Genomic DNA, 71,270 nt, shown 5'->3' on the forward strand with positions numbered 1-71,270 from the left:
CTTAAGAGTTAATCATCAGCTTCTTTTTATGTAAATGAGAACAGGAAAGACTTGCTTGGCTAATTCTCTCTGAAAAATCTTGATCTGATGCTATTCTTCACTGACTGTGTTCTGGTCAACATTTGCCTACAAGGAAGCCCTTTCTCACCCCTGACTGATGCTCTCTGAAGCCAGCAGCAGCTGTGGATATCCAGGAAGCTCAGGCGGGTTAATAAGATGAATGGGGATTGGGTGCACCCAGGCCTGGTGCTGAGCTGGGCAGTTTGGGTCATTGCAGCCACCACCGAGGGTGAGATGCCCAATGGGAGAGGATGGGTCTCAGAAATTGGGGTGGGAATTGCTCCTTGGAGGATCTTCTACTGCTTGTACATATTGGTGGAAATGAACCTTTTTTTCAAAGGCCCTTGAGGACCCATGGAGGGATGTGTGGTTCCTCAGGGAAACTGGGGTTTCCTGGTGTTGCTGAGAGCCTGAGACAAGAGCCTCCTTCTCGGGCACAGGTGGAGCACAGAAGCCTTGGTTCTACCCTCGATTGCTCGCACCGTTTGAGGGGCTTGGGGAGCTTTCTGTCTTGGGCACTGGGAAGCACGTGGAAAGAAGCCCATGCCATTGTTGTTCTGGCTGCAAGGACAGGACTGTCACCATTGAAATGACATTAGAATAGGGGCCCAAGACACCTGGGTCCTGCCTGGTGAATACTTGGGTAGTTTCTTCCTTAAGACATCATATTCTATGCGAACACTGAGAAGCCTGGGTGAGCTCAGCCTCCCAAAATATCGTCTTCATACTCCTGGACGCAGATGAGATGATTTCAGGAGGCATCTGGATGGGAAATTTTGGTTTTAAAACTTCAAATTTGAATTTTAATTAATGCATATTTGTTTCAAAAGCATATACCTAATTCATCAATATCACAACTCCAAAGATGTTATTGCTTATAATTGCTCTAGGTAAAGTTTTAAATGTTTATTTAAATTTGAGGATAAGAAAAATAAAAAGGCAATAATCACACAGCCTATACACAGATATGCCAGTAATTGTGCTCAGCTGTTGGAATGTGGAAAACTGACTAGATGATTTTGTGGGGCCCTAGAATCTGTAGAGAACATGTTCCCGTCATGTAGAAAGGAAGAATCTATGCTAATGATATGCAGGAGAAGGAAGATCAGTTCCTGAGCTAACCAGGAAAATTTCCTGGCTCGGTACTGGGCTCCTAGAAGAAGCTAGGTCAGTGTTCACTGATGGAGGTGACTTCTCAGGCTATCTCGAAGGAGGCAGTGAACTCAGATCCACCAAAACTGAGATACCGACAGTGCCTGAGTGCTTTCTGCTGCACAGATTCTGGGTTGAGAAAGAGCATCCCTGCTGGGGGGCCCTCGGAGTTGGGCTGGCGTCCTGCCTCTTCCCCACCAGCTTCTGATTCCTCCCCTGTGATCCCTCAGGGCTTGCTGCTGATGCACCACTCAGGAACACCAGGCTGGGATGGGTCCGGGGAAAGCAAGTCACCGTGCTGGGAAACCCCAAGCCCGTGAACGTGTTCCTCGGGGTTCCTTTTGCTGCACCCCCTCTAGGACCCCTGCGATTTGCCATCCCACAGCCAGCACTGCCTTGGAAAGACTTCCGAGATGCCACCTCCTACCCTAAATTGTAAGACCAGTCTCAGTCCCAAGTGTGACCTGTGACTGTGGGAGTTGGGGACAGAGCATAGAGGGGGAATGAGGTCATGCTGGCTGGTGGGAAAGGAGAGCGGGGTTGGAGGTTGGGGTGGAGGAGGAGGAGGGCTACAGGGTGGGCGAACGCATTAATATTCTTGTGGTTCTTCAATCGGCTCATAAGCGGAATCCCGGGGCTCCCACCTGAAGTTCCTGAATCAGAATCTCCAGAGCTGGGCCCAGAAGTCCACATTATCTAAAAGTTCTCAAGAGATTTTGAGCACCAACCAGGTGTGGGAAGCACCGTGATGGGTTATTGAGTCTTTCAGGCGAGGTGTTTCCATGAGACCTCTCGCCCCAGGCATGCCTGCAGTCAGACTGGCTGAGGGCTTTCAAAGGCAGAAAGAACCAAACTAGAGAGATTTTAGCTCAAAATAAAGAATAGCATCCTAGTAGTCCAAACTCCCTAATGCGATGTTCGGCCCCTTGTAGAATGATACCTGAATATGTCCCTCTGACACAGGTGGCCTGGGAGGAAGTGGAAAGGTCCCAGTTGAGGTGAGCAAGCAGTTGCCTGGTTAGTTGTGGAGGGGCCTTGTGCACTGAGTATGAGGTGAGACCTGAAAAGCCCCAAGAACCTTCTGACACTAAGATGAAACTCATTTGTCCATTCAGTCATTCATTCATTTATTCATTCAACTTATACTCATTAAGCATCAACTCAATACACAGCTCTCTATTAGGCCCTGAGAGATGCCACAGTGAATCAGTCACAGCTGCCTGCAAGGATCATACAGTCTTGTGGAGGAGAAGAGGCATTAACAATAACTGAGAGTTAAAACATAGGGTGAAAGGGCAACCATTAGGGGATCCGAGATGGGTGCTGCAGGACCACAGAGGGTGGTTAGCCTAGCCTCGAGGGAAGGTCAGGAATGGCTTTACTAAAATAAGTGACATCTCAGTTTCTAATAAAACAAAAGGGCAAGGAAACATAGACATCCATCAGGATAGATTTACTGCAGTGGTTTTCTGAGTCCATATTTTAGACCATTCTATTAAAAAAAAAAACAACACCATAAAAACCTAACACTAATTGAGCATTTAGTATAGTTGAAATTTTCACATATATCATCTCATTTAATCTTACTACATGTCAGGCTGTGTGCTAAGGACTATGTGGTGCAGAGAGTCCTGAGCTTTTAGCTGCTCACAGTTAAGTTGACAAAGCTGATGACACTCATGCACAAGCCTAGGAGAAGTTCTAGAAAAGAATACAAGATATGAGGGTGTTTCCAAAGAAGAGCTGTGCACTCCCTGGAGAAATCCCAGAAGGCTTTTTGGAGGTGGTAGCACTTGGATTGAGTTTGAAAGAAAGGGAAGCCCATCAGCAAGCAGATATGGGGCAGAGCAGTCCAGGCCAAGAGGCCAGCTTGAACAGGAGTCTACCTGTAGGTCGGCCTCAGTTGGTTCCTGGTAGAGAGGACTGGAAATGTCCAGGTGCTCCCCGGGGAGCAGAAGAGAAATATTCAAGCCAGCATCCTGCCCTCTACAGTGTGGGGAATCACTGAGCCAGCTTGAGTCTTTACGTATGCCTTTATTATGGTGGTGGGTGTAGGCAAGGGCATCTGGTGAGGGTTAATACTACAATTATTCTCCACAGTGCTATTTCCTACTCAGGGACCAGATCAAAGAGAATTATAATTGGGTTTCTTTATTTGCTCAGCAACCACAGATTGAGGGAAACGTTGGGCACAACTAGACTTTGTACCAAAAGCTCCCCATGTGCCTCTGCTGCTCGGGACAGAGGAGACAGCCAGGCTTTCCTGTTGTTGTGAGAACTGGCCCTTCCCAAGCAAGTTCTCTGACTTCAGCTCTGGGGACTTTCTCCTTCCTGTCTCCAAGGTGCCCCCAGAACTTGCAGTGGCTGGTCTCTGATCCACAGCTGCTCAAGGTGCATTATCCAGAACTTACGACATCAGAAGACTGCCTGTACCTTAACATCTACGCACCAGCCCATGCTGATAGGGACGCCAGACTTCCCGTAAGGCTACCTGCGGTGCTCGTGGCTCCAGCTAACAGGTTCTTGGCCTGGGATGCAGGCAGGGCAGCTGGGCGCTAGAGTCAGACCTAGCTCCTGCTGGGTGAAATGGAAATGTCATCACTGGACACATTAAAAAAAAAAACAGAAACGACTTTAAAATGTCATTATACGATAGATTTTTTATCTTCTTTTCTGATTGATTCTTGATGGAAGTAATTTGACATTTTGTTTAGTTTTCTTTTGCTTTTTTCCTCTCTTGAGTATCTAACAATATGTAAACTTGTGGAAAAGACACTGCTTAAAAGGACTCTGTGATTTAATATCTTTTTTTTTTTTAATTTGAGAAGTCCTTTTTGTTTTTAAAGAGGATAATGGCATACTGCAGTTTTTCTGGTTGCAAGTTAGACAGTCAGATAATGTTAGATATTTCATTTAGGAATGTAAAGGATCGTTAAATAACTGAGTAGGGGAAAAGGTCCCTTCTACAATTTCTCTTTGACCTCAAACTCCCATCCTCCTTTCACTACAAAAGGAGACCGGCTCTTCTGTATTCTAACAGCAACAACTACTGAGCGCTACGTGCCAGTCATAGTACATGACCTAATTTAATCACCATGGCAACGCTGTGGGGTAAGGATGAGGGCACCCATTCTACAGATCAGGAACCAGCAGCACAGGGAGGGTGGAGTAACTTGCTCCTCAGTGGTAAATCCTGGTACCAAAGTCAATGAGCTGACAAGATCCCCCTTTTCCTTAGTTTCTTTTTTCTCTTTTCTTGTCCCCACTGTTGCTGTTTCTAATATGACCCCAATTTTTTTTTAAATCTGAAGGAATTTATTATTGAGTACTGATAGGGATAATACAACTTGAATAATGTTTAACATTCTCTGGTCCTAATTGTTCTAATCAACATAGAAAAGTTTCTACATGTCTCTTCTTCCCCCCCCCCCCCTCCTCTTTTCTCTTTACAGATCAGAAAACGTTTCATGTTAAAACTGCTTTTGCTCTTATACCTGGCTTATAATTATTTCCATCTTCCCACAGGCCCTATGCTGTTTAGCTAACACTGTCTGATCTTGAAATGTGCCAGCTTTATTCTATGAGCTTTAGATGTGCAACATTTTTAAACCGTGTGATACTTTCATAGTTCACATCTTACAGATGAGAAAAGCAAGCTTCCGGGAGGTTCCGTGATCGGTGGGAGGTCTCACAGCTCAGTGGCAGGGCCAGAGCTGGACTCAAACCCAGAGCTCACACGCCTCACCCTGGGCCTTCCTCTTCTGAGGGGAAGTGAGACATTTATATGTCCCCAAGGAAGAGTGTGCTGACACGCACGGGAGGGGTGACCCGAGCACTCCTCTCCCCTCTTAGGTCATGGTGTGGTTCCCCGGGGGCGCCTTGGAGACTGGCTCAGCCTCCATCTTCGACGGGTCGGCCCTGGCTGCCTACGAGGACGTGCTGGTTGTGGCTGTCCAGTACCGGCTGGGCATATTTGGCTTCTTCAGGTGAGTCTCCTGGAGTATCTGATGCTCCTGACCTCCAGGGGGAATTTAGCACCCAGGAGCCTTCGACGACACCGAACAAATCTGGCAACAAATGCATCTCCAAATATTAATGGTTTAGCACAATCAAAAGCTCTTTCCCATTCATACAAAGTCCAGTCGGGCGTTGCTGACTGGTAGACACGCATCCTTCCACTTGGTCCTGCAGGGACCCAGGCTCCTTCCTCCCTGTGGCTCCATCTGTGGATGGAGAAAGAGCAAGCAGGATCCTGAGAAGAGGGGCTTCTGGACTGGCCCGGAGGTGGCACTCATCACTTCTGTTCACTTGTCACTGGAGGAACTCAATCGCATGGCCACATCCGCTGGCACGGGGAGAGGGGAGGAATGAGGCTCAGCTGCTTGCCTGGGAAGATGAGGAAACAGGTTTTACAAGCAGCTTGGTCTCTGTCATAGGGCCCACCACCAGGATCCTCAAATGCTCACCTGAGAATAATCGCACCATTCCACTGGCTTTCCTCCCATCAAGAGCATCTAATGTGTACTGGGCACTGACTGTGAGCCAGGCATGGTGCTCTGCCCTTGCCATGCATTATTTCGACTCACCCTCAAATATAATCCTACCAGAAATGCACTGCTATTATCCCCATTTTACAGTTGAAAAAAATTGAGATACAGAAAGGTTAAATAACTTTTCCAAGGTCATTGAACAGAAATGGGTCTCTTGACCCCTTCCATTATCCTGCCCAGGATATAGCAGAACCTAGGTCCTGGCCAGGGCATAATGTGAGCAAAGAGGAAGAGTGAGAGGTAGGGCCAAAGTTGTGTCTGGAGGTCACTGTCAGACACAGTGGGGAAGACACATGATTCGAACACCAGTCCTACCCTCAAGAGGCTCACAGACTGGGGTAAGCATAGAGGGTGGTGGAGGGGGATAATGCAGAAACACAACTATCCATTGTCCAGGCAGGCCACAAATACTACACTGAGTGGGACAGAGGAGGGGGCTGCCAGGAGTTGGAGGCCTCCCGAGGAAAGTGGCCTTCAGGTTGCACCTTCAAGACTTGGTTGGCTTTGGGGAGCAGAGGCTGGGAGGGGGCATGCTTGGCAGGTGGTCCTGCCTATGCAAAGCCTAGGAAGTTGGAGGGGAACGTAGCCAGGCAGGGGGCTGGGGCAATGTTTGCAACCTGTGCTCGGAGCCTGAAACGCTGGGAGGTGATTTGGGAGCTGCTGCGGGCCCCTGATCAGAGCAGCTACGCTCCTATCTGCTTTCTACATTGGGATTCTGCATAAGATCCCTTTGGCAGAAAGATTCCCCAAAACGCTTTATAATCTTCAATTTGGGCACTGATGAATGAGTAAGAGATGGATGTGGAAGACGATGAGACGCGGGACCGGGAGAGACCTTGAGTGCCAGGCCGCGCCTGGAGTTTGGGCTTTCTCCACTAACGGTGGAGGGACTCAGGAGTCCCCTGCTGAGAGCAAGAGGCTAGGCTGGGGGGCAGGTGCAGATGGGGAGTCCAGTCGGAGGCTTCTGCCGCTGTCTCAGTGCTCGCTGGTGCAGGGTGCTAGTCAGATAATACAGCCGTCCCAAACGTGTGTGGTGCCTGTTGCTTGCCAAGCACTGTCAATCTTCACAACAACCCTGTGAAGCAGGCACTATTGTTATCCCCATTTCAGATGTGAGAGATTTGAGGTGAAGCAGGTTAAAGGACTTGCCCGAGGTCACTCAGATCATAAGTGACCAGGCTATGAAACCTGTGCCAAGGCCAGGTTGTAACCATGAAAGTATATTGCCTCTCGGGATGAATAGAAATGGGGTAATAGGGGCAGCTGTGGGAACCATGCAGGGGTAGAACTGGCAGAGCTTGGCTCGTGGCTAGATGTGGGGGTCATGAAAGAGAGAAGACAGGGCCAGAGCCAGCCCAGGGGTCACTGATAGAGAAAGGAGGCCCCAGAGAGGAGCAGTTTGGGGGATGGGGAATGGAGGGGAGTGGGATACAATCCTGGGACTATTTGCGTATAGATATTTTGGTTCTGGGCATTTCTTTGATTGTATGGTATTTTCACTTGTGCCAAACTAATGGGCCAACCATCCTGGGAAGCACGTGCTGCTCTGCCGGGCAGAGGCATAGGGTTGTAGTTTGGAGCGTGGCCTCTGGGGCCAGTACAGTTGAGTTCAAAGCCCAAATATGCAAATTTTTACATCTCGGGCAAGGGGCTTAACTTCACTGTGCCTCAGTTTCCTCGTCTGTGGGAAGGAGATGCTGTAGCCATCAGTGTCCTGACAACATGCTCAAAGACATGATTGAGGAGAGTTGGCACGAGCTGTGGCCACGAAGGAATGAAGTCATTGTCCGAACCACGCCCCAGCACAGGGGAGCACATGATGGGAGACTAGACATCTCAGGCTCTTTGTTTCCCACTCAGACCGCCTGTCAGTGCCTCCCTGAACACAGCTGGGACTCTTTGGGGGCACAGATCAGGGAAGGGAAGGATGGGGAGAGGCAAATGGAGAAAAACCAGCCCCAGATAGCTCAAGGATTACAGGAATATTAGCCATAGAAGCACTCAGAGCAGTGCCTGGCACACAGGCTGATGTCATTGTCACCACGGTCATTCACCAGAACCTCCGTACCCAGAAGGCTTTATGCCCTGCTGCAGGCCAGCCCTCAGGAGCAGGGTCTTCTCCTGGGATCCAGGAACTTGGGGTACCTATAAATACCCTGAAAATGCACGTACAATATCATATATGTGCATTTTTCTGGGGTGTATAACTTTTATCAGATTCTCAAAGAAACCCAAATCCCAGCAAAGGGTGAGGACTAAGTCCACTTTCCCCAGCTCCTTACTGGGCCTCAACTCTCAGCCCTTTCACAGTGAACAATGACGACACCCTACCAAGACCACAGTCCCTGCTGAGAATTGCCTGTGCCTTCGGAGACAGGCACTGGCTGACTGACTCCTCCCCTTGCCTCTTGCCTGCAGCACAGGGGACCATCACGCTCCAGGGAACTGGGCCTTCATGGACCAGCTGGCTGCCCTAAGCTGGGTCCAGGAGAACATTGAGTTCTTTGACGGGGACCCGGACTCTGTGACCATCTTCGGCGAATCGGCGGGAGCCATAAGTGTTTCCGGCCTCGTGAGTTCTTGGCTTCCTAACTTGAATGAATCTCAGTGGGGGAGATAAGAAAAATGAGGGCTTTGAATCACTCACATTTTTTTTTTTTCTTTTTTTTTATTTATTTATTTTTTATTGACTTTGTAATAATATTACATTAAAAATATATATGTGAGGTCCCATTCAACCCCACCCCCCCACCCCCCCTCTCCCCCCCCAACAACACTCGTTCCCATCATCATGACACATCCATTGGATTTGGTAAGTACATCTTTGAGCACCTCTGCACCTCATAGACAATGGTTCACATCATGGCCCATACTCTCCTCCATTCCATCCAGTGGGCCCTGTGAGGATCCACGATGTCCGTGAATCACTCACATTTGATTGGTGCATCCACACTGAACAAATACTTTTATCCCCATTGTCTCCGTGAGCCGCACATGTACATCACGTGTTAGGGGTTCCGTTTCATTTTCTGGACAAGACAGATTCCATTGGCAGAGTTCAAATGAATCACCTAAGGTCTCAGAGGGAGAGATACCTTGAGTAAAACTCCTCTGTATTTGTAGAGTAGAAGCCCTCATTTCTGCTTACTTTTTTTTTGGCCAGTAAAAGGAATTTATTGGGATATGGGGGGAAAGAGCAGAGCTTGCTGAGAAATGGAAGAGAAGGGTGGAAATATGCACCTAAATTTGCAGGCTCCTCTTGGCAGAGAGAGCAAACTTTGGCTTGTGTAACTTGAAATACTTTTTTTTTTGGTCTTTTTTTTTTTTTTAATGTTACATTAAAAATATATGAGGTTCCCATATATCTCCCACCCCCCTCACTCCACTCCTCCCATAACAACAACCTCCTCCATCATCATGGGACATTCATTGCACTTGGTGAATACATCTCTGAGCACCATTGCTTCACATGGTCAGTGGTCCACATTATAGTTTACACTCTCCCCCAGTCCACCCAGTGGGCTATGGGAGGACATACAATGTCCGGTAACAGTCCCTGCAGTACCACCCAGGACAGTTCCAAGTCCTGAAAATGCCCCTACATCACGTCTTTTCTTCCCACTCCCTACCCTCAGCAGCTACCATGGCCACTTTCTCCACATCAATGCTACATTTTCTTTGATTACCAATCACAATAGTTCATGAATAGAATATCAGTAAGTCCACTCTAATCCATACTCTATTCCTCCATCCTGTGGACCCTGGAATAGTTGTGTCCACTCCACATCTATATCAAGAGGGGGCTTAGATTCCACATGGATGATGGATGCAATTCTCCTGCTTTCAGTTGTGGGCACTCTTGGCTCTCTGGTGTGGTGGTTGCCCTTCTTCACTTCCCTGTTAGCTGAGTGGGGTAAGTCCAATAAGCCAGAGTGTAGGAGTTTCTAGTCTGTTGAGGCTCAGGACCTGGCTATCACATGGACATTCCAGAGATTCAGGTCCCCTGGGTATACACTAAACTCCAGCACCAACTGTTAATTATTCCTCCCTTTGCTAATGCTAAGAGAAGGAGCCCCAGATGTATTGGTTATCCCACCAATGGTGGGGGGCAATGGTGAGGCCTGCTTGGGATACCCAGAGCCTCCTCTTGGCCCTGAAAAGTGTCCCAACTGGGACCTCAAGGTCGAGGTCAAGGTCTCGCAGCCATGTTGTCTGTCGGCCATGTTGTCTGCTGGGCCAGCTGCCTTCCCCCTTTCACCACACTAACCTCCTTCAATGCCCCCCTCAGAAGTTCAAGCCCTTATTCTTAAGGGGATGCTGAAGGGCAATGGTCATTCTTCTGTAGCTACTTCCTGCTGGTTAGGGCAGTAGTCCCTGCCTGACAGGGTGTCAACCTCTTTGGCTATGCTATTGTGGTTGAGGGAAGATGGCCCAGATTGCTTGTTGGAACTGGATGAAATCTCCACAAAATAAGGTGTTGGTTACTTTTTTTAAAGATTTATTTTTATTTTATTTCTTTCCCCTTTCTTTCCCTCCCCCCCCCCCTCAGTTGTCTGCTCTCTGTGTCCATGTGCTGTGTGTTCTTCTGTGTCTGCTTATGTTCTTGTCAGTGGCACCGGGAATCTGTGTCTCTTTCTGTTGCGTCATCTTGCTGCATCAGTTCTCTGTGTGTGCAGAGCCACTCCTGGGCAGGCTGGACTTTCTTTCACGTGGGGTGGCTTTCCTTACGGGGCGCATTCCTTGTGTGTGTCCCCTATATAGGGGACATCCCTGTGTGGCATGGCACTCCTTGCACACATCAGCACTGCGCATGGGTCAGCTCCACATGGGTCAGGAGGCCCTGGGTTTGAACCCTGGACCTCCCATGTGGTAGGCAGATGCTCTATCCGTTGAGCCAAGTCCATTTTCCTGTTGGTTACTTTTTAATTGAAAATCTCAGCTAAAGCATGAAATAACAAAGGATGCATGGGAGCCTTTTATTTTTAACTTAAAACTTAAAAAGTACATTTCTTTGTCAGTGGTTTGAGATAGTGCCTTATCTTTTCAAGACTGGTCTAATGACTTGAGTTCCAACATGGGCCCTCTTATATAAGCCACCCAAAAAGCACTGCCTTCAAATTGCAGTTAATTTTCTTTACAGAGAATGTGAACTTGAAGGTGCCCACAAAGCAGTCTGACTGTAGTACACTTCTTTCCCAGATATATCTCCAAAAATTTTACTCTTATCTTGTCCCCTAATTTGGCAGCAATATTTTAGTTGCTTGTCTTTATCAAGTTTTGTTCCCCAAATATTTTTTTAATTGTACACCCATATTCCACTGGCTCATGTGATTATTTCATTCGATTATGCAATTATAATAGTGGGTGAAACTGACAAAACAGATTTGAAAGCAAAGGCTCTTGGTAAGAAGCTGGTGGAAAAAGAAATGTGTGGGGATAGTAGAAAACAGCCTATTGATTCTGTGGGTCAGCATTTTCTGGGCATCAGTTAACATGTTTTGCAGAAGGAACTGTAAGTCGATTATGCAAAGATGAGTTAAAGGAGTTTCTGCTATGTAACCCTTGACTGTATACAAGGTATTTTTATCTTCAAAACAACCTTATAAAGAGGATTGTAGTAACCCAATTATGTATATATAATAACAGCCACCATTTCATAAGCACTTACTATTGACCAGGCACAGTGCAAAGCCATCTGTGTTCATTACTCCCCTCCCCGCAATCCTCACTACCACCCTGTTGTGCAGGCTCAATTATTATTCCTGTTTTACAGGGGAGTAAACTGATGTTTAGAAAGAATAAGCAAACATGCTTGAGGTTACTCAGCTGGGAAGTGAAGGAGCTGGAACTCAAATACCAGAATGTTTAACTTCAAAGTTCATGAGGAACCTAGAGTTCAGAGAGGATAACCATTGCCCAAGACAGCACGGATAGTCTTTGAACCCCAAATCAGGTCTCTAAGTTTAGGGCTCTTAAAGAAACTTCCTTGGAAGGTTTCTGTAAAGAAGGGACGCGTGGTATGTGTGATGGGTGGAGAGACTCTGGGTAACTTTTCCTGGGTCCCCTGTGGTCTCTCTCCAGATTCTGTCTCCCTTGGCCAATGGCTTATTCCACAAAGCCATCATGCAGAGTGGGGTGGCCATCATCCCTTACCTGAAGGCCACCAATAACGAGAAGGAAAAGGATGTAGGTATATTGTTAAAATCTCTCTAGCTTCCTCTGCTTGATCAGGAGTCAATAGACTCACCCTGTGCTTGCTTTCCTTACTGACCATGCCCAAAGGAACTGATGCTGGCCCAACATGAACCTTGTTCCTCCATGGAATCCCTGGTTCAACAGGAAATAGGTCTAGCTACACAAACGCAACATAGCTGATGTGTGTGACTGCAAATATGTGTTATAGCTTTTATATCTGACCCATTATTCTTTGCTTGTGATATATAACTCAGTTCTCTGTATCAAATACAACTCATTTCCTGTACCTGTTCTGCTCCATAGGGAATGGCTACCTACAGCACCAAGTTGAGAAAGATCCTGAGGCTGTTTCTAGCTTGGTAGAAACTAACACTGTGGCTGTTATCTGGCAGGGGATTATGCTGGGGGAGGTAGGACGTATGTCCAAAATATTTGTTATTTGTCTTCTTGTTTTAGCTTTCTACTAGACAGTAGGACCTGGAGATCAAGATTACCCTGCACTTACTGAGTGCCCATTGCCCAACTCTATGTCTGAATCTGTGGGTTTATAAGTGGAGAACACATAGCCTAAACTCGAGGAGACTATACTCTTCTTATTGCATGGGTTTTTGACCTGGAATCCACAGTTAGGTTCAGGAGGTAGCCCTTGAACCTTCTACAGTTGTATGAAGACCCTATAGGCTTGTGCATTTTCCTGGTGAGAGGGTCTGTAGCTTTTATCAGATTTTCAAAACATCCATGATGCCTAGAATATTAAGGACCACCATTTTCAGGGACAAGTTCTACCTATACGTGTGAAGGGTTCAATGACGGCGCAAGAAGATGTTAAGTAAAGGGCTAGGTTGAAAAGGTGGGATTTCTTGGGGTAACTCTAGATTGAAGGAGGAAGGACTTCATGGGGGCTGCAATGGTCTGGAGGAGGCAGGATTTGGAACTTGCAATTGGCAAAGAGATGACAAGAAGATTCCCAGGGCATTTCAGGCTGGGGTTGAGAGATGGGACTTTAGCAGAACTGACTAGCTGAGGATCTGATTTAGAGTCATGCCTCATCTGACAATTAAGAAGCTAGCAAACCCACTGCCTACTCTTGGGGGTCTCTCTATGCCTTAGTCCATTCAGCACCCTGAGATTTGGCTGCTTGGCTCTGAGGGTCATAGTGTCAATGGAACCAAGGTCACAGGACTGGTCTCTCTGTAACCCAGGGATATTGACTCCACATTCCATGGCCACAGACTGACAACACCTTTCTCCAGCTAAAGATAACAAGGAAAGGTCAGGCCAAAGAATAAGGAGAGTAGGGACAGTGCAGTGCCATTACCTGTCCTTACCTTGATGCACATTCCATTCTAAGAGCTTGGGCAGGGGCAGCAGGCTGGCCTCACATATGAAGAACCAACCTGTGGTTGGGCCGAAGACTCTTCCAACTTCCATTTTCCTGGATGTTTTCAGTTCTGTGCTATGACCGTGCCCTTCTCTGGAAATAGTTGCAGGTGCTTGCAGATATCTGTGGTTGCAACAGGTCAGACTCCAAGGCCCTGCTGCAGTGTTTGAGGGCAAAATCCTCCAATGAGTTACTGAGCCTCAACCAGGTAAAGAGGGAGGGGTGAATTTTGGGTAAACTTACCTTTTGAATGGAGTGGTGGAAAAAACCCTATCACTCTGTTATTTATTTTATTTGGGACCTGGAAAAAGGGGGTTAGGGCTTGGGGATTCATGGCCACAGTTATAAAAACAAACGTGGGGCATAGAACCCTTATAAGTAATTTAAGGAACTTGGTGGGGGAGTGGTGTTACTGAGCCTGGAGAATAATCAGCAAAATATAAGTGTTGTCTCTAAGTCATTGATGGTAACTCATTGGGAAAAAGAATTACACTTTTTCCATGTACCCTGAGAAGCTAAACTCAAGGTCAAGAGCTGGAATTTTCTAAAAGATCATTTGTCTTAAAAAGGACTGGGCTCCTTCAGAAAGCAGTGGCTACTCCCCTCTGCAGGTATTCAAGCAAAGTCTACATGACCACTGACACTTTCAATCAGCAGATAGCTAATTGGATTGAATGATCTTTTATGTCCTTTCCAATCCTGAGAGCCTTTAATAGTCTTTGAAAGAGCTAGGCCATTATCTGTCATTTCTTAAATGGTTCTTTGGCATGAATTAAGTATCTGCTGAGCCAGATGGGGACTGTGAAGATGGGTAATAGAAGTCCTTGACCTGATGGAGCATGAAAGTGTGTTTGTGTCCCCAGTCCTCAAACAAAAACCTAAAAATATAATGATTAGAACTAGGTATTTCTTTCTGAGACCCAAGAAATAGCCAGCCATGTCCAAGGCAAAGCAGTGTGAGGAACACATCTCAGGAAGGTGTTTGCACCAACCCCTACGATCTGGCCAGCCCCTCCTGTACCACTTTGGCTATTGCATTTGGCCAGTGATTATTAACTCGAGGGTACATCAGAATCTCTGAACGGATTGTTAATACAAGTTGGCCAGGTTGCCCTAGAGTTTCTTATTCAGTAGGCCTGGAGTGGGCCCTGAGAATTTGTGTTTCTGACAATTTCCCAGGTGAGGTTGATGCTTTGAGAACCACTGCAATAGGCCACTGTTTTTCTGAGGTAGATACTATTGCTATCCCCATTTGTCAGATGAGAACACTAAGCCACAGAAAAAAATGGAATCTGCTTATGTAAGTGGCAGGGAGGGCTAGGCACTGATCTATTGGGTTTGGCCAACACTGGTATATTTTTATTTTCCTGATTAATTTTGACCATTGCTACCCTGAGCTGGTTCAGCCTGGCTAGGATTTGGGAACAGCAGCTTTTGTGGACAGAAGCAGTTGCTGATTTTTCTTCTCTTCTTTATTTCAGAAAACAAAGTCTTTCAGTCGTGTGGTCGATGGCCAGTTCTTTCCTGATGAGCCTCTAAACTTATTGACAAAAAAAACATTTAATCTAATTCCTTCTATCATTGGAGTCAATAACCACGAATGTGGTTATCTAATGCCCATGGTAAGAATTCCAGCTATTCTCCCTGCCTCTTTCTCCTGGGCATTTCCATAGATGATGCCAAGAGTCATGAGGGTTGGCGGCTATCAGCCATCTCTGCTGTGATCATCGTTCCTCTCCCCGAGAGAGGGTACTTGAGGACTGGGGGGAGTCACAGGAGGGAACCCCCTGCTCTTCGTCCAGGTTTACAGTGAAAGAAGCAACTCCATAAAGAGGTGAGAGAGGATTTGGATGCATTTGATCTTTACTTAAAAACATTAGAAATATTGTTTCAAATAAAGACTGTTATGACTTCAAAGGTGAAATTCAGGTAGTTTGAGGAAGCTTCAGCCCCCCAAACTTTCATGTCCAGCTATGGTGCTGACTTTTGGGCTACCAAGAATGCTCTCTCTGGTTGTGTAACTTGTAAAACCACTTAATCATTTTATTCATTCAACACATACTTAGCAAGCATTTGCAATGTACTTGACACACTTCTACAAACCGAGGATTCCACAGCAAACAAGGCACAGTTCTAGCTTTTGTTCTCGAGTGGAGAGGCAGATAAAACGCAAGGTTGAAAAGATGATTCCAGACAATGATATGGGCTATGAGGGACATAAACCTGGGAGAGGTTTCTTCCATAGGAGAAAAGATGTTGGGAGTGGCTTCTCTGAGGCGCCATCATCTGAGCAGAGCTCGAAAGCTGAGAAGGAGCCATGATTTCTTGACACTGGGGTTTTGGAAGACCCTTCCCATTCGAGATAAACTTCAACTGTTTTTGGAAGAATAGGGTTTCAAATTATTCATATTGTGAAAGTTTACTTATATAGACAAACCACCTCCTCTGGAGCTGGGGGAAATGAGGCTAAGAAATGAAGAGGTTTACAAAGTTGTAAAGCTAGTTGGTGGTCGTCTAGAAACAGTCTCCTGAGTTCATTGGGCTACTGAAGGGCCAGTTCCACCATCATTAATTTGATCCATAGAGCAATGCTTTTGGGTAAGTGGGAGTGGGAATTATTGTCTTCATGTTGTAAATGATGCATCTGAGTTATAAACAATGATTTAAATAAAGTCTTTCGATGCTTTCTACATCTGTGCTAGAGAGAAGAAAGCAGGTGCTGCTAATGACAACACTAGAGCCACTGCGGCTAGCTTCTGAGCGCCTTCTGTGTGCCAGGCACAGAGCAGCACAAAAACTTGCAAGAAAGGGCATAATTTTCCCTATTTTACAGCTGAAGTCACTGAGGCTCAGAGGCTAAAAAGTGATTTTCCTAAGAAGGTGACAGTGGTGCATAATTGTCATGCATTCCCTCATTGTGTGAAATATGTCTAATATTAGTGCCCACCTCATAGGTCCGCATCAAATAGCCTGGCATATAGTAAGTACTCAATAAATGCTGCATTTTGGAATGATTCAAGTAGCAGAGCAGGAATTGGTATCCAAATCTGTGTAGGTCAAGAGCCTGCCAGCTAGAAACTATAGGAAATCCCTCCAAAATGAATCACAAATCCTTAATATACAGAGAGGCTTTGTAGTAGTTAACCTATACTTGTTGATAACTTTAATGACCCTGGAGGTTCCCCCGGATGCCAGGAGACAGGTATGTTTGGAAATCTACCCCAGTATTCATTGCCCCAAGATTTTCAGCAGAAATGTATCAAGGAGATGCTTTCATAAACTTGAAAAGTGAATAGTATTTCTACCCTCCACATTTTTAGGTTTGTAATAATAGCCAGGAAATTGTCATTTAACAAATACTTTCATGGAGCTCTTCCTATGTACCAGGCATAGCTGCAAGTGCTTTATAAATATCAAACCACCTAGTTCTCATCACATCTCCATCTTATAGATGAGGAAACTGAGGCACAAAGAAATTAAGTCACTTGCCTTGGTCACAGGCTCGTGAGTGGGAGAGCTGAGACTCAAACCCAGACTGGTACTGCAGAGCCCATCCCCACCTCCCGCCCCCAATCCTGGCTCTCCCCACTGCTGGCTTTTCAGAGGCCTACGGCAAAGGTCTTTTAAAGGAGAACAGTTTCAAGATTTTTCTGGTCTTCCATTGAGTTTGGTATCAAAGCCAAGGCCTTTTCATAGGGCAGCCACTCAGGTATGACAGGGAACAGCGGCCATTTTTCAAATATGAGAAAGAGAAACCAGAGTCTGAACAGCCGGCTGAGGATGCTCCTAAACATGGCATTGTGGGGGCAGAGAGAGCTACACTGACCCCTACTCTCCCCTTTGAGAGGTGGTTGTGCTCACAGAGGATGCTTCTCTCTCCAGAATGAGGCTCCTGAGGTCCTAGAGGGCTCCAACAGGTCTCTCGCGTTCCATTTGATACATCAGATCTTGGTAAGTGCGTGTGGGTGACAGTGGCTCTCCAGAGATTCACTCATTTAACAAACATCCTGGGTCACACTCAGGGATAGAAGCTGGAGGTATAGACATTCCTCTCCTCATTCATTCATTCATTCACTCACTCATTCATTCATTCACTCACTCATTTATTCATTCATTCACTCATTCAATAGACCTTTGCCAAATGTGAGTCCACAATCCCACAATCCAAGGAGCTCTGAAAACTCGAAGACTTTTTGTAACCCATGGGGCAGCCAGACCTAGACTGACACTGGTCATGAGGCATTCTTGTTCCCATGTACAGTTCACTTTATTTATCCCACACATACGCTTCTCAGCAGACATATTAAAGTGGTTGCTGGGGTGCTATTCCCGGCCCCACCAAGCATGTTACATAATATTATTTCATATATTGAATGATCTATGTAGAGTCTGATGGTTCTAAACTCTGAAGCATGCCTGGGTGGGTGGAGCTATGTTCACTACACGCCAGCCAGGCAGAGTGCTAGGATCTAGCACTATCAAGAAACTTCCATTTGTTTAAACATTCATTCATCCATTGACCAAACATGTCATTATCAGGTTTTATTCTAGACACCAGGACATAGAGACGGATTCCTTTCCTTGCTTCTTTTCTTCCTTTTTTCCATAAACATTAATTCAGTGCATACTCTGTGCCGAGTCCCTGTCATTCATTTATTCATTGAGCACATGCTTATTGAGAAGCCATGGGCTCCTGCTTTCTCCTAGACAATGCTAAGCAGGTACTCCTCCTGCACTGAGGTACTTGTAGATGGTTGGGGTGGATGGACGTGAGGAGACACTTCAGCTCACTCTTAGGGGGGCCAGAAAAGAGGAAAGTCTGGAGTCAGAGGAAAGCAGATTGCTCCCAGGGAGAAGGGCCCTGGAGGATGAGGGCAGTTTGTCTGGCTGAGGAAGGGGCAGTGGTGAGAGGAGCCAGAGGAACCAAGAAGAGCCACTGATAGCAGAGAGGCATGAAGAGATCAATGGAGGGGGTCACCACGGCAGGGGAGGATACCTGGCAGTCATCATAAGTTTGGAGGAAGCATATACTTTCATCCAAGGCTGAGAACAGACAGATGTGTGATATGACTGGATTTTCATTTTAGAAAGAGGCAGAGTAGGTCAGACTGAAGGCCAGGGACCCCTCAGGTTCTGAGGCTTTGGGGAATGGTGGTGGTAGAGTTTGAGGAGTCTCAGATATCTGAAAATGATAACTGAGATATATTTAAAACCTAAGTTGGACAGTGGGATCTCTCAGGCTGGATTGGAGATGACTGCATGGAGGAGGTGGTCATTGAGCTGGGTCTTAGGGAAGGGGAGTGTTGGGACAGAAGGGTATTACAAGTGGAGAAGGTGTCTCAAGCCAAGTTCCAGGGTGAGCAGTAGGTTGTTTGGGAGGAGCAAGGGGAGTGGAAAGGCATGAAGTCTCTCCTAGGCCCAGGAGCCTGCCGGGAGCTGCTCTTCAAATGGTGAGTATTTCCCTGGTGCAGAAGGCATAGCCCTGCTCCACAGTCCCAGGGCTCTGCAATGTGACTGTCCTACTGGGTTTTGCCAGAGGCTCCACACAGCTTCCTTACCCACCGTGGCTACCTCTAGCACCATGGGGTCTGCCAGTCATGTGGCCCAAGGGGCCAGCCAGAATTTATTGCAGAGATCTTGCTTCCTCTGGGCCTGACTGAACACCATCAGCTTTCTAGGGACTCTAAACGAGTCTAAGCAGTGCTCCCAGGTATGGTATATGCTGCTTCAAAATTCCAAAGAAGCCTACCAAGGGCTGTGCCTCCATCTTAATAGAAGGGGGTTGACCTATAACAAGTTGTCCTATCATTCCCCAGAATATCAGACCTCTAAAAATGTCCCCAAATGGCAGACCTTCAAATCTTCATGAAGTTTGCCTTCGGTCCTCTAACATTTGGAATTGGGACAAGTTGAGGAAGAAAAAGACTGAGAAGCAGGCTGATGCCAGGGCAAAGACAGCCTCAGATGCCCTGTTAAGGCATTTGGGAGTGGGCCTTGGTGGGAAACAACAGAACTGGAGACCTGTTCTGTGCCAGACAGCATGTTTTTCTCTTCATATCCTGTGTCATCCTTCTATCCAGAGCAAGGCTAACTTCATGGGTGTGACCTGTGCAGTCACAAAGGGCCTGGCTCTCAGAAAGGTCTCTGCTTGGTTTAATGCTCTGCTGTCACAGTCTTGAAATTCTTAATGATTTTTTAACGTGGGACCCCACATTTTCACTTTACACTGGGTCTCACAAATTATGTAGCCAGTTCTGCTCAGTAGCAACCATTTCTGAAACACAACAGGGAGGCGCTGTGTACTGTGTTTAGGAGAATGGGATTTATTTTATTTTATTTTTTTAAGATTTTTTTTATTTATTTCTCCACACACCCCCCCCCCACCATTGTCTGCTCCATGTGTCCATTCACTGTGTGTTCTTCTGTGTCTGCTTGCATTGTCAGTTGGCCCTGGGAAACTGCGTCTCTTTTTTGTTGTGTCATCTTGCTGCGTCAGCTCTCTGTGTATGCAGCACCACTCCTGGGCGGACTGCGCTTTTTTCATGCGGGGCAGCTCTCCTTGTGGGGCACACTCCTTCTGCATGGGGTTCCCCTACACAGGGGACACCCCTGTGTGGCACGGCATTCCTTGCACATGGCAGCACCGTGCATGGGCCAGCTCATCACATGGGTCAGGAGGCCCTGGGGATCGAACCTGGACCTCCTATGTGGTAGACAGAAGCTCTATCAGTTGAGGCACGTCCACTTCCCAGGAGCATGGAATTTAGATGCAAATAGACATGTGAAGGAATCATGGTTCTACCAGTTAACAAACCACTTAACCTCTTTACACCTCAGTTTCCTCATCTGTGAAGTGGGGCTCATCTTTACACCTGCATCATAAGGTTGCCATGTCTTTTAAACGACACAATGCAGGATCATGCCTGCACATGGCAAGTTCATCATGTGTTGGCTGTTGTTGGTCTGGATCTCCTGTGACCATGGTTTTTTACAGCACATCCCCACCCAGTATATGCACCTCGTGGCTGATGAATACTTTGACAAGGACTCCCGGGTTGAAATCCGAGATAGTTTACTGGACTTGTTTGGAGATGTGTTCTTTGTCGTCCCTGGACTGGTCACAGCCCAGTATCACAGAGGTGAGTCTCTGAGCACTCCCCTCGAGGAGGGCCATAGCCCAGCAAGGCCAGTGACCTCAGGGATCCACGTCATACACTGACATACTCTGCTCCTCTGCTCCCTTACTGAGGGGTTTTCCCAAGGATGTTTTGTCCAGCACCTGGCCCCACTCCTGCGATACTGACCCCTGCAACTCTATACTTTTCAGAGTTGGAGATTGTTGATCAGTTCCTCTTGTTTTTGTTCTTTCCCCTCCTTCAGGACCATGTAGAAAATTTCCACTTCCCTATAATTTTCAGGGGCCTATACCCAATTCTTTCCTCTCTGGGAGTGTCTTCCCAAACATTTTAGCTGCAAGGGAAGTGGAGGAATCAAGAAGGAAAGGTTGACTTGTGGGACACAAGCTTTTCTTTTTTTTCTTTCAATTTTGTCTTTCATTCTTATTTTCTTTCTTTCTCTTTCTTTCCAACAAATAAGTATAAAGGGCTGACTCTGTGCCTGATACTGTTCGAAGAACTGGAGATAGAGCAGTGAAAAAAAAAAAAGAAAAAGATGCTGTCCTCATGAAATTCACATTCCTGTAGAGGGAAACTGATAATTAACAAGCAAATATAGAGAATGTCATATGGTGATAAGTGCTATGGAATAAAATAAAGCAGAGAAGGGGACAGTAGCGACAGGGTGCTATGAGAGGCTACTGTTTTACAAGGTACAAGGTGAGATGATTTTTGAATTTGGCAACATGAAGGTCATTTGTGACGTTGACAAGAACTATTTGAATAGAATGAGGAGTAAAAGCCTGATTAAAATGAGTTCAGGAGAAAATGGGAAAAATGAGCTCTAGACTCAACGCATTCCCAATCTCAATCAAAATCCCAGCATAGTTTTTGTAGAAATTGACAAGAATGTTCTAATTTTATATGGAAATACAAAGGACCTAGAATTAAACAATCTTGATAAAGAATAAGGAAGTTAGAGGACTTATAATACCTTATTTCAAGACTTACCATTGAAATACAGTAATTAAAGCAGTCTGATACTGGTTGAAGGATAAATAAATAGAACAATAAAACAGAAAATAAATCCACACATACACAGTTAGTTGATTTTTGACAAAGATGTTGAGGTGATTCAGCGGGGAAAAGAAAGTTAGAGCTGGAATCATTGGATATTTCTGTGGGAAAAAAATGAGCCTCAATCTCTACCTCATACTATACCCGAGAATCAATTTAAGGTGGATTGTAGATACAAATGTAAAAGCTAACATTGTACTTAGGAAAATTAAAAATTTTCTTCAAAAGTCACTGTTCAGGATGGCAGTGAAAATGGTGGAGTAGGAAATTATGAAAGTGCATGCCTCCACAAAAGCAGTGAATAAACTGTCAAGGACTGACCGTCAGATTTAACTTTCTTAGAACTCTGGCACCTAATCAAAGATTTATAGTAACCAGATGAATGTTAATTAAGGAAAAAATGGCTGTGTCTCAGTAAGAGAAGTTTATGACATTATAATGTACCATCACCCCATCTCCCAGTACCCAGCTAGATGGCAGCCTTGAAGACAGTAACTAACACTCCCAGTATAGGTTCCTAGTACCAAAGAAAGCAAAATCAACCAAATGTTATCTCAATGAATTACGATTATTTGTTTTGACCTATTTGGTGGCTCTCTGAACGACTACACAAAGAGTTTTCTTTATTTCATGTACCTTAGAACACTCTTGGTGCTGAGGTAGAGACCCAAAGCATGTTTGTCAAGAATATTTAAAGGCAAATACATTAGCTCCTGTTGCCAAGGCAGGGAATAGCAGTTGGAGCAAGCAATAGACACATCAAATGTGTGAGGATAGGTTGAGGTATGAGATTCTTTCAGGAATAGGACTTTGGAAAACTTCCACATGTTTCTAGAAACTTGGAAGAACATAAATATGGCCAGAGCGGGGTGCATCCTCAGAAAAGACCTCAAAAGGGCTTTCAAGGCTCTGTAAAAGCAGGGAGTGAAGGCTACGAGAGAGTCGTAAATTGACTGAGTGAATGAGTAGGTTTGCTCTAACACACACAGTACCCATTTGTAAAACTGAGAGGTTTTTTTTTTTTCCCCCAGGCAATTAAGGAAATTTTTATTGAATCACCATCTGAGCACTAAGCTACCAGGGATAACAGTGGCCACACATGATAAAGAATATATCTTTTGCAAAATTAGTGCAGAAAAATGACACAAACCAATAACTCAATTATAGTATGCAGCAACAACAAGCCCTGGAGTGCAGAGAATCTAATTTCCGTGGTTTCCATATTATAATATGCAAAGTGTCCACTGTTCAACAAGATATTATAAGGACATGGTGCAAAGAAACAGGAAAATATGGATCATCACATGAAAAAAAAACACAAATTATTCAAATTATTAAAAATGGTCTTGAGAAATCCCAAACATTGGACTTATTAGACAAAGACTTTAAATCAACTATTTTTAAATATGCTCAAAGAGATTTAATTGAAACAATGGACAAAGCACTAAAAGAAACCATGAGAACAATGTCTCACCAAATAGAGAATGACAATAAAGAGATAGAAGTTATAAAATGGAACCATAGAAGGTCTGGAGTTGAAAAGTACAACAACTGAAATAAAAATCTTACAAGAGGAGTTCCACCACATATTTGAGCAGTCAGAAGAAGATGTCAGTGAAGTTACAGACAAATCTACAGAGATGACCCAACCTGAGAAGCAGAAAGAAAAGAGAATGAAGAAAAATGAACAAAGCCTAAGAGATGTCTGGGACATTATGAAGCATACCAACATAATGGGAGTCCCAAGAATAGAGGAAAAGAGAAAGATAAAGGGGAAGAAAGAATATTTGAATAAAAAATAGCCCAAAACTTCCCAAATTCAAGGAAAGACATGAATTTACATACCCATGAAGCTCACTGAACCCAAGTAAGATAAATATCTGGGTTTAATGATACACATTACAATCAAATAATCTGAAGAAAATCCTGAAAGCAGCAAGAGAGAAGCAACTTGTCATATGCATCTTCAATGGGATTTACAGCTTCAGTGAGATTTACAATGATATTTACAACTGAATTCTCATCAGAAATCATGGTGCCAGAAATCCATGGGATGACATATTCAAAGTGCTGAAAGAAAAAAAAAAAAACCCTGTCAATCAAGAATTCTTCTATATGAAGCAAACTGTCCTTCAAAACTGAAGGAGAAATTTAGAAACTCCAAGATAAATAAAAATTGAGACCGTTCATTGCTAGAATACCACCCTACAATTAACACTAATGGGAGTCCTTCAGTCAGAAATGTAAGGACACTAGACAGTATCTCAAATCCACACAAAGAAATAAAGAACTCTGGTAAAGATAACTATGTAGATAAATATAAAAGTCAGTATTAATGTGGGTTTGGTATGTAACTCTCCTTTGTTCCTATGTGATTAAGACAACTACATAAAACAAAAATTATAAATCAGTGTTGATGGACACACAATGTTTAAAGATACACTTCGTAAAGTAACAACATAAAGGGGGACAGAGCTATATAAGAATACATTTTTGCCAATGATTAAAATTAATTAGATATTCATTTGAACTAAAATATTATAATTTAAGATGTTAATTGTAATCCCCAGGGCAACTACTAAGAAAATAACTAAATCAACCAATGTTAATACAATGAAGGGAGAATACATGTGATCATCTCAGCTGATGCAGGAAAAAAGCACTTGTCAACCTACAACACCCTTAAATGATTGAAAAAAACCACAACGATATTCAACAAGCTAGGAATGGAACAGAACTTCTCAATCAGATAAAGGACATCTGTGAAAAACCCAGTTATCATCCTACTTAATGGGGAAAGACTGAGAGTTTTTCCTCTAGGATCAGGGACAAGGTAGGGATGTTTGTTCCTGCCATCTCTGTTATACATTGTTTCTACATAAACAAATTCAGCAAAGTTGTAGAATACAAGATCAATATATAAAAATCAATTCTTCTATATTGTATAGATTCATTGCTATATTGTAGCAATGAATGATCTGAAAATGAAATCAAGAAAACAATTACATTTACCATAGCATCAAAAAGAATAAAACATTTAGGAATAAGTTTAACCAAGGAAGTGCAAGACATGTACACTGAAAACTATAAAATATTGTTAAAAGAAATTGAAGGCCTAAATAAATGGGAGGACACCTCATGTTCATGGATTGTTATTAGGATGTCAATATTCACCAAATCAAATGTAATCCCGATCTAAATTCCAGCTATCTGTTTTATATAAATGGATATGCTGATCCTAAAATTCACATGAAATTGTAATAATGGTCAAAATAATCTCAAAAAAAGGAACAAAGTTGGAGGTCTCATACTTCCCTATTTTAAAACTTACTACAAAGCTAGAGTTACCAAAACAGTGTTGTACTGGCCTAAGAATAGAGCTATGGAAACAACTGAATTGAATTTGAGTCCAGAAATAAAACCACACATCTATGGTCAACTAATTCCATACCTTTTCCCCCACCACCTTTTTTTTTTTTTTGTCAACTAATTTTTGACAAAGACGGCAAGACCATTCAGTGGGAGAATTAAGAGTCTTTTCAACAAGTGGTAAGTGGTGCTGGGACAACTAGATAGCCACAGCAAATGAAGGGATTTGGGCCCCTATCTCACACCATATACAAAAATTAACTAAAAATGAAGGCAAGACCTAAATGTAGGATCTAAAAATACAAACCTCTTAGAAGAAAGCATTGGGGTAAATCTTCAAGTCTTTGAATTTGGCAAAGGATTCTTAGGTAAGACCCCAAAGCATAAGCAACAAATGAAAAAATAGATAAATTGAACTTCATCAAAGTTAACCTTTTTGCATTATAGACTACAATCAAGAAAGTGAAAAGTCAACCCACAGTTGAAAGAAAATATTTGCAAATCATATATCTGAGAATGATTTATTATCTGGACTATGTAAAGAACTCTTACAACTCAAGAACAAAAAGATAGATACTTCAATGGCAAATGGTTAAAGGACTTGAATAGACATTTCTCCTGAAGAATCACAAGTTGCCCATAAACACATGAAAAAATTCTAGATATCAGCAGTATTTAGGGAAATGCAAATCAAAACGACACAAGATAAAACGATGCCAACTAAGATGGCTATAAAAATTAGAAATTAACAAATGTTATTGGGGATGTTGGAATTCTCAAACATTGCTGATGGGCGTGGATAAACAAATGGTGGTATATTCATGCAATGGCATTGCCCTGATTTGAGAGTGTTTTGTGGATTTCAAAATATCCTAATCATAAAGGGAACCCACTCCTGTGCCTCTAAATCCATTGTGGATGGGACCTTCTGGTTAGATTCAGTTAAGGGACCTTTTTTGATTAGATCACTCTTGATTGGATTGCTTTAGGGCCTTTGATTGAATCACTTCAGTGAAGGGTGACCCAGGGTAGGCCTCAGCCCCCTTGCTGGAGTCTTATATAAAAGGAGAACTGCTTTCGCCTCCAGTTCAGCTGTGGGTGATCTGGCTCATATTTGTGGGTGATATGGCTCATATTTCCCCGGCAACTTCTCCTCAGCTTTAGGCTGCTTGTAATCCAGGCTCCAGCCTCTCTCTTAGCCTCCTGGGGTTTCTCTGTCTTTCTGTGGCTGAGGTCCTCTCTCGCAGGGCAACACATGCACATATGTACATATACACACAAACATGCATGCACACACATGCAAACACATACATGCAACAGAAACACACACTTCTGGTCTCACCGTCCCCTCCAGTTCCTGCCTCATTTCTCTGCATCCCTTTCAGTAAAATCCCTTGTTAAGGTTATTGTCCTCACAGTCGGCCTTGAGAGGTAGTGAGATCCCAGTTAGGAGGGGAAAGTTGCTGCAGCAGGAAATTCCAGCCTCAAATGGAGAAAGGGGAAGAGCGCTCGGTTCAGGTGGCCTCTTGCCTCTGATCTTCGAATGCCGGGCTGGCTGGGTGGGGATAGAGGGCCAGCCCCAGTTCTGCTGTGCGTGTGTGCCTGACACGTGCCGTTCCTGACTTTTGCCAGATGCTGGTGCACCCGTGTACTTCTACGAGTTTCAGCACCGGCCTCAGTGCTTTAATGACTCCCGGCCGGCTTTTGTCAAAGCCGACCACAGCGACGAAATCCGCTTTGTCTTCGGAGGTGCCTTCCTGAAGGGTGACGTTGTCATGTTTGGTAAGGATCTGGCCTTAGGGGGTTCTGCTCTCGTAGGAATCTGGGGCTTGTGACGATCTGGGGAGAAAAGAGACTGTCCACTCTGAACACGAAGCTCTCCACCCACCCCGCTGCTATGCTTTACCTCCGGAGGCCTGATGGGATTTAACCACCTTCTACAGTTTGCAAGTACAGCCTTTCTCTGGAAAACGCTCCCAGTCTTATTTATCAGAGACCAAGATGAAAAAGGGCTGCCAACATCTGTCTGACAGTGCCTCTCTTTTTACTAAAGTCTATAGGGGTGGGCACTCAAGCAATCTACGTTTTCCTAACGAGAACCACTTTCTTCCTTCTCACTGACCACTAGTCTCACCCTCTCCATTCTCAGAGCTCCAGAGCTTTTAAAGGCAGGGACCTCACGTTTTCAAAATTCCAGCCCAAAGTGGTTTGGATCTAAATTATCTAATATATATGCTTGTGAACTATCATTAGTAACGTTAATTCATAGACTTCTGAATTTATGACATGTTCAGTACTTAAAATAATAAACCAATCAGTTGAGATTATCAATCAAAAAATTACAAAAACTATAGGACATAGCAATAAAATATTTTATTAAAAACATCATGCAATGCAGGATCTTCACTAATTCATACCGACCTTGCAATGAGGACATGGCTTCCTTTATAGAGTATGCTTGTGCACTGGGGTTTATTCATTATTTCATTTATTCGTTCTCATCTTCAAAATACCAGTAATACTAGAACCACCTCCTAGGTTTGTCATAGGATTGAATGAATATATTCCTTTATAGCACACAGTGAGTGCTTAATAAATGTTACCATTATTATTATTCGGCAACCATTACTGAGATTGTGCTATGTGATGGCACATGGACTCTCCAACTGGAAAAAAATTTACGACATACTTATCAAATGGTTAAATTATTTCATATCTAAAGAACTCCTACAAATCAATGGGAAGAAAACAATCAATAGAATACTGGGTGACAGCCATAAAGAGTTTATGGAAAAGGAAACATAAGTGGCTTTTAAATGTATGAAACTCATACCAAGAGAATTGCAAACTAAGTTAAGAAATGACTTTTCATCAATCAGTTGGGAAGAACAATGTATTTGGAAACAATGCATTTGAGAAGGTGGTGGAAACAAACTTGCAAGTTACCAGCAAACTATCCAACTTAAAAATACATGTAATCTTAGCTATTCTACTTCTAGAACTTTTGCACAATTATAGTTTCATGTGTGCAAAAATGTACATGCAGGGCAGGGAGAGGGAAAAAGAGGCGTGATATGGAACATTTTCAAGACTTGGAGTTGTCCTGAATGATATTGCAGGGACAGATGCAGGACATTATATATCCTGTCATAACCCACTGAATGGACTGAGAGTGTAAACTACAGTGTAAACTATAATCCATGTGGTGTAGCAGTGCTCCAAAATGTATTCACCAAATGCAATGAATGTGCCACAATGATGAAAGTGCTTGTTGATGTGGGAGGAGTGGGGTGGGGGGTGGGGTATATGGGAACCTCTTATATATATATATTTTTTTAAAGATTTATTTATTTATTTAATTTCCCCCCCTCCCCTAGTTGTCTGTTCTTGGTGTCTATTTGCTGCGTCTTGTTTCTTTGTCCACTTCTGTTGTCGTCAGCGGCATAGGAAGTGTGGGCGGCGCCATTCCTGGGCAGGCTGCTCTTTCTTTTCACGCTGGGTGGCTTTCCTCATGGGCGCACTCCTTGCGCGTGGGGCTCCCCCACGCGGGGGACACCCTTGCGTGGCACCGCACTCCTTGCGTGCATCAGCACTGCGCATGGCCAGCTCCACACGGGTCAAGGAGGCCCGGGGTTTGAACCGCGGACCTCCCATATGGTAGACGGACGCCCTAACCACTGGGCCAAAGTCCGTTTCCTCTTATATTTTTTAATGTAACATTTTTTGTGATCTATGTATCTTTAAAAAAAGAGACAAATTTAAAAAAATATATACATGCACACCAAAGCATGTTTTTACCAGCAAAAGATTGGAAAAAATCTTAAATATCCATCAATAAAATACTAGCTAAAAGAATTATATGTATTTATAAATGATTATGTAAATATATATTTATGCTTCTTATTTTTGTAATCTATTATATATTTATTGAACAATAAATGGCAATAAAAGGCAACTGTGACAATGTGAAACTATCTCCTAGATACAATTTTAGTGAAAAGAGCAAGATTTAGGGTATGTGTCCATTATGCTATCAAGTCTGTAAAACGGTACTTGCTTAAACGCTTGTAGGTGTCCAGCCCGTCTTCAGGATACCACTCAAGAAGCTGAGGTTGCCTCTGAGGACCAGAGTATTTGGATATCTGGAGGGAGGAGATGGGAGGAAAATTTAATTTCATTGGATAGCCTCTCTGTGTTTGAGATTGTACCTTGAGCGGGTATCACCTTTTTAAATAAAGAAATACAATGATTAATTGCAAGAAAGAGAGAGGGAGAGATGCGTTCTTTGTCCCCAAGGAAACGACAACCTCATGGGAGTGGCTGAAAAAATAGAGAGAAGACATGTTCAGCCTCCACCGTTCAGAAGCCACAATTTCTCAGGCAAATCATGGTTTTTCTGAGCCTTGGTGTCTGCACATACAAAATGGGTACAAAATGGGCTTGTGAGGACCCAATGAAAGGAAAGGTACAAAAGTGACTTATCCAACGTAAGGCCCTTTGGGCCTCTGGGGGATCACTCTGAGCAGCCGAGTTTGTGGTTCTTTCCTTCAGAAGGAGCCACAGAGGAGGAGAAACTGCTGAGCAGGAAGATGATGAAATACTGGGTTAACTTTGCTCGGACTGGGTAAGTGTACCTTTGGGCCTCCCCTACACCAGGGTGGCTGAAGAGGAAAATCTCACCCCTGTTTTCGCTCTCACTTCAGGGATCCTAACGGAAAAGGCTTGCCTCTCTGGCCAGCCTACAACCAGAGCGAGCAGTACCTGCAGCTGGATTTGGACATGAGAGTTGGAGAGAGATTGAAGGAGCACAGAATGGAGTTTTGGACCAACACCCTGCCCCTGACTCTGTCCACTGGAGCTCTCCTTAGTTCTCTTCCTTCCTTAATTTTCCTTTCTCTGATTTTGCCTTTCTTTTTCTCTTTTGCTGCTTGAGAAGTTATCTTGTTATGATTTCACATCCCTTCTCTCCTGCAATTTCTCTTACAATCGTTAGCTTCATTCTGAGTTTGGCTCCTCATCTGAGGATCTTGGTAAGAATGAGCTGCTTTACCTGATGTTTTATGGATTTGGGATTGATCCTTAGTGGAATTCTTTTCAACATCAAAAAAAGGCCTTGGAGGACTACCAGATTTCTTCAGTAAATCTGGAGGAGGACTGGCCTACTGGATGGTATAATAATAATCTTATTACTCACAGGAAATAAAATCAGAATGTAAAATATATACAGGGAATGGAATTTAATTCTTTGCTGAAAACTATCCCCCTGCCCTGCATTCAGCATCTAAGATGAAGCAGACTTCCTCCCAGAGAAGCGGCCTGTGTGTTACCTAAACGTGAGTCCACCAGCCCTCATCCAGGGGTATCACTTGGCTTGAACTGGGTGTCCAGCCTGGCTCAATAAGATATGTGGGTAGGTGGGAAGGTGTATTAGTCAGCCAAAGGGGTACTGATGCAAAAATACCAGAAGTCTATTGGCTTTTATAAACGGTATTTATTTGGGGTAGGAGCTTACAAATACCAGGCCATAAAGCACAGGTTACTTCCCTCACCAAAGTCTATTTCCATATGTTGGAGCAAGATGGCAGCCAACATCTGCCAGGGTTCAGGCTTCCTGGGTTCCTCTCTTCCCAGGTCTTGCGTCTCTCCAGGCTCAGGATTCCTCTCTTCCTGGGGCTTGCTTCTCTTTCCTCTGTGTGCTTGCCTCCCGGGATCCAGCTTAAGACTTCAGCATTACTCCAACATCAAAACTTCAACATTAAAAATCTCTCCTACTCTGTCCTTTGCCACGTTTTTTATCTGTGAGTCCCCACCCACTAAGAGGCAGGGACTCAATGCCCTACTGGCCCAAGAGATTTACTTGATTGGATTATTGAATCCAATATAACCTAATATGCCCAGAGGAAAAGACCAGTTTACAAACATAATCCAATATCTATTTTTGGAATTCATCGATAATATCAAACTGCTACACTCCATATTCTGAATTCCAAAAAGACATTACAATATTAAAAGAAAACATTAAATCAGTAGCAATGCAAGTACTAAATCATATCACAATCAATTTAAAGAAATACAGTTTGTCTTGGGGCAAAGTCCCATCTGCTGTAGATCTCTGAAACTTACAGAACCATTTATCTGCTTCCATTACACAAATGGACAGACAAAGGCTAAACATTTTCATAACAATAAGGAGAAATTGGGAGGGAAACATGAGTCATGGGTCCTTTACATTTCCATAAACCTGCAGGACATGCTTCATTAGATGTCAAAGTCTGAGAGTCATTCTTAAGATGATGGTTTCTTCTCCTTGGTGAAACCCACCCTTCCCACATGCTTGCCCAATGGCCATTTTCTTGGGTATACTCTCATCAAGCATCTGGGTGTCGACCAAGTGCCAGGCCTCACCATCCAAGAGTGTTGGGCTGATTTCCACACTTTACCCAATCTTTGGGTTAGAGACTTAACCCCCCTAGCACAGTGAGGTGAGGGCAACATACTCCTTAACCTTTGGCATACAGGCTCAACCCTCTCAGAGCAACAAGTGAGCACCTGGTCTTCCCTAATCCATGGCAGACAGGCCACCCCTCTCAGACCCAAGGGGTGCTAAACTTAACCACCCAAATCCTTGAGGAATGTGCTCCACCCTCTCTGTATTCTGGGGCAGCAAAACTCTCCCAGAACATTGGGCAAGAACATCCACCCTCTTTAACTGCTGGGGCAAACTCATCCTCTCTGTACACATGGGTGGGTTTCCTCTCTTGGCCCAAGGTGAAGTCTTAATTTCAGTTCTCAGTTTCCATGGTGTTTCTCTTGAAGTCATTTCCCCTTCAATCTCTCCTTTCCATGTCCCTTTTATTACAGGATGACAATAGTTTTGTTCATATAGCTCTCTCAGAAGTCTGTTGGTTTAGTACGCAGGAAGCAGGGGTCCAAGTTGTCAGATAGTAAGATATTTACAAGTCTTTCCAACATAACTGCATCTTCAATCCTGATTTACAAATTCCAAATTTAGTTAAGTCCTCCAATGGGGCACTTTCATCTGGGAGCTTGATTTCCAGAGACTTAGAATTTCCAGAATACGTTTTTTTTCTTTGTGCCCCAAAGTTCAATCCTCAGCTTATCTCTTTTGTCTAGCAATTTGCTATAAGCTGCAAGGAGAAACCAAGCTGCATTTTCCAAGTTTACTTTGGAAAGTTCTTCAGCTAAATGCCCAGACTCATCATTTTCAAATTCTGCCTTCCATAAAACACCGGGAGTTAATCTTGCTAAGTTCTCTGCAACTTTAAAACATGGATCGCCTTTCCTCCAGTTTCCAATAATAGTTTCATTATTTATTTCTCAGGCATCATAAAAAGTCTCTTTCGCATCCACATTACTAACAACAGTCTCTTCAAAGCAATATAGGCCTTTTCCATCAAGCCCTTCACAATTTCTCCAAAAAATACCCTTACTCATTTATAAGACCATTCCAGCATTTTGGTATTTGCAAAAGCACTACCCCACTCCTGGTGCCAACTACTGTATTAGTCAGCCAAAGGGGTGCTGAAGCAAAGTACAAGAAGTCTGTTGGCTTTTATAAAGGGGTAGGAGTTTACAGATACCAGGCCATAAAGCAGAGGTTACTTCCCTCACCAAGGTCTATTTTCACATGTTGGAGCAAGATGGTCCCTGGTTTAGGTGGTTGTGGCGGGGATGGATCAGCAACACTTGGACCACTTTATGATTATAGGAAGAGGGGTCAAGCCAGATGCAAGCAAGCTGGAAATTCAACTTCCTCTGTAGATGCAGAAGGCTAATTTCTACATTGATACTTGGTGAAACTAATAACTAGAAAGCACCACTGAACTCATTTTTAAAAATATGTCATACTAAGTGACATTATCCACATCTTTTGCAACTGCTTGCAGTCCCAGTATCCTTGAATGTAGGTCAAATTTTGGCAAAAGTCTTGCTGAGGGGTGGGGACACATTTCCAGCCAGCCAGACACAGGGCCCTCTTCCCTTCTTGTTCCTGTCCACAGGCAATCAGATGTTTTACCTATTTAAAGTTGAAATATAAATGTAATTTGGCATGCTATTCTGTTCATTTAATTTTGGGTTTTTCAGTCAGGGTGTAAGTAGAAGTTTCACTTGTGGGGGTTTCCCAAGATTCAAATGCCCAAACCGCTTCCCAGTCCAACTGAAGCAGAATCTTCTTGGACAAGACCTGGAAATTTATATTTCCAGTTTTCTGGTATTCTGATGCACTCCCCTGATTAAGAGTCACTGGGTCTTAATAGTAATATGCTACACATATTTCTCAGATTGCTTCTATATCTGCCTGATATGAATGTGCCATATCCTCCTTAACCACTATACTGATCCTGGACATTTCAGGGTCTAACTGGAGGAGCAACTTTGGGAATGAGGATATGGACTGTGTCAAAAACTATACACTTTCTTAATAACTTCTGTTCTACAGATGCACTTTCCTGAAGGCTCATATCACTTTACTTTCTCATTAGCAACATGAGTATAGATCATATTTCATGATCACATCTGCTTTTCCATTATTGTAAAAACATAAAATATTTAATAACTTTCTTATTGTAAATAAAACATTTAATTTTTTCACAGAAAACTTATATATTTCAAACAATCTTCCACCTGATTCATCAAACCCAAACAAAACTGTTAACTGACAAACCAAATCAGTCTTTTCTGTGAATTTCTTCATGTCCAGCAGAGGGCAGCATTACAATAGGAAAAAAAGGTTCCCTCCACTGGGAGAAGTTTCTGGAGTGGTAACGATGTGATACCTACAAGAACCTGAAAGGGAAAGAAAACCACACAAAATCATTTACAAACCAGTGCATATACTCTTTTTCCGTTTTTTGAAAATGAAATTTTTTATTGCCTTTTTTTTTTAAGATACATAGTTCACACAAAGTGTTAAATTAAAAAATAGAAGAGGTTTCCCTATACCCCACTCCCCACCTCACCCCCACTCCTTCCCCATCAACAACCTCTTTCATCAGTGTGGCACATTCATTACATTTGATGAATGCATTTGGAGCCCTGCTACACTGCATGGGTTATAGTTTACATTGTAGTTTATACTCTCCCCCAATCCATTCAGTGAGTTATGGCAGGATATATAATATCCTGCATCTGTCCCTATAATATCATTCCGGAAAACTCCAAGTGCCAAAAATGCCCCATATCATACCTCTTCTTCCCTCTCCCTGCCCTCAGCAACTCCCGTGGCTACTGTCTGCACAAGGGTGATACAATTTCTTCCATTGGTAGAGTCACAATAGTTCTATATAGTAGAATGCCATTAAATCCACTCTAATCCATATCATATTCCTCCATCTTGTGGACCCTGGGATGGCGATGTCCACTCCACCTCTAAATTGAGAGGGGGCTTAGATCCCACATGGCTAATGGATGGGATTCTCCTGCTTTAAGTTGTAGACTCTCTCGGTTCCCTGGTGTGGTGATTGACCATTCTCACCTCCCTGTTAGCCTACCTGGATAAGTCCAATGATTCAGAGAGTAGGTGTTGCAACTCTGCTGAGGCTCAGGGCACAGCTGGCACATGGACAGTCCAGAAAGTCAAATCTCCTGGGCAAACACCAACTCCAGTGCCATCCACAGCTTCAGTAAAAGTGATCGAGGAGGCAGGTGTAGAGAGGACACATCTGAGTCCAATTCCATCACACTCAGGAGCCCAAATTCCAAAGTAGGGTCCACGGGCAAGGCACTGAACTCCAGAGCCATCTGCCATGACTGTAGGACCTATGTGTCTCTGTAGTCCTTGGGAGATCCACTAACGGGAGTTGTATCTACTTTGGCTATCGCTGAGATCCTGATGAGATGTGCATAAGCACAACCCCTCTGATGACCTCCTGACTGATTTTGAAGTCTCTTAGCCATATAAACTCATTTGTCTTTAACATTTCCCTTTTTTATTCAGGATCTTTTTCTAGTTGCATCACCACCTGGTGATGGTAGTAATCCCTCAGCAGCAGGGAGGCTCATCCCCAGGAATCACGTCCCACGTTGGGGGGAAGGTAATACATTCACATGCTGAGTTTGGCTTAGAGAGTGGCCACATTTGAGCAACATGGAGATTCTCAGGAGGTAACTCTTAGGCACTCTGCAGCTCTAGGCCTAGTTGAAATTTCAAGTACACAGGCTCATAAGCATAGTCATCAGTATCAAGGGCTCATCATTAGACCATCCTTCATTGGTCTTTGCCCTTGCATTTGGGGGATTTTGCTGTTCCATTGGGGAATGCAACAGAGCTCCCCTGGATGGAAACTCAGCACTCCCTCAGTTGTCGTGTGTAACCCCACCTATTCTGACAATACCCAATGAATATCCGAACATATTTATCTACCCTATATGCATGCCCTGGAGAACTCCTACCCATGCATCCCCCATCCATGACACCCCACAGCAGTGCTCCTTCCCTGCCATGGTTGAACCCCTCTGTGATCCAAAACTTCTTATAAAATGAAGACTAATATATTGCCAAATTCAATTAACAGGAAAATGAAACAGTAATGACAGGTTTAAAGTTTAGAAATAGAATACATAATAATTTAGAAAAACTAAAATGAAGTAAAAAGTAAATTGGGGTATTAAAAAATAAAAAATATAAAAAAAAATTTTTGCCGTTTTGCCTTTACTCTGCTTGCAACATTCAAAAAAAGGGAAAGGTACAGTTCATTATCTGAAAACTCTGACTAAAGAAAATTCTGACTAAGCTCATAGGTGGTTCCGAGGTTGGCAGTTTTTGTTTTGTTTTGTTTATCTTGTTTTTGTAGCTTCCATCATGTCCCTATGAGTTTGCCTCAGACAAGCATAACCAGTCCCTTTCCCCAGGACTTACTGTCCGCTCACCTCGTCCTTTGTACTTTGGTCCATTTTACTCAACCCTAAAAGTCACTTCTCCTCCCTCAGTCTCTTGGCCCACTTAGGTCAGGTTTCCCTCTGAGCAGGTGAGGGAGACGGTGCCACCCAGGTAACACTTCCACAAGACGAGCGGCACTTCCCACACCTGCAACATCTCATTTGGTCTTAGCTCTGCTCAAAGCTCGTGTGGGGTGTGTCCCATTTTGTGTCCTAGGAAAGGAGGGGCCAGGAAGAGAAAAACCCACCTCAACACATGATTATGCAAAAATACAAGAAAATTCAGTGGCAACAAACTCCCTGTGCTCCATGGATGGGTTGGAGTTCAAGTTGGGCCTTAAAGGATGGGTGGGAAGGGGAAGGACAGGTAAGTGTGGTGGAAGCATGGGCACTGGGGGCAAGGAGCCAGCCCAGCAGGGCAGCAGGGCCTACACTGGCAAAAGGAAAATAAAAGAGGAATAGTTTTTGTACCTCAACCTGTAGGAAACAGATACCTTGTGTTATAGGGAGATGATGGCATAAAAGGTGACTTAAACCTCCATCTATCTATCACCTCTTTCTCTCTTTTTATCTATCATCTATCTTCTATACTCTATCATCTATCTGTCTGAGCCCCTTTATGTAACTGCACTCAAAGTCATATTTACCTCCTGGATTTTTCATATATGAGAGCTAATGTATGATTTAAAATAGCTTGAGTTGGATTTCTGTTAGCACATAAAATAGAGTACTGATTAAGGTGATTACCAAAATGAATAACTTATTATTATTATTTAAATAAATTGTTATAATAATCATACAGAGACATATATACATATAAACAAAACACACACACACATATATATAATTTACATTTCAATGAATTTTCTCTAACTGCACACGTTTTTTTTTACCCAGATCAAGATGCAGAATATTGCCAGCATCCCAGAAAACATCTTGAGCTCAATTCCAGACCTTACACCTTCTCTCGACCCCATCCACCCACAGTAGCAACTACTACCCTGATTTCCTACAGTAGATAATAGCTTTAATGGGTTTTGTACTTTATCTAAAGAGAATCATATACTCTTCCATCTAGCTTCTTTCTTTCAACATTATGTTTGTGAGATTCAACTACGGTTTGTACGTGATTGTAAATTATCACTGCTGTATAGACATTTTTTACATGAATATAACATAATTTATCCATTATGTTTTTGTTGGGTATTTAGGTAGTTTCCAGCTTGAGGATATTACAAACCGTGTTACCATGAATATCCTAGAACATGTGTTTTAGGTGAGTACATGTGTGCATTTCTGTTGGATACATATCTAGGAATGGCTTTGCTGGATCATAGGGTTTTGTATATGTCTAATTTAGTAGACACTCCAAAAAGTTTTCCAAGGTGGTTGTATCAATTTGCCCTTATACCAGCAGTCTAAGACACTAAGAGATTTCCATATTATTGTCAATACTTGGTATTTTCTCAAGGACTGGTTCACTCTTTTATTCTTATTCATTATTATTTATTTCCTTGCTTAGCTTTACTATATGCAACAAATGATTTACAAAAGTGCATTCCTGAAAAGAAATTACACAATGGGAAGAGTGAACCATTGATGGTCAGCCAGTAAAATAAGGGCGGGGTGACCTTGGTCACTAGTTAGTGACAAGACATTGGCTTCTTCGAGTCGTAGCTACTTTAGCCATGGACTTGAGCATCAGGGAAGTGCATCCCCTTGACGTTCAGCTCTCTGGACAGAAATCACCTTGTGTCCACACCTGCCGAGGCCCTTGATGCTCTGTTGTAATGAGCTGTTCAGACTCCCTGGGCCCATCCAGTCCTAGGACTGACGGAGGCAGAGCGGCTGTGGGAAACCTCCACCTGGGGGTGGATCCCAGGGAGGAGAGTTGCCCTCCCCGTGGGTGTAAGTGGGGATACCCGCAACCTCACTGCCACAGGCATCTGGCACCTCTAAACCCAGAGCACCTCCTCCCGCTCCATTTTGAATCTGTGTGCGGGGGGGCACCTTGTTCCTATGTGCTAATTTCCACTTCCTCTATTTTGGCAGTCGTCACTGCTCTTTTTATCCTTCCACCTTCCAAAATGCTGTTGTCTCTGCTCCCATTCTGTTTGTCCATGTGGGATTTTACCTTTAAAAACTTTATTTTACCATCCTTTTAAAAGAATTTGGGGAGAGAGTGGGGGAAAAATGTGTGTCTAATCACCCTTCTTTAAAAGGAAGCTATTAACTGCTTTTTAATGAACATTTAAAAACAACATCAGATATTTTCGACAGCTGCATAGCATCCTTTAGCATGAATACTTAATTATGTAACTATTTACTAGTGTTGGTTATTTACGTTATTTCATATGTTTTACTGTAGTCAATATCACTGGTATGCATATCTCTTGGGCCCGTTCTGGGTTATTCCTAGTTTGAAATAGCTGAGGCAAAGGTGGAGAAGCTTTCTTTAAGCATTTGGATAGATTTTGTCAATTTATACCTGGAAAACTTGTTCTAGTTTATTTACCACTTCCACAGTTAAAGTTCCTATTCCTCCACATTCTTGTGAATACTTGGCACAACCACTAAAAGAGTGGTAAAAGGCCTTGACAATTTGGTAGGTGCACATTGGGTACACTGGTTTTTCTTTGCATGTCTTGGTAGTTAAAATGACAGTTGTGTGTGTGTGCAGCTTGGCGGGGACCTGGAAGACAGATATGTGGACTGACACCTACTTCTCCCCACCCCGACCTGTGTCACCCACCTCTGATGTGCTCCTGGCCTGCGTCCATAGAAGGACAAGCAGGTTCAGATTAGATATTGACCTTGGCAGTCTTGAAGGGCTCCCACTGCCCCACAGCTGCCAAGCAGTCCTCAAGGCATTCTAGAGCCTTCACACCACCAGTGATGTCAACTGAGCATGGAGGGCCAGTGTCAACAGACCCTGTGATTAGAGAAAAGCTTTGTGCATTTTAGCTCAGGGGAAGCTTATGCCATTTATGCTTGTCAAGGCCCAGGGGAGCCAAAAGGCCAAGCTGTCACAGGGAGAGGGATTAACCAGTTTTGGAAAGGAGTACTCTCCTTCTATGCTCCCAGGGAGTCATCAAGATGTTTCTTAACAGTTATTCTCTTGGTCCATCTAACTGGTTTGCCTGCTTCTGCCAGATTCTACTTTTGGAAATGCCTGTTTTGTCATGTCCCAGGTTTAAAGCCTTTCAATGGCTCCCCATTGTCTGGGGAAGAATTCTGCTTTCCTTAGCTTGACTTTTACACCTTCTGTCCTCTATTCACCCTTCCAGCTCAACTGGTCTCCTCAAGAAGCCCTCAAACCCCCTCTGCACCACTGCTAATATCTTCTCCCTCCACACTCCCACCCCAAATCCTGCTCAGTTTTTAATGCCCAATATAGTCAAGCGACGTCACAATTTGTAACTGGGCATTAACCCATACAACTACTGAAAGTTCTCATGGTAAGAAAACACACAAAACACTTTTGTAATTTTGAGGCCACTGTATTTACCCAGATGAATTAAATAAAAATTAATAATTGGATTTGCTGAAATCTTACCAGATTATAATTCAATCTTAGCTTTCCTGGGTCTAAATTTTTATGTGTCCATTTTTTCCTTTTTTATTCTTAAAAGGCTAAAGGAATCCTTTCTAAAATAGCCCTAGCAAGCATGGGCTGGTCTTAAAAATCAAGCTGTTGAGATTTGTATCAAGGAACTATAAAAACTCAGAAATACAAGCATGGTATGTTTACTCCTGCAGTTATACAAGATTATTTTAAATGGTGTGCAATCTTTAAAGCATTTATAACGGTTCTGTATTTATTTTGCTGTGTATTGGGGAAAAAAATCCCTAATATTATATCCACAACTTAATGCATATTTTTGGCAGCAGAAATTTCTAGCTGTTCATTAAAATCGGACCTATATTTTTGACACACAACCAGACCACATTTCCTAGGCTTCCTGGAAATTAGACCTTGGCCTTGCAACTATATCCTCTCCAAAGGAACGTGGTAGGAAGTGAAGAGGACGACACCCAGACCTATTCCACAGCAGTTTCCTATGTTTACTCTTCCAGGTCCTTCCCCTTCCAGCTGAGTGGACTCTATGCCAATGGCAACTTTAGAAACCATGACGTAGAAATGGCAATAGCCTAAATCAGGAACCAGCAAACTATGGCCCACAGGCCAAGTCTGGTCTGCCGCCTGTGTTTTAAAAATAAAATGTTATCGGAAAACGGCCATGCCCATTTGCTTACATATTATCTATGGCTGCTTTCTTGCTCCAACGGCAGAGTTGAGTCGTTGCCACAGAGACAGTGTGGCTCACAAGCCTAAAGTATTTACTATCTGGCCCTTGACAGAAAAGCTGGCTGACCCCGAGCTAGATCCCTGATCGACGCAGGGAAGGCAGCCACCCCGCTGCCTGGCACGACACCCCAGTTCCCTGCCTAAGCAGGAAACAAGCCACTGCAATGCTGGGCCTATTTGCTACTACAGTTTGCCCTGCTCTCACTTAATACATTCTTACTGGCCAGGAAGTTAAAGTAGGCAGTCCCAGAGTGAGTGCCTGATGCAGATGGCCTGAATTCCGGGGGTCCGTGCCATCCAGAATGACCACTTACACCATGGGGAGTGCAGCTCTCCCCTCGGGGACCCACACCAGGTCAAAGGCTAGGTACCTTAGCCGCGTTACCTCCCTGGGATGGACCCAGGGAGTCCGAACACCTCATTACCGCAGAGCATCAAGGGCCTCGGCAGGTGCGGACACAAGGTGGTTTCTGTCCAGGGATCTGAATGTCAACGGGAACAGTTCCCTGATGCTCAAGGACACAGCTGAAGTGGCTGTGAATGTCTTGCCACCTAGTGTGTGGTCACGATGATGGATGAGGTGGTCCTGCCCTGAGTTTACAATGTTATCCACTTTTCCTACTGAGTGACTTATTATTGGGTATAAACTTGTCATTCATTAGATATGTTATTACATGTTTACTTTTTACCTTTTTTATTCACTTCAATTTTAAAAATTACAGTGACACACTTTCCATGCTTACCTTTTAATTAATGGCACCTTGTATATGTCTCCCATTTATGAAAACAATGTATAATCTCCTTTTTGAGTGAGTGTGTTAAAGCAAAAAGAGTTTCTTCATTTAAAGAAAATGGCTAATAATAGTACAGATGATATGCTGATATGGCAGAACATAAGTGAGTTTCCAGAAACACCGAATGTGTAGACTGCATTGGAAAATGTCATAGAATTCTAGATTCACAGTGTCAGGTCAAGAGGGTCAGTGCATCCAGAAATCATCTCACCCAAAGCCAACCCCTGCTTCTCCTTCCCCTTCCAGGAAGGCAGGTCAAATGGTATCCAGTGTGTTCCCAGACCTCTGGTGTCCCAGTGCAGTGTTCTCCACCATGAAAGCAGCACCTGATTAATTCCGTGAGGAAGAGGCAAAGCCAAGCAAAGAGCCATTTGTACATGGCTTGCATTTGTCCGATGCCTCTTCTTTATGAACTGTCCACATATCTGTTGAGCAAATTGATGGGAATGGAGAGGCTTTGGGGGGATTAATTTGGAGCCCCTAGAGGTGTCTTTTCTCTCAAGTACTTCCCAACCATTCAGGAGGCTTATAAGTCCAATTCCTAGGAGTTTACTCTCCAGTTCATATGGGAAACCTTAGCAGTTTCCCAAGAGAAAAACAACCATCCCAATCAACTGCCACTTAAACAAGAAGAGCTGTATGGCTTCCAGCTAAAGTGACACAGAGAAATGATCACATTAAGCAAAAAATGAAGGCAGGCTTATGGTTTCCACCCCCACCTGTCACTTCTGCAGAGTCATCATGAGTCAGGAATGAACTTCAGAGGCTGCAACCAGGCAGCAGGGGAGGTCATGGCCTGGGTTTGCAGTACTGGCTGGTGTCACAAGCAGGCATGTGACTGAATAATCCGATTGAGGCAGTCATTCACCACTGTCTTTCTTCCTTGTATGTTTTGCAAAGGCTGCACTATGCAATAGTAGTAGGCTGAGATCCGGGGTGATTACCTTGGTTGCAAAGGCCAGCTGCTGGGGCTAAAGATCATGCCTTAACAGGAGTGTGTGTGTGTGTGTGTATGTGTGTGTGTGTGTGTGTGTGTGTGTGTGTGAAAGAGAGAGAGAGAGATAGAGAGAAGGAGGGAGAGAGGAATAAGAGAGAGGGAGGGAGAAAAGCATGCTAAGTGAACAGAAACTTTCTTGTAGTATACTTGGACAGCCCAGATTGGCGCATGTGCTCAGAGGTTGGAGCGCTCTTCAGTAGGGTGCTCTTTATGACCTGCCTTTCCCTCCCAATAGAAGTCCTCCTTAAGGAGCCCCAGCCAAGGCCAGCCTTTGTCGCGGCAATCCTCTCTGGGGGCGGATCTCCCACTGACAAGAAACCCTCCTCCCCACCACAGGGCTCTCCCTCCCCAGTCTGCCTTCGTGGCTAGAATGAGTGCCGATGAGTGTCCCTTTCCAGACAGTCGTTGGTCTGGGGCTGCCATATGCTTCCTGATGTCAATATTGGTCTGATCTGGCCAAGGGCGGTCTTGCCAAATGATGCTGGGAAAGCATAACACATCTCGCAGGTACCTGCCTGCCCCTGGCCTCCAAGCCAGGAGTTTTTCTTCTCAGCCCCTCACACTCTCCTCTCCCTGGCCTATGGGACTGGCAATGTAGTTATATACAAAATCAAGGGTTTTACCTTGTAGGCACCTTCCTCCTGCATTAAAGCAAGAGAAGCCGTTGCCACCTCCCAGATAGGGGCAGTCAGAGGCCTCGGCTTCTGATCCTGACGCTGCTCCTGAGTAGCTGTGAGACTTTAGGCAAGCCCCTCCCTGCATAAACGGGAGGGCCTGCTAGGAATACGCAGTCCTTTGAGGAGTGAAGGATCCTTTGTTTGTTTGGGGTTCCCCAGAAGCAGACCTGAGTCAAGGACTTAAGTGCAAGTAGCTTATTTGGGAGGGGCAGGGACCAGTAATGGGGAGGGGGAACATGAGGGAGGGCAGGGAGGGCGGCCAGGAAGGGACCCAGTGTCAAGCCAGTTATCACTGCCCGCGACTGGGGCTTCATCCCGTGGGGAGGCTGTGGGAAAGAACGCGTGTTTCAGAGTCAATTCCATGGAAGGGAGAGGGAACTGGAGTAGTTAGGCACTGTAAGAAAGCAATTTTCTTCTGGAAGAAAATAAGGCTCATCCAATTGTGGAGAAGAAAAGAATTTATTCTCAATCTTGCAAGAAGGGGTGCACAACCAGAAAATGCAGCTGGCGCCCCGAACAAAGAAAAATGACACAATTTATACCCCTAAGCCTAGCACGCAAGCTCTTCCTCTGTTTCTCCATAGATTGGATACTTCAGAGGTTACAGCCTATCCGAGATCTAACTTTCCCGTGCAAAAGTTCGTGATTAACCGCTTCCCCATCACATTCCAACCATTTTAGTTTCTACCTGCGCCCCTTTGTCAAATAAGGAATGGAATTTAGTGCTGAATTGGTATTGACTTAGCTCTTTCTTGGGCATCTTTTTTACTGCCTAGGACTGGCTTCAGCTGGTTTCCTTTGTTCCTGCTTAACCCAAGAGTGGGAGACTGAGGGAGTGGGCTGCCGGTTACATTAATTAATATTTTCTTCCTTTATATGAAAACTAAACCAATCTTCGTTTCTTACAGGCACCAGACCCCCTTAGTCACTGACAGAGGACTACTGGGGGGAAGGAAGGGTGTTAATCTCCCAGCATTTCGGATTGTCCTTGGTTGACTTCAGGGAAATCCTTCAGGCAGAGAGATGCTCCTGGAGTGGGAAGTCATCCGGATACTGGAGTTGTGGGGCCTGAAGGCGAAGGGCAGGCAGGCCCCAAAGCCTGTATCACACCATTGTGGTTCTGACTTCCCTGAAGGAGGCTGTGCGTGTGCGTGTGAGTGTGCATACTTGCTCAAGCGAGGAAATGGAAACCAAACTGACCAAGTCTTCTGTGTTGCAGACTACAAATTATTTATGGTCAGCCTATGTATGCCAGGATAGACCACCCAAAATGTGGAGTGGCTCAAACCTAACAGATTTATTTCTTGCTTACATAAAGTCCAAAAGTTCTAGATCAAAGAGCAGCTTTTCTCCAAGTAGAGATCAGGGTCCCAGACTCTTGCCATCTTGTAACTTCACCACCCTCTCGGGCCTTGGAGGCTGTGCCTCCAGCAGGTGGAAGGGAAAGAGTGTGGAGCAGGCACACCTGCCTCTTTACTGTGCTAGCCTGGAGACACACCTGCACCTCATCTGTTCCCACTCCACCGGCAAGAGTTAATCACATGGCCCCCTTCAGAAGCAAGAGACATGCAGTACCTTTCTGGGCAGTGCTCTCCCAGCAACGGGCTTGCACATATTTGGGCGGCCAGCAAGCACTTCTGCAATCCAGTCACCACCTCTCCCAGCTCTAGCTCGTCTGTTCCCAGCCATCCATCACCCTCTGAATAGCTCCCCTCAGCAGACAGCCTGATCTGGCAGGGCATCTAGCACTTTGCAGAGTTGGAGGTAGAAGAGAGAAGTCTACAGGCTGACCAAATGTGTTCATGGCATCAGTAAAGTTGGTGAGAGGGTCTGGGCTGTGATGTGGACCATTGACTATGGGGTGCTGTGATGCTCAGAGATGAACTTACCAGGTGCAATGGATGTGTCATGATGATGGGAGAGAGTGTTGCTGTAGGGGGAGTGGGGGGTGGGGGCGGTGGGGTTGAATGGGACCTCATTTTTTTTTTAATGTAATTAAAAAATAATAATAAATAAATAAATAATTTTAAAAAAAAACATTGGACACCATGGCAGAGTAGCTAAGAGTAAGCCCCTGTGGTGGTTTGGAGCTGTATGTACCCCCAAAAAGCATGTTCATCTCATTTAATCCATTCCTGAGGGTATGGACCTTTTGAGGAGATTACTTCAGTAAAGGTGTGGCCCAGCTGAATCAGGGTGGATATTAATCCTATTACTGGACTCTTGTGTAGGCAGAATGAAATTCAGAGAGAGGAAAGAAAGCCGGGGAAAGAAGCCAAATGTCCACGGAACCTGGAAGGAAAGGAGGAGCCAGGAGAGCCTGCCATGTGCATTGCCATGTGACAGAGAAGCCAAGGACCAAGGATTGCCAGGAGCATGCCCCAGAACGCCATAGTCTTCTGAAAGAAATCATTACTTTCACGACACCTTAATTTTTGACTTCTCCTAGCCTCAAAACCATGAGCCAATAAATCCTATTGTGTAAGCCAACTCATTGCATGGCATTTGTTTTAGCAGCAGGGAAATTGAAATAGTCACACAGGTCTTGTTCACGCCAGGTTTTTCCTTCCTGTGTGACCTTGGGCAAGTTCTTTAACCATGTGGAGCCTCAGGAGAAAAGAGTATCAATATCACAGGGTTACTGTGAGAACCAAGTGAGATCCTGTGTATAAAACACTCAGCACATGGGAAGCGGACTTGGCCCAGTGGTTAGGGCGTCCGCCTACCACATGGGAGGCCCGCGGTTCAAACCCCAGGCCTCCTTGACCCGTGTGGAGCTGGCCATGCGCAGTGCTGATGCGCGCAAGGAGTGCCGTGCCACGCAGGGGTGTCCCCCGCATAGGGGAGCCCCATGCACAAGGAGTGAGCCCCGTAAGGAGAGCCGCCCAGCGCCAAAGTGCAGCCTGACTAAGAACAGCGCCGCCCACACAGAGAAATGACACAACAAGATGATGCAGCAAAAAGAAACACAGATTCCCGTGCCACGGACAAAAACAGAAGTGGACAAAGAAGATGCAGCAAATAGACACAGAGAACAGACAACTGGGGTGGGGGGAAGGGGAGAGAAATAAATAAATAAATCTTTGGGAAAAAAACCACTCAGGGCTGGACATGCAGTGAATTCTCCATACTTGTCAAATGAATGGGTGAGTGAATAAAAGTGGAAAATACAAATAAAAACAAAATTGTATAGTCAAAAAATAGCTGTTGGGATACTAATTAAATTGATCACTTTCTAAACATTTTCCTTTTTAAATATATATTTTTACTAAAGTGAGATATTATACATAATTGGATTTTTAAAATATTCATTTGATTGAAATATTATTCCTATACATTTCTGCACCTTTTAAACAATTCAGTGTTTTTAAATGTATTCACATAATTGTGAAACCACATCACAGTCTAATTCTAGACCATTTTTCTCACCCCCAAAACAAATTCTGAATGCAGAAGCAGTCACTCCTCATTCTCCCCTCCCCCCAGTTCTAGGCAACCACTTTCTGTTTCCACGGATTTGCCTATTCTGGACACTTTATACAAACAGACTCATAAAATATGTGATCTTTTGTGACTGGCTTCTTTCACTGAGCATAATGTTTTCAAGGTTCATCCATGTTGTTGCATGTTTCAGAATATCATTCCTTTTTATGACTGAATACTGTTTCATTATATGGATAAACCACATTTCATTCATCCTTTCATCTGCTGATGGACATTGGGTGGCTTCCACTTTGGGGCAATTATGAATAATGCTGCTATGAACATTGAGGTATGAGTTTTTGATTGGACATTGTTTTCATTTCTCATGGGTGCCCACCTAGGTGTGGAATTGCTGGAATATATGGTAAATCAACTTCTAATTTTTGAGGAATTGCCAGACCCAAAGCAGCAATAACTGTTGTGTACTCCATCTTTTTCCCTCCACAGTACACCATGACTGTCTTTTCTTCTCAGTAAATAGAGATCTGCGCCACTAGTTTCAGTGAATGCATAACATTCACTTGGCCAGATTGTATTTAGTCTATGTTTGGATATTTAAGGATCCTATGAAAGAGGCTTTGAGCATCTTCCTTGGGTCCCCCCAACAGGTAAGTGACACTTTCCCAGTTGTGCCGAGAGCACTTTGTGTCCCCCTCTTTTGGTGCTTTCACATTGCATTACAACGTCCCTCCAATCTGCCCTGCCCCCTGCGTGGTGAGTTCCTTGAGGAGGTGGAAAATGTCTTGAATTCATCTTTATACACTTAGCTAAGAGCCAAGTTGTTAATGTGTTTGAAAAATGAATAAATGGATGGATGGTTAGAGCCTGGGGCTATGGGGGCCTGGCACAGGAGGCTAAATTCCTTGGCAGGAATATTGTAAAGTTGAATTTAGGCAGCAGGAGGGGGATTGAATGCCATTTAAGATCCCTTCCAAACAGGAGAGCCTAGAACTCAATGAAATTTAAACCAAGGGAAGGTAAGAAATTTGTCCTAAATTAACCAGCTGAACAGCGGTGGGGTTGAGTTGCTCTAAAATTTTTCCATCTTGTTCTGAGTCCTACAGCCCCAACGGCATCTTGCCCCAAGACATCTGAGTCCCTAGTGCCGGTCTTTGGAAAGTTCACAGAGCACTCAGTTTAGAGCCCAGCAAGGGAGAAACCCTTATGTAACAAGTTGTTTGGCGAGTTGTGGCTATTTGTAACAGTAGAGTCTGGTCCCTGCTGCTCAGAGGTGAGGGTGAACTCTGGGTGAGTGTGACTTGGACGAGCCAGCAGACGCTCAACCCGGAGGGGCGTGTTGGGGGTTGGGGTGGGTGCTTTTGAGGTTATCTCCTGATTTGGCCATCGGCGGGGGCGGGGCGCGGGGCGGGGCCGGCGCAGCCCTGGAGCGCAGCGCGGAGACCTCGCAGCCGCGGGAGCTCCTGTGCGTTCACGATGTGGCCTCTCGCTGCGCTCCTGCTCGCCCTCGCCTCTTGCACGGCTCAGGGTGAGTCATTCTGAAGTATAATTCTAGGCACATGCGGAATTCTTTGTCTTGGGAAAAGTGGGCGGCGGGCTGCACAGGGCAAAGGCGCCTTCCCCACGGGGAACCTCGGGGACACCTGAGTCCACGCACCCGGCGCGGGACCGCAAAGAGCTAACCGATTACCGTGGTTAGGCCAGATACGGCCGAATCACAGGGAGAGGCTTAACAAAGTAAAAGCAAGGATTCTGGAGTCCGAGTGCGGGCTGGAATTCCAGCTCCGCCCTTCGTAGCTGCGTGTCCACACACAGTACTTAACTTTCCTGTGCCTCCGTTTCCCCCTCTCTAAAATGGGGGTAATGATAGTAGCTGCCTCTCTGGGGCTGTTGTGAGGATGAGATGGGTTACTGTTTCTAAAGCACTGGAACAGGTGCAGCAGAGGGATTGATAGATAAAGGGGTGCCGTGAGGGCCCCCAGAATGCATCCGTGCCATTTTATGGGGGGAAAATTGAGGCTAGACAGGGAAATGTACGTGCCCAAGGCCAACTGGAAAATCATTCCCCGGAATTTGTCCCTGCCTCCCCGGAATTTGTCCCCAGCCCGTGCTCCAGCCACTGACAGTTTTTCTTCTTTCTGGAGCAAGAGCAGTTGGCAAGTGTGGCCCTGTGAGAGGCCTGGGATTGAGTGTGAGAGCAGAGGAGAAGGGCACCGAATTTGGAGGGGAACCTTCCTTCCTCCTGGTTCCCCCAGCGATGCCATCCCATCCCCATCTCTCTGCAGATCATCCTGGCTGCTTCCATTTGCTCCGGTTTCTCATTTATAAAATGGTCATATTCGTGCCTACCAGGCAGGGTTTTGTGAGGACTGGCTTAAATGAGCTGGAGTTACACTTACTGGAACTGGTTTACCTGCTGCTGCGTGGTTTGGGGCCCACCCCTTTTCACAATTGTCAATCTGGCTTCCATCCACTTTCTCTCTTTTGAAGTTTCTTATTGAACCAAAAAAAAAAAAAAAAAAGCCAAGCCTGTGATTTCTTCTCAGACTTTACACCCTGAACCTCTCTGAAGCTCTCGGCACTTTCGACCTGCCCCTTGCCCTCTTTGTCCCTGGGCTTCCAGGATGGCAGCCCATCACTGCCGTCTTCCCCCAACTCCGCTGGATCTTCTTGCTCTCAGCTGTTGCTGTCCCCCGTGTTTTGTCCTTAGCGTTTCCTCTTCTCCCTCCTGCTGGCCTCCTCAGGGAAATCACACCTACCTGGCTTCCATTGTCGCCGTCATGGAGATAATTCTGCTCTGTTCCTTACCTAGTCCCTTCCAGTGTTGAAAGTGCCCCTTCCTGTGGCATCTCGTCACCTGAATGTCTCACTGACATCTCATCTGAGCTGATCTAAAATGGAACCTAGCCTCACAGTTCCTTTCTGTGCACAACTGGCCAGGTGCCAAGTTCTGTCAATACCTTCTCCAAAGTTCCTTATATACATCACTGTATTTCTTCATACTGTTTTCCTTCTGGTATAAAAAAGAGGAATCTATGTTCGATGTAGAAAAAACTTGGGAAGTGCAAAGAAAAAAGCCACCTGGAATGACACTGCCCATTGACATTTCGATATGCATGCTTCCAGGGAAATTCATCTCTGTTTATTTGGAATGATTGGCAACAACAATAAAAGCAGACAACCTTAACTGTCCACCGCATGGGACTGGCTAGGAATAACATGAGACACGGACACTGTTGCGTAACTGGCTTTTGAGTAAAGCATTCCCCTGTTATCAGATATTTCTTTATTTAACTGTATCTAGATTCTTTTTTTTTTTAAAGATTTATTTTTTATTTATCCCCCCCTCCTTTACCTCCATTGTCTGCTCTCTGTGTCCATTCTCTGTGAGTTCTGTGTCTGCTTGTATTCTCATTAGGCGGCTCTGGGAACCAACCCTGGGACCTTCTGGAGTGGGAGAGAGGCAATTACTCTCTTGCGCCACCTCGGCTCCCTGGATTATTCTTTTCAGTTCTGGGCCACTCACTTTTGAGGGAGATGTTGACATTCTCTCTGTATCCAAAGGGAAGCACTTGGGAGGGCAAAAAAACAAGAATGAGGGCTGCTTCAACAAATCCAGGCTACTGAGGCTGGAAAAGAGAGGGCTCGAGGGATGCACCGGATCAGGTGTCTGAAAGGCCGCCTGCCGCAAGAAAGGCAGATCAGGTCCGTTCAGCACTGTGCTGGGCAGGGAGAGCCAGGCCTGCTAGAAGCTGCAGGGAGATGGATTTCAGCTCAGTAAGGAAGAATTGTCTGCTCTGCAAGGGTGGAACAGATAGGAATCTGACCCCAGTCTCTCTCTCCTCCTCAAAGCCACCAGAAGATTCTTCATTTACCAAGCTTCTTATGTCATTCTCTTACTCCAACACTGTTCCCTGCTGCTCATCATTCCACTAAATAAAGCCCCAAGCCCTACCCTGGCATTCAAGGCCCTCCCTGACATGCACTTTTCATTCCAGGATTATTGAACATGTCCCACAGGCTCCACCTGGCCCAAGTGGGCTACTTGCCCTTCCCCCTGCCAGTTTTGTGTCTCTCATTTTCAAATCCATCCCCTCCGGCAAGTCCCAGCTCCAAAGCCACCTCCTCCACGAAGCCCCCCATTGGAAGGCATCACTCCGTCTGCTAACTCCTGGCACCTCTCCCAGGCACTACCACTCTCTAACTGGGGTCACATGTGTAGGTGGCTCACTTTCACTGCGACGTTCAGAGCTTCCAAGAATGGGGAACACTTCTTGATCATCCTTCCATCCAGCATGCAGCTCAGCACCAGGATCCTAAGGGGTGAATGTTTCCAGGGCGTCTAGAGAGGAAATGAGATGTCTTATTCATTCCCAGTAGTCCTTCTTGCATTTATCTTTGGCACAATGCTTTTGTGTCTCATCCCAATATGTTCCTGAAAATAGCTCTACAGGTTGGGAAGGACAGCTATTCTCTACCCTATTTTATACAAGAAGAAACTGAGGCCTTGGTGACTTAGAGAAAGTGATAAACCCACCTGGAATCCTGGACAAACCTTTCATCTCTGCTGCTTCCTCGTTTCCTCTCATTGTCCAGCAGGGCACCTGTCCTCAGCGCCTGTGGTGGACACCGTGCATGGCAAAGTCCGGGGGAATTATGTCGACTTGGAAGGATTTGCACAGCCCATGGCCGTCTTCCTGGGAATCCCTTTTGCCAGGCCCCCTCTTGGATCCCTGAGGTTTGCTCCGCCGCAGCCTCCAGAGCCCTGGGGCTTCGTGAAGAATACCACCTCTTACTCGCCTGTGTAAGTTGGCGAGGTGTGGCGTGGACGCCTTTGAGGAAGAGAGTTGTCTCAAAGTGATGGGGAGGAAGCCACGGCAGTCCTTTGAGTGGCTTCTGGTTTGTTCTGGAACCTGCAAGACATTGTAGAACCTCGACCACATTCCAGAACTGTCACAGCGTTCTAGAGCCCTTCATTCAACAAATGTTTATTGAACATCTACTGGGTGCAGGGCATGTTACACAATGGACCAAACCAAGTCCCCTGCCTTCACGGAGCTTGCATTTTAGTTATGGAGACAAATGATAAACAGCTTGCATATTAATAAATTATGTGTTAGAAGATGATAAATGCTTTGGGGGAAAAAAAAGAAACAGGCAAGCAGATGAAGGGGTCAGAGATCATGAGCCTTTCTGTTCTCCTAGCTTGAACCCTGACCTGGTTGGGTGGTGGGGTTGGTGGGGAGGTGGGGGTGGGAGTGCTTTGAGCCAGGTTTCCCTACTCCCAGCTGACTCTTTGTGAGCAGAGCAAGGGTCACCCTTGAGCAAAAGAAAAATAAAAAATTAGAAAACACAGCTCTCCCAGATGGCTGCACAGCCGCCCTCAGCGGCCTCGAACAGCCACCCATATCCATTCAGACTTTGTCTCTCTCCTCAGCGAGGCTCTTCTGGGGATTGCCAGGTCCATCCTCTTTCCTTTTTAAAATAATATTTACTGTTTGATTTCCTGATTACAAATTAATACATATTCATTACAGAAAAGTTAAAAAATACAGAGAAGTAAAGGTAAGAAAATTAAAATCATTATACATTTCCACCAACCAGAGAGAAGTGCTATTCATGTTTTAGAATATGCTTTCCCATACTTTTTCAGTTGCACACGTTCTCCATTAAAAACACAGATAGTTCAGCTGCCTCTTCTGCTCACGTGAAAATATATCACAAACACTGCTCTGTGTCACTAAATATCACAGTCTGCAGCACTCGGTGCTTGAACCATAATTGGTTGCTCCTATTTCTCGTTTGGGGATGGTACATTTTTAAAATGTTTTTAATAATATAAATAGCACTGTGATGAACATCCTGTAGCTAAATCTTTATGCACACAATATTTCGTGAGGATAAGGTGCAAGAAATAACATTTCAGAGTCAACGAGTATGCATCTTCTCTTAAATCTCCCTCCAGACATGATCCAGCTACCCTCCTTTAATACATGAAAACATCCATTCACCAGACCCTTGCCGATGCTCACGGTTATTTAAAAATTCTTTTTTGGTTCTTGGATAGGCAAACTAATAATAATTATAATGGTTATTTTTATAGATATACTATTTATTGCCCTTCTGCATTTACCTGAATATTAGTGAAATTGAACCCTTTCCCCCCTTTTTGACTTCAGAATATCTTCTTTTATGAATATTAATGCCCATTGCTCTTGCTGATCTGGGGAAAGACATCCCAGGATGGAAACCAGAAGGTTGTCTTTGCTGGTTTCAACTCTGTCACCTGTCACCTGTAGTCCTCGAAATTTAGTGCTGGGAACAGTGTCACCAACCTTCTAGATATCTGGGCATGTTGAGATCTGGGAGTGTTGCTTATGAAATTCTCAGATATACAATCATTACTTAGCCTGGGCACTTCCTGGATGTGTGGCCTTGGCCGGGTCCTCCACCCGCTCTGTACCCCAGGTTCCTGATCCTGATCTGAGGGTTGTTCTGAGGGCTAAGTGCATTGATCCATAAGGAGTATTCCAAAGAGGGCTGCCACATGGGGAGGACCCAACTTACCTTACCAGGTAGAAGCATGTGTTGGCTCATTGGGGCATCTCTCATCAGGGCGACCAGCAGGGTTTGCCTGGGGCAGGTCGACAGTAGAAGCTTAGCACGTCAGGGCTGTGAGACCCTTATGGAAATCACCCCCTCTCACCCATGGCTGGGATTTACCCAAGGTTGCCCAGCAGTTAGTGGCTGAGCAGCACTAGAATGCAGTTCTCCGGTGTTACCCCTAAAATGTCTCACCCACCATTTGAGTGACTTCTCGTGGTTTGTGGAAGTCTCCCCTGGATTAGAACACATTCGCCTGGTGGAGGAATGGCTACTTGCAGCCTATGGTATGGAGCCCAGCAGAGAACTGGGCTGAGCCCAGAGTGTGTAGGCAACGGTCATCTCCCAGGGCGGCCCAGCAGGTTGGCGGGGGGGCAGGTTGGCGGGTGGGCGGGGGTCATCCCTCCTCTCCTGCCCCACCTCCTTGGACACAGGACATCCCCAAGGCTCGAGGAAGGGGAGGTGCCAAGGCCTTCTCACTGTACATGTTCTGGGGTGCCTTAAGTGATCCCAGCCTCCCCTCCTCCCCATTCCAATGTCTTGGAGTCTGGTGATAACTCCTCCATTTAGAGGCTTAAACCTCCCCACCCCAGGCTGGCTGGACCCCAGGAGGCACTTCCTAGCTTAGACCTAGTTGAACTTCAGCGGTGCGTCTTTCCCCCAGGTGCTCCCAAAATGTCATGGCTATGCACATGCTCGGGGAACTCTTTAACACCAACCCAAAGGAGAGCACTACCGTCAAGATTTCCGAAGACTGTCTTTACCTAAATGTTTACACTCCCGCTGACTTGACGAAGAAAAGCAGGCTGCCGGTAAGTGGTGGGCACCAGGGTCGAGGCTGGCAGTCTCAGCTCTCCAGGGTCCCCTGGAGGAGATAGGGAGGGGATGACGGTAGCCCGGATGGGGGCGTTGCTGGCCAAGGACCCCAAGGCTTCCTTTCCTCACCACGTTAGACTGCGTGAACACAGGAAACTCAACAAGTTTTCCATGCCTCAGTCCCCCCACCCCCACCCCCCGCCAGTGACATATAGCACATCTATAAAGCACTTCGGGATTTTTCCAAGTTTGCTTATATTAATAGGACAAGAATGATCACTCGAAGTTGCTGGATTGGGAATCTAATACCAGAGCAGCTAAGACATAGTTGCAAATATAGTTAGAGCTGCAAGGAATCTTCGAGATAAGCGAACAATCCAAGCCTTCCTTTACAGAGACAGAAGCTGAGGCCCAGAGAGAAGGGAGGTCATACCATGAGCTGGCCAGAGGAGAACACAGGTCTCCTGATTTTCAAACCAGTGCTCTTTGATCCCAACTGGGAAACTAAGCACACATGTGCCTTTTTCCTGGGGTGTGGAGCCTGTGGTGCATAATGGGTGGGGCATGGGGGTGGGCACGGGGCAATGCAAGAAGCACTTTTCTTTACCTTTGGCCTTCTGTCTAGGGTTTTATTGTAGCTAATTTTCCTCCCAAGTTTTCTCTGGCACAGGCTGGTGACCGAATGAGTTAGCATTTCTGAAATAAACAGAGGTCCAGAGAAGGGGCCTGCTGCTGGACTCAGGCTCTGCTCAGGCCCAGCGCTGGCAGTGGCCGCTGGGAAGGGGAGGTGATCCTAGGTGGCAGCTGGAGGGGGCTAGCCCCAGCCAGCCTCTCGGGAGCGCGCTGGCACAGTGCCCAGGGATGGGGCTGGGTGTTTGTGAACGTATACCCGGGAGCTGGCCCTACATGTGCCTTATAAGGCCAAGGGGGTGTGGTCGAAAGTTCATTCATTCTTCCTTCCTTCTCCTATGCACTCCATGCCTTCTGTAGGTGGAGTTAGATGCGGGGTTAGGGAAAAGGAAGAAAGTAAAACTGTCAACACCTGTCCCTGGCTTCAAGGAGTTTACTAGGCTGGACAGACATAGACTAATTCCTTCGGCAAATCCTTGCTGACCAGCTCCTGGGCTTGGCTTTACTCAGAGATGACCATAAACTCAGTGGCGATCAGAGGTGTGAGAGAAATAGGGGCTCTGGGAACCTAGAGGCAGGTGACACTCTAATTTAGGACATGGGTTCTAGAGCCACAAAGTCTGGATTCAAATCCTGTTCCCACCTTCTATTAGCTGATTGACTTGGGCAATTTCTTAACTTCTCTAAGCTTCAGTTTTCTCTACATGGCACTGGTTACATATGAGCATTAATGATGAGTACAAAGCCTTCACCTCAGTGCCAACTAATACTCAAAGTGAGTGCTCATTAACGTTGGAGAGGGACTCTTACTCCCACCCAGTGCACCAGGGGACTCGACCCATGGACTCTGGAGCCTGATTGCCTGGGTTCAAGTCCTACTTCTACCACTTAGTAGCTGCATGACCTTGGGCAAGTCATGTGCCTCAGTTTTCCTATCTGGTAGAGGATTGATATTCATACCTACCTCATGGGTGATCTGTTGAGTCTTAAATGCTTTAAAATGCTTTGAATAGTACCTGATCCAGAGGATGTATATTTTATTATAGACAATTTTATTATTTTAGCCACTCCCACATTTCCTGTGCTGTGGGAGCCCTTAAAATGCAGGACCATGAGTTGGGAATGAAGCCTTCCATTCTTAGCACAGTCCCTGGCACATGGTAGGTTCCCAGTTAATAATGTTAGTCAGATGATTGACGGCTTCTTGGAGGAGGTGGACTTGAGGCTGGGCTTTGGAGGTGGAGTGGGATTTGGGAATGCAGAGGAGGCGGGGGAAGGCATATTAAGAAGAGATACTATCCAGAGCTTATGTACATCGTAAGATAATCATTACTCAGAGAGAAGTTTAATTCACCACAAAAGAGTTCAGTCAGATGCCGCCCCATGCAGTGTGGGCTGAGCTGGCCGAGTGGTCTGGGCATGAAGGAGATGGGAGTGTTGGGGAGTCCGTACACCCTTAGCCTTGGTTGTTCCCTTGACGATGACCATGGTGTGAGGAGCCAGGGCAGGAGGTGGCACCTGGGCCTGGGGAGAAAGGCAGGGACATCAAGTGGGATGGTGGCCTGGGCTCCAACTGGGAGGTGGGGGAGGAGGTTGACTGCACATGCCAGCCTGGCCAGGGACTGGTGGACTTTGGGACACGGCCTCCTTGGCTCACAGTCAAGAGATAGACTGCCAAACCAGGCGACTCGTGCGGTGCCTCCCAGCTCTGCTTCCTAAACCAATATGGTTGCTCTCTTCCCGTCCAGGTGATGGTGTGGATCCACGGCGGTGGTCTGCTGGTGGGTGGGGCATCAACCTACAACGGACTGATCCTCTCTTCCCATGAAAATGTGGTGGTGGTGACCATTCAGTATCGCCTGGGCATTTGGGGATTCTTTAGGTACGATATTAGACTCTCCTCACTGCACATTGGCCCCCAAAGTGAGGGTGCTAGGACCCCGCTCTGGTCATGTCAGCCCCCAAGGAGACCTTTGTTAAATTCCTTAGCGAGGCATTCAGGTCCCTTCCTAAGTGGGCCCCACTTGCCTTCTCATTCTCCAGCCACACTGGTCTGGTACACTGACTTCAGGTCGTTTGCACGTGTTCTTCCCATTGCCTAGAATGCCTATTCTATCAGACAAACTCCTATTCATCCTTCAAGGCTCAGCCCACATGTTACCTCCTCAGAAATACCCTTCTCCTTTTCACCTGAGCCCTTTCAGCACATTGCACAATGCCTCTATCATGACAGTAGTCAGTAGCAGTTGTAGCTCTACACATCTCACTTCCCATGGGAATGTGAGGAAGGGGCAGATGGCAAGGCAGGCGAATGCCTGTGCCTGAAGGAATGGGTGGCCGGGCTCCCCCAGGCATCTAGAGCAGCCATCACTGGGAGGTTGTGGGAACATCAGACCCCAGGGGGCAGTCCTCCTCAGAGGAGCGATCCAGCTGGGCCCCCTCTCCCCAGTTCTTTCTTGGGATTTGACACATGCACATGCGTGAGTCCGGCGAGAGTCTTCTCCATCAAGTCTCTGTGGGGCCAGGGGCCAGGTTTCCTGCAGGACCGGTTACTGAGAGCCTTTTTGGAATGTGCCACCCTGGTACCCCTGACCCAGAGGTGGCTGATGGGGGGCAGACTCAGGGAGGGGTACTCCACAGTGGAAGGACCTCGGGGGCAGCAGGCTGTCTTCCTCTCCATCTCTGTCGGGGGGTGGTTCCCGGGATCTGCCTCCTTCAAGGAGATGCCACAGCCTTTTCACCCACAGCCTGTTTCTCTCCACCCCGTGACGGTCAGACTGCTCCAACCCACTCTTCCCTTCCACCCCGTCGCCTCACCAGACTGTCCCCGTCTTGGTCACCAAGAACCCCTCCAGCTCTCAGGCTAGCTGAACGTGACCTCTCAGCTGCCCCGACCCAGAGAGCGAGTACGCCTTTTGGAAATGCTTCCTTTCTTGGCTTCCGGCCCCTCTCATGCCCCTTGCTGCTCCTTCTTGGCCCTTGGCTGGCCCCTCCTCCCCACCCAGCCCTCCAGCCTCCAGCCCCAGGCCCCTGCTGTCTTCATCTCCCCAGTTCCTCAAGTGACCTCCTGCATTTCCCTGTTTTAGCCCCAACATCTCCTCTGAAACCCAGGCACTCATGTCCAGCCGCTCCTCCATCTCCATCAAGGGCGCCCCAAACTTAACACGGACACACTTAACCCTTGGTGGCTACTGTCCCTTCCCCCTCACATCCCTGACTTGCCCTCAGCTGCCTTCTCAGCTCCATCCTTCCAGCTGCTCAGGGCAAGAGCCTTGTGGTCAGCCTTGACTCTTTTTCTCACGTCCCCATCCAGTGGGCCAGCAAATTCTCTTAGCTCTACCTTTAAAATACATTCAGAGTCCAACCTCTTCTCACCTCCTCCTTGCACCCACCCTAACCAAAACCCTACTGGCCTCTTGCCTGGGTTATTGTAATAACCATTGACATATCCTTGTTACTTTTATGCTGTGCCTGGACCCACACAGCAGCTGCAGTGATACTTTGGGGAAATAAATTGAACCACATCATCCCCCTGTACAAAACCCTCCACTGGCTTCCTGTGTTACATACAATAACATCCAAAGTCCTTACCAGGGCCCATGGGGCCCTCTCCAGCTGCCTCTCCCACCACTCACACTCTTGAACACTGGCCCCCAGGGCCTTTGCACTTGCTGATCCTTCTGCTCAGAATTCCCAACCCTATATATTTATTTGCAAGATTCATATGCATATTTAATTTGGGTCTCTGCTTAAATGCCCCTGCCTCCAGAGGCCTTTCCTGGTCACACTTCCTGAAGTAGCACTCCACTGCCCCACTTCTGCCTTTTCCCTTACCCTGTCTTATTCTTCCTCAAAGCACTTTCACTACCTGACATTATATTTTATATTGATCTGTTTATTTATAGTCTTTAATGCCAGCTCTGTGCAGTCAGAGACCTGGCCTGTTTTGCTCTTTGCTGTGCTTCTAGCACTTACAAGGGTCTGGCACAGAATAGATGCTCGATAAACATTTGCTTGATGAATGACTGTAAAGCCCAACAACAGAACGGTGATATAGAATGGAATTTGGGTAAAGACCCTTGCATCAAGGCTGGGAAGCCCTCCCTGGTTCTGGAAGGCCCTCCTTGAGCCCTGCTGTGACATCTCTGCTCCCCACCCTCACTCTGTTCTCTCACTCACAGCACAGGGGACGAACATAGCCCAGGGAACTGGGGACACTTGGACCAGGTGGCTGCGCTGCGCTGGGTCCAGGAGAACATCGCCAACTTTGGAGGGAATCCAGGCTCCGTGACCATTTTTGGGGAGTCAGCAGGAGGTGAAAGTGTCTCTGTTCTTGTAAGTGTCCCTCCCACCAGCCCCCACACCCAGCCTTGGTGTGGCTGCTGGGGTCCCCATGACCTTCAGCCAACCCAGCCGTGGGCGCCTTTCCTTGCAACACGTGGAGTTAGGGCTGACCTGCCCCCTGCACAGCCGCAGATGGTGAAGAGCTCGTCACCAAACGTTCTTGGTCCCCAGGGAGCTCAGAGCTCCGCTCAGTGCCCTGGGACCAGCACGGTCTACGGGCACGTTTGCAGCAGTGACCTCTCTCCTCTTCCACCTTGGCTGTGCTTCCTCTCTCTTCCCTAACTTTCGTGACATTGGGACTTACTTCACTTCTCTTAGGGAGTACGGGTGGGTATAGATAAGAGGAGGCGAGGACAAGAGGACAAGAGCTGGTCAATGTCATTGTTTGGCTCAAAGACACATCTCTACATTGAGGGCAGTAGAACCTGGAGGATGGATCAGGGACCTCCTCTGAGGTGTTCTGATGGCTCACCCATGCCAAAAAGGGAGGACACAGTCTCTGGGACTGGGGATGGAGGGGGCCAGTGGAGGTGGACAAGAGGGAGGAGGTATGGGGAGGTGAGCCAGGGAGGGGAGACAAGGCAGGTGGGACATAGCCAAAACCTGGGGGCTTGGGATATCTGGCTGGCATGGAAATGGGACTGGGGGAGACACTGGGGGAGGTTAAAGTGGAACCCCAGATTAGAAGGTGTGCTGGGAGCAGTAAGATGCCCACCAGCTGCCTCACATTTGAACAGAAAGTTAATGCTATTACTGTATTTTTAAAACATGTATTGGTTTCATATTGAATACTCAGAGGAAACACTTTTTTTTTTAAGTGAGGAAAAAGGAAAAATATAGATAAGGCCAAAAAAAGGAAAAAGTCATCTACAATCCCAGTACCAAGGATACACACCATGGATATTTTGACATATTTTTCTAGTCTTTTTTTTCATGGGTTTCTCTCTCTTTCTCTCTCTTGTTGTTTCTTTTAAATAAACAAAAAAACCTTCCTTAGAATTATAATACAGTATATTTCCCTTAGTATCCCATATTCTTACTTAATATTATTTTTTTTTACAATTGCATTGTATTCCATGGTAAGAATGCAAATTCGTTTGTTTAACCAGTAACATAAGATTGCACATGGGTTATTTCCAGTGGTTCACTATTAATGAACAATGCAACATGAACATACTTAGATGCCTTTGCATGCCTCTGTGACCATTTTTCTCAGGATGAATGTGTATAATGGAAATGCTGGATCAGAAATGTGTCTTTAAAGTGGTGCTAGAAATTACCAAACTGCCTTTCAGAGTATGTTGGATTGCTGATGATCAGAATGTGCCACATACTTGCTAGGCAGGCCCCCCTCCCTGTCCCTGGCTACATCCCACTGAGGTCTTCTCAGGGATTCCAGGCCCCAGGATAGGCCCACGCCAGGCGAGGCCAGGCAAGGAGCCGTTACGTCCGCAGAGCCACTAAGTCTCCAAGCTGTGGGTGGAGGTAGCTTCTGAAGAACATGCGTATCCCTGCCCTTGCCCCATGAACATGTGCTCTCCTGTCCACTCTCCTTGCAGGTTTTATCTCCTCTGGCCAAGAACCTCTTCCACCGGGCCATTTCTGAGAGCGGCGTGGCCCTCACTGATGTTCTGGTCAGGAAGGAGTCCAAAGCTGTGGCTGAGGTAAGTCTCACATTGGACAGCAATGCTCTCCTGGAATTTCAGGGTCCTTCCTGCTATAGAATCCACCGACCATCTCCAAGAAGCCTGCAAGTATGAATGGCTGAGCAGGAGAGGCACTGAGTCCCCTCACCTGACTGGGGCAGAGAAGAGAAGTGATTCCCAAGGCCACAGATGGATCGGGGCAGAGCTGAGACTCAAGCTCATGTCTCTGGAGTTTGGCCACAGTACAGTCTCCACAACCACACTCCTCACAGTGTGCCAAGGCTGGACAAGAGTGTGATTGTGTCTTGACTCTCTCAGGGTCTGAGTTCTGGTGGACCCAGTGGCAGGATGTGGGGCTGGGGGCCATGACTGGGGATTGGTTCCTGAAAGAATCCAGGCAACAAATGGTTTTGCATTCCTGCTGTGCCCAGATGCCTAGCAACCTCATCAAGCTTCCACTCTCGTGGAGGAGACAGATAAATGATTACATAATCACACAAGTCATTATATATCAACTGTGATGAGAGGGGTAAAGGAGAGATACCTGAGGTAGTAAGAGCATCCAAGTCGCCTTTAGCCCAGTGTGTAGGGATAAGGTAATCAGGAAAGATGTCTTTGAAAAGATGATGAATGAGTTGAAATCAGAAGGATGAGTGGTAATTTACTTGATGAGGAAAGAATATTCCAGCGGGAAGAGCAGCATGTGCAAATGTCCTGTGGTGGGAAGAAGCCTCTTGAGTGTGAGACAGTGAAAGAAGGCTCGTGTGACCAGGGGGGTTGGGGGGGGAGATGAAGTAAGCTAAGGACATGGGCATTGGCAGAGGCACAGGACCTTGTATGGATTTTGTCTTTATCTAGAGAGTGGTGGCAAGTCCAAGGAAGGGGTGATCAGCAGCATTGGCTTGCTGGGGGGTGCCCAGTGGAGTTAGTGACGGGCAGGTTTTGGTGGGACTGTGAGAGCTGATTTTGGTGGGGAGTGGGGACAGCACCTAGACTTGAAGGGGCTGATAGGGATGAGGGGAGAAAATGGGGAAACCAGGTATGGGCATATTTTTTGAGAATTTTTTTCAGAATTCTCAAACAGAAACTCACAGCAAGAAAGTGGAATTGATTTTAAGCAAACAGAGGTGCCAGGGTTGAGCTTCATGAACAAACAGGAACCAAACTGAAGGAAATCCAAAACTGTCTGTCTGTCTCTCTCTCTCCCTGTCTCTCTTTCTTACCTCTACTTCTCCCTGTGCTTTTTAAGTATTCGACAAATCCATAGAGAACGTTGATCATGTGCCAGTCCTTGTGCCCTGTTAGGAGGTCCCACCCTCCCGGAGCCTTCCATCCACCTGCTGCTTCTCCTCTGGCCATGATCCGGCCCCACACCCCAAGCCAGCTCCTGAGCCTCAGGGCTCCCCTTTGGTTCCAGAAAGTAGCCAGGCTTTCTCCTGTTTTTAAAACAAGAGCCTTTTCCCGTTAGAAACCCTCTGCCCCAATTCCAGATCCCTCAGGAAAGAGGTTCACTGTCCCAGCTCTGTTTAGATGCTCACCCTTGTCCCATCAAATGTGGCGGGGTGGGTGGGCTACTTACAGGGGGCTGTCAGGAGCCACTGGGAGAACCAGGTGACCCAGAGGAAGGGACCATTCTCAGGAGAGCTGGGGGCAAGGGGTGCTGGGCAGACAGACCCCCTGTGTCCAAAACAGGCTGAAGTGAGTCTCTTCTTCAACAGGTTTTTCTTTCTACCTTTTTGTTGTTTTTTTTTTTGAAGAGGGAAAGGAGTTCTGGGATTAATCTGTGCCACCTCGGTAGCTTGCCCTAGATGAGGGATGGGCCATTTCTGGCTTACCACCTAATTTTATATGGCCCATGAGCATTTAGAATGATTTTTACCTTTTTAAATGATTGAAAACAAAATCAAAAGAAAATACTATTTCATGACCCATGAAAATGATAAGAATTTTAAATGTGAGTGTTCATAAATAAAGTTTTATTGGAACACAGTATCACACTATTCATTTGCATATCATCTAGGGCTGCTTTTCATTACAGCAGCAGAGTTGAGTGGTTGCAACAGAGACCATATGGCCTGCAAAGCCTAAAATAGTTACCATTTGGCTCCAAAATAAAAAGTTGGCTGACCCCTGCCCTGGAGAGCCTCTAGTACATGACTTTGCAGATGGAAGCCCTTAGCTGTGACACAAACACCTCATTTCACTGTGAAGCAACATCTGCTGTGCATTGGAGTGGATGCCATGCTGCTCTCTGTCAAGGCTCACATTTGCTTCCCAAAGTGCCTTTGGGTCATGTTATCTGGGCCTCCGGCAGTTGTGCAAATGCTTTAGTGTGTGTGAGACATCGTGTCCTACTAAGTACTTAGCATGTATTAAGTCACCTTATAAGCCAGATCTGATCATTAACCCCATCAATGGGGAGAGAAACTGAGGAACAGAGAAGTCGAGTGGTTTGCTTGCGGTCAAATGTCTGGCAAGGGGAGGAGCTGAGATTTGAATCCATTCTATGATTCCAGAGTCCATGCCCTTGATCGCTGCTCCACACTGCCTCTCTTTAGACATTCAACTTTGAGCTTTTAACAGAGATGGGCTAACAGACAAAGAGGGCCTGTGTAATTGGCACAAGTCGCACTTCAAATTAGTGTCAAAGGTAAGACTAGGACCCAGGACCCACATCTGCTGGTCTAGACATCTTCAGAGATTGGGGTTGGGGAGGATGCCTGTTTGTGTTGATTGAGGATGTCATTCTTGAATTCTCATGTGGCCTGTGATCTCTACAGCAAATCGCTATCTTTGCTGGGTGTAAAACCACCACTTCAGCTGTCATGGTTCATTGCCTGCGCCAGAAGACTGAGGATGAGCTCTTGGAGATAACAATGAAGATGGTAGGTGCATCCATTCCAGAAAGGTTGTCACAATTTTTTTTTTTGATTGGCTTAGAAACTACCTAAATTATTATTCAGTATTAGCCCAAATTTCTAGATTTTCTGAGAACTTGCCTTAAATGGGATTCTAAGACAGCCAGCTATCCACCCATTCATTTATCCATCTTCCATTTATCTATCCATCCATCCATCTATAAAAGCATCTAATTCACTGATATCCTTTCATCAATCTCATATCAATCCATTCACCAGTCATCCATAACCTTTCACCCATCTATTATCAATCCATCATCCTTTCATCATCCAACCACCATATTCTTTACCCCATCATTCTTCCCTCCAAAAATAAATGATCCATGCATCACCTATCTGACTGTTACCATCTGTCTATCCATTATTCATCCACTTCATCCCTACTCCATGACTGACTTCTCTAACTATCCATCCATCCAACCAACCATCCATCCATACTAACTGTATGGTGGGAGTATCAGGGGAGGTGATGCAGACATGAATCAGACATAATCCCTGTTCCCACAACGACCTATCCCAGGAGAACCACACCCATATTCTTAGTGGGTTAAGTGTGATGGGAGACCAGAGAAGAGAAACATTCATTGTTACCACAGGGATGCTCTGAGAAGGTAACGTTTGAGGATTGTTGATTGTCCTCACAGGGAATCTACTGCAGAGCAGACACCTCAGAGAGTACAGGATGTATGGCCAAGGAGAATAATTATTTTCCTTCTGGGGAAAAGTGTGACTGTGAGCCCAAGCGTAGCTGGCGCTCGTAGACTCTCTTTCTGAACCCCAGCCTCCTAAGATTATTCCTGGACTTTCAGGCACAGGCTTCGAGCACTGGCCCCATGTGGTCTTTGGGCTTGTATCTTGGTCCTTCTTTCAAATAAGGTGGCCAAAGTGCTCAAAGAATTAAAACACAAATGTGTTCTGATACCTAGAAAGAGCAGATATTTCTTCAATTCTCATGTGGCACAGGGGACCCAGGTTATAAGGGGAGAGTTGGTGAGTTTGAAAAACAGAGAACTGAAGAGTCCAAGGTATCTTTCCAAGACTTTCTGAGATCATGTAGAACTACCTTCCATGATTATTCATTCTTCCGCCCCAACACACACACACATACATGCACACATACCTGCTTAGGGAAATTATAGCCTATATTGGAAGGACCCTTCCTGGTCACTTCCTGCATGCTGGTCAGACTTGTTGGCTGCAATATCATATAACAATCACTGCAATCTTGGTGAACACTCCACTCACCAAAGAGAACCATGGGGTGGGGTGAATTTCAGCGAGCTTATATGAGTCAGATCATTTTAATGCAAATAAGAAAACATCTCAAAATGTCTCAAGCAAAAAGGGGACTGTGTTGCAACATAATTTTCAGGTAACTGAAAAGTCTAGGGTTATATAGTTTCAGGCATGGCTGGATCCAGATGCTTATGTGATATGATTGGGAATCTGTGTGTTTCTATCCCTCAGTTTGGCTTCACTCTCAGGCAGGTTTGTCCCCTGGCAGTTGGGGGGTAGTTAAAAACAATGGCAGCTCTCTAGACTTACATCCTAACTACTCAGAAACTAGTGGAAAGAGGTGCTCTTTCATAATAATTTCAGCAGAAGTTTTGGAGTAAATGCTATTGGATTGACATGTGCCCACCTGTAAACTAAGCACTGTGGTTGGAGCAATGGAAGACATCAGAGCTCATAAACATGCCTGGATTTATGGAGTGAGAGTGGGAAAGAGGGAGGTCCCCTAAAGAAAAACTGGGGTGGTGTTTCCAGGAGAAGGGGAATGGGTGAGGGACAGAGCAGGCACAAATAACAGACATGCATGCCAGAGTTCCATGGACGCTGGCTCAGAGTCCCTGGAGCCTGCCCTTGTCTTGTTAGTGCTTGCTCCTCCCCCATTCCACACCTACACCTTCTACTCATGCCAGCGCAGCCAGTGTCCTGCCCACCTCCTCTCTGTCCAGCCAGGGTGGCACCAGGAGGGAGAACCTGATACCTCCAGTGCACAGCTCACAAAAGATCAGCCTTTCTCCCAGGAAGCCTTCTCACCCACATCCTCTGCCTTTGTCTTCACAGAATTTTTTTACTCTCGATTTGCTTGGAGACCCCAGAGAGGTAAGACCTTTGGTTTCTTGATTACAGGTTTTAAATCTTGGCACCTTTAAGCTCCAGTTAATTGTGGATGAAAGAATTTTCTCTTGCAGAATCATAGTCAGGGCTTGTGTTGATATTACTGAGGCCCAGAGATGGGCGGTGGCTTCTCTGGGAAGCACAGCCAAGAGGACCAGAGGCAGGACTAGAGCCCATTCCCCAGACTCCCATTCCAGTGCTCCAAGTCATCAATTCTGTGTCTCTAGACCCAGCCTGTGTCCAAAATATTCCTGCAGGAAGAGGCAGGGCTAGAATCTTCATCTGTGGGGAGGCAGAGGCGCTAAGTGGATAGGGGGTTTCTTCACTGGCACCCCTGATCTCCATGGCCGATTAACTGTGGCAGCTGCACTGCTGCAGGGCTGTCAGGGAGGGAGTCTGGAAACTTCAGTGGCTTCTTCCCCATCTCCTTCTCCCCACCCTCCAGGGGGCTCCTGGGTTCTGTAACCTCTCACCATCCTCTTCTCTCTGCGTCCTCCCTAGGGATAATAACACTTACCTTAGAAGGCTGTTGTGATGATTAATGAGACTCACTCAGCTCTTCAGCAGCTACTTAATAAACACTTACTATGTGCCAGGATCTCATTTAAGCACTGGTGATATAGCAGTGAAATAGACAAAACAGTCAAAATTCCCTACCCTCTTGAAGTCTTACATTCTAGGAGGGAGATTACAATAAATAAATAAAATATATGTGTTTGATGATATATGTGGAGAAAAATAAAACAGGAATAGAGTTTGCCAGTGGTTTGAATTTTAAATGGAAGGGTCAGAGAAGGTGCAATGAGCAGGTGATATCTGAGCGAAGTTCTGGAGGAGGTAAGGAAACGAGCCATCAGGAGAGCTGGAGGAAGATTATGCCAAATAGAGAGAACAGCACTTGCAAAGGCCCTGGGACAGGAGGCCAGTGCGGCTGGAGTGGAGGGAGTGAGGGGATAACATGGGCTTGAAGCTAAAGTGGTCATGAGAGGTTGGGTGGCCAGTTAAAGGACCTGGGTTTTGATTCCAACCATGACCGGATGCTTCCAAGTATTTTGAACGGAGGAGTGACATAATCTTAGATTTTACGAAAGGCCACCTCGACTACTGGGTTGAAAATAGCCTGGAGGCATGAGGCCAGGGCATAGGCATGGAGACCAGGTGTGAAGCCAAGGTGGTGTCATTATCCAGGAAAGGGATGACTGCAGTGGAGCAGGGAGAAGGGCTTGGTTTGGAAAGTTTTGAATGAATCGCTACTTCACACCCCATGACAGCCTCCAGGCCCACGACTCCCAGCATTTGAGGAAGCTGGGATTAGCCCTGCACAGGGACATTTCTGTCCCATGGCTCAGGCTGGGCCTGGAGCCCACCGCAGACCCCTTCCCTTAGGCTCACCCTGTGACTTCCTTGCAGAATGAATTGCTCTGTTGCTGGTTTCCCACAGGCAACCAAAAGGCCCGTCATTCATTGCCCTCATAGAGCAGGTGCAGGTCATGGGAATCCAGAAGCCTCAGATCCTAGGCATTGTCTAGTTCCAGCTGCTGTCCAGGGAGGGACGACCGGCACGTGGGCCATGGAGCAGTGCGGGTCCTGGGTGGGGACCTGCAATAGCCCTGCTGCTAGAAAACATCTAACACCTAGTGAGCCCTTTCTAGGTGCCAGGGGCCTTGCTGAGCATTTTGCATGTGTTCAGTCATTTAATCTCCACAACCCATTTTATAGATGAGGAAACTGAGGCACACACAGGTGGCATGACTTTCCCAAGATACCCAGACTAAGTAGCAGAACCAGTTTTCGAATCCAGTTCTCTTCTCCAAAGCCCATTCTCTTAACAATCACATCAGGGTGGCCAAATATGAAATATAACTGTACCTGGAAACAGCTTCCCAGACGGTGGTACAGGAGTCAGGCTTGATTCAATCTGTGCCTATGTGAAACTGAAAATTAAGAAATTTGTCAATACAATGTGTGCCCATGCTTGATTTTTTTATTCGCAATATTCCTTTCAAATGGAGGAAATCAAGTCTCAGTTTAGGTACCTCTAGTGAGGATAAGCTTGCTCCCTCTTCGGCACAAGCTATTTGTCATAAGAACTCATGCTTAAATATTGCACACCCTTCAAATCGAAATATATCAGTATTTGAAATATGAGTGAAGATTTGCCCCTCGCGTCACCTTACCACTTCTTGCCCCTGACTGAAGTGCTATCCTCTGGGGTCCCAAAGACTTAGTCCCTTTGTTAGGACCTTGATCATCTGTGTCCAGTGGCCAAGGCCAGGCCTGTCCTCAGTGCCGACCTTGCCCTCAGACAGGCAGAGGGGGGAGGTGGTGTTACCATGGGGACATCACACCACTCTCTTCACCAGAGCCTTCCCTTCCTGCCCACTGTGATTGACGGAGTGCTGTTGCCGAAGACACCTAAAGAGATGCTGGCTGAAGAGAATTTCAACACTGTCCCCTACATCATCGGCGTCAACCAGCAAGAGTTTGGCTGGCTTCTTCCAACGGTGAGAATGTGGAACCTTTTAGACAGCCTTCCCCCACTCACGGCCCCTCCCTGCGGCCTGACCCCAAGCATTCGTCACTCTCCCTCTGAGTCCAGGGCAGCTGTCGCCTATGCACAAATTAATATTTCCATGGAAACCTTCTGAATGGCCAAACGGTGGTGGCTGGCGCACCTGGGAACTCATCTCCCTGAACCCTCTCTGTGACCTTTCCTATCAAAGAATTTGGGTGATGGAAGAGCCTGTATAGATAATCATTGTGCATATGGGAAAAGAGAAGCTAAATAGGAAGGAGTTTGGGAGTTTAGGAGAACCAGGCTTAGGGCCCCACAGTCTCTTGGTCTTGGGCTTGAGGATTTCACATTGTCTCCGCAAATCTTCGCGCATGCTCTTAGTGATCCAGTTGGAAATGTCCAGAGAAACCTGCTTGCCCTCGGGTTACCATTGACTTCTAAGCGTGAAGTGTTTTCCCTTCAAAAGGATTTCAGTTCTCCCAAAGGACCAAAGCCCTAATGGCAGGGCTGTGGGCGTCCTCGGGTGAACAGGTGGGGTGGTCACGAGGTCTGTGCCCACAGCGCTCTGCTTCACGGCTAGCCCGGCTTACACTGCCCAGTCTGACTCACTGACCACTGAGGTCCGCAAAGATTTGGGACAGCTTCTGCTAAACAGGTTTTTTTTCCCCCCAGTATTTTTTTTTTAAGATTTTAAAATTTTTACTTATTTATTTTATTTGTTTCTCCCCCTTCCCCCACCCCCCGCCAGTTGTCTGCTCTCTGTGTCCACTCACTATGTGCTCCTCTGTGTCCGCCCCTCATTCTTGTCAGTGGCATGGAGAATCTGTGTCCCCCCTTGTTGCATCATCTTACTGTGTCAGCTCTCCATGCGTGCGGTGCCACTCCCGGGCAGGCTGTGCTCCTTTCACGCTAGGCGGCTCTCCTTATGGGGCACACCCCCTGCGCGTGGGGCTCTCCTACGCAGGGGACATCCCTGCATGGCACAGCACTCCTTGCACACATCAGCACCACACGTGGGCCAGCTCATCACACAAATCAGGAGGCCCTGGGTTTGTTCCTTGGTTTTCTGAATACAAGTCCATTCAGTTCATTGGTTTTTTCCCCAATATACCAAAGACCCACGCCCATCGAGGCATGACAAAGTCAGAGGATCTTCAATGTGTTGGTTTGGTTGGTTGGGTCTCCCTGTCAATTCTTGATGATTCACAAATGCTTCATCATCTTTTTAACAGATGATGGGCTACCCGCTCTCTGAAGGCAAACTGGACCAGAAGACAGCCGCGATGCTCCTGTGGAAGTCCTACCCCCTAATTGTAAAGAGGCTAGGGCGTGGGGATGGGCTGAGACCCAAAGAGGGGAAGGGGCCCATCCCAACTCACACAGTATTGAAATGGCAGCACAAAGACTAGGACCTGAGGGTTCTGCCCCCGTGTTCTGCCTTTCCCACCTCACCACCCTGAGAGAGTGTTTGTAAAGGGTAGTGTACCTTTAGCTCAAGCTTCCTTCATTGGGTAAAGCTGCATCAGTTCACCAGGGGGTGGGGGCCTAGGGGTCACTTGTCACTCTTGACCTGTTTCAGTTCGTCCCTGAGGAGCTGACTCCGGTGGTCGCCGAAGAGTTTTTGGGAGGGACAGATGATCTTGTCAAAAAGAAAGACCTGTTCCTGGACTTGATGGGAAATGTAGTATTTTGTTTCCCATCTGTGAATACGGCCCGTTACCACAGAGGTGAGTCCAGAGGTTGGACAGGAGGGGACATGGACCCCACCACCTTCTGTGCCTGTCTTGCCCACACCCCAACCCTCAGCATAGACAGATGTGGGGAAACTGCCAACAATCTAACCTCAAGGGCTGATGCTTTAAGGCCTGGGATGGAGCAGTCATATTTGCATTTCTGGCTGAACCAGAGTCTAAGAAAAGGATCTGAGTAGCCTATTTAGGAGCTGATCCCAGAAAATATGAACAAGAGCCTGGGAAGAGACACAGGGAAGGGAAGGAAGACACTCAATGATGCATCATGGGGCAATCATCCACTGTTGGCACCTGGAGCCAGGGAGCCCTGGGAAACAGGCAGAATGCCTGTTTCAGGGTTATCCCATCTGTGCAACGAGGGCACTGGGGTACTTATCACCCACTTCTCTCTCTTTTTTTTTTTAAAGATTTATTTATTTATTTATTTATCTCCCCATCCACCCCCCACCCCCAGTTGTCTGTTCTCTGCGTCTATCTGCTGCATCTTCTTTGTCCACTTCTGTTGTTGTCAGTGGCACGGGAATCTGTGTTTCTTTTTGTTGTGTCATCTTGTTGTGTCAGCTCTCCGTGTATGCGGCGCCATTACTGGTCAGGCTGCACTGTCTTTCTCGCTGGGCAGGCTCTCCTTATGGGGCGCACTCCTTGCATGTGGGGCTCCCCTGCGTGGGGACACTCCTGCGTGGCAGGGCACTCCTTGCGCGCATCAGCACTGCACGTGGGCCAGCTCCACACAGGTCAAGGAGGCCCGGGGTTTGAACCGCGGACCTCCCATGTGGTAGACGGACGCCCTAACCACTGGGCCAAGTCCGCCGCCACCCACTTCTCTTAATCACTGGTTGAAATCCATTCCCAAGAGCTTGCTAATTCCCTAGCACTTCTGACCTGCTTCTCACAGAGACAGAGCAGTCTCCAGTGGCCAAGAAAAGCCCTCAGGCAAAGAGCGACAGGTACTGGAGAGGCCATTCAGGCTGGTGTGCCCACAGAGAGGGGAGATGGGTGGGGCACAGACAGCACCTGCTGCAGGTGCCCCTTACCTGAAGTGATGGTGGTATGTGGGTGGACCTAGAGGGTAAATATTTGGAAGGTATGTCTTGGGCGTTTTCCAAGGGCAGGGTCAACTGTAAATTAGTTTGTTAGTCACTGGAGCTGAGGGAAGAGCGGGAGTCAAGCATAGGATCAGAAGGGTCATCAGGGGCCAAGACAGCCAAAGGGAATGAGCGTTGGGGTGGCGGGGCGGGGGGAGGTGGGCGATCTAGGAATGTCAATGACTGTTGCAAGTTTTTTGCACCTCAGTGTGTGCTGATGTGAGCAAGCTGGGGGCCAGGGCAGGCTCTAGCATAGGGCCTTCTGACGATCCACAGCTGGGGAGGTGAGGTTGAGGATGGGCGTGGTCACCCAGAGAGCAGCTGTCCCCTTTTGGGGGCCATTTTGAGGGTGCTTGGAGGCCCTGGTTATCTTGTTCACTGACTCTGCAGGCCTCTCCCTAACCATGCTGCAAGGCTTTTTGAATTTAGGACTTTAGAAGCATGATAAAAGCCACTTCCGAGCAGACTCCAGCAAGAATAACTGGGAGCAGTGGGGTACAGGTGCTGATGACCACTTCCTCCTCTCTGGGACCCTTTAACCAGGGGCTGCCTGGGTCAAATCTGTTTTCATAAATTTGCTTTTGGCACGGCACTCCTTGCGTGCATCAGCACCGTGCATGGGCCAGCTCCACACAGGTCAAGGAGGCCTGGGGTTTGAACCGTGGACCTCCCATGTGGTAGGCGGATGCCCTATCCATTGGGCCAAGTCCACTTCCCTATGGTTGGTTTCTTAGCTCCTTTCTGACATTTTTGAGGAGCAGAGGCAAGGTAAACCACCTCCTTTCAGCAAGATCTGCTTGACCTTAAAGCACCTGTTTAACA

General features: G+C 46.0%; 2 protein-coding genes and 1 long non-coding RNA gene across 4 annotated transcripts in view; 2 read left to right on the forward strand and 1 right to left on the reverse strand.

Annotated features, from left to right (window-relative positions):
• Positions 1 to 216: 216 nt before the first annotated feature.
• Positions 217 to 29,831, forward strand: CES5A (carboxylesterase 5A). Its single transcript, XM_004455062.1, has 13 exons — positions 217 to 289; positions 1,443 to 1,647; positions 3,555 to 3,693; positions 5,065 to 5,198; positions 8,181 to 8,334; positions 11,844 to 11,948; positions 13,442 to 13,546; positions 14,820 to 14,960; positions 17,221 to 17,289; positions 20,333 to 20,477; positions 26,532 to 26,681; positions 29,451 to 29,523; positions 29,603 to 29,831. Exons 1-13 carry the CDS (start codon positions 217 to 219, stop codon positions 29,829 to 29,831), a joined length of 1,722 nt encoding a protein of 573 aa, XP_004455119.1.
• A 17,590-nt stretch (positions 29,832 to 47,421) lies between these two features.
• The window catches only part of CES1 (carboxylesterase 1), a 27,088-nt gene continuing 3,239 nt past the window's right edge, over positions 47,422 to 71,270 (forward strand). The window contains exons 1-11 of one of the 2 annotated variants that reach the window (XM_004455057.4): positions 47,422 to 47,544; positions 50,616 to 50,820; positions 53,284 to 53,431; positions 55,814 to 55,947; positions 58,247 to 58,400; positions 59,969 to 60,073; positions 62,836 to 62,940; positions 65,044 to 65,082; positions 67,461 to 67,601; positions 68,845 to 68,925; positions 69,192 to 69,339. In XM_004455057.4, the coding sequence (XP_004455114.2) occupies positions 47,493 to 47,544; positions 50,616 to 50,820; positions 53,284 to 53,431; positions 55,814 to 55,947; positions 58,247 to 58,400; positions 59,969 to 60,073; positions 62,836 to 62,940; positions 65,044 to 65,082; positions 67,461 to 67,601; positions 68,845 to 68,925; positions 69,192 to 69,339 (1,312 nt within the window). In that variant the 5' untranslated portion in view covers positions 47,422 to 47,492. Of the gene's footprint in view, positions 47,545 to 50,612; positions 50,821 to 53,283; positions 53,432 to 55,813; positions 55,948 to 58,246; positions 58,401 to 59,968; positions 60,074 to 62,835; positions 62,941 to 65,043; positions 65,083 to 67,460; positions 67,602 to 68,844; positions 68,926 to 69,191; positions 69,340 to 71,270 lie in introns of both variants that reach the window. The other variant, XM_058279999.2, reaches the window with a different exon arrangement.
• On the reverse strand, positions 49,196 to 50,635 carry LOC131274327 (uncharacterized). Its single transcript, XR_009181554.1, has 3 exons — positions 50,554 to 50,635; positions 50,248 to 50,358; positions 49,196 to 49,587 (listed from the first exon to the last, which is right to left on the reverse strand). It is a non-coding gene; the product is annotated as an uncharacterized lncRNA (long non-coding RNA).

Source organism: Dasypus novemcinctus, chromosome 18, assembly GCF_030445035.2.
Source record: "Dasypus novemcinctus isolate mDasNov1 chromosome 18, mDasNov1.1.hap2, whole genome shotgun sequence".
Taxonomy (NCBI): Eukaryota; Metazoa; Chordata; class Mammalia; order Cingulata; family Dasypodidae; genus Dasypus; species Dasypus novemcinctus.

Bases quoted from the DNA above. Each gene is read 5' to 3' on its own strand.
- CES5A (XM_004455062.1), top strand. From the start codon at position 217: ATGAATGGGGATTGGGTGCACCCAGGCCTGGTGCTGAGCTGGGCAGTT. The intron at 8,335-11,843 runs GTGAGTTCTTGG...GTCTCTCTCCAG, and splicing joins CCATAAGTGTTTCCGGCCTC to ATTCTGTCTCCCTTGGCCAA. The intron at 13,547-14,819 runs GTAAAGAGGGAG...TCTTTATTTCAG, and splicing joins AGTTACTGAGCCTCAACCAG to AAAACAAAGTCTTTCAGTCG.